Here is a 72,089-nt window from a genome sequence, read left to right as displayed (position 1 = left end):
CTTTTCCACCACTGTGACAAATCCTTGCCTAATTTTGTGTAAGAGCTGCTGGTTATTCATTTCAGCAGTGGATGGGCCACCCGTCACCTGGTCAGCCCCCTGTGACTGCGCAGTGTCCTCACTGGATGTTGTGCGTTTTTTCGCATTGTCAAATGTAATTTTCGGTTGGCGAGAATCCGGGCGTCCCATAATTGCGCTTCCACGGGCGCCCCGCAAGCTGTTTCACTCCTGTGCAGACACCCATATCCGCCTTCCCCCTGTCACTACAGTACTGCTGATGGCGTAAGGGTACCGAGTCGTAGCACACTGCTTGCGTCTTCTCCGTGCCAGGGCCAAAGTCGTTTGTAGCTCCAAATTACAAGAAAAACCCAATTGGTGCTCCGAGGTAGGCACTCCCTCTTGCAGCGCTATGCCATCGCTTTCGTCACAACCATGCAGTGTGGAGATCCTCCAGGGCAACCTCCGCTGCAGTAGTTAGGAGCGTAGTAGTGGACCCAGGGTGCAACTCAGTTCAGGATCTATGGCTGGGTATGAAGAACACATCCACCAGCTAGGCCACAATGCCCATCTATACACACTCCTCTGGTAGCCACTTCAATGCAGTCAGCCCAATGTTCCTGCTTCTGTGTTGCCCAGGCGCAGTACAACCAACCCAGTGTGTCACTCCGGATACAAACAATACGTGGAGGCGATGCCAATCTTCCACAGGTGCAAATACTGTCCAAAAACACCTCTCTGGCCGTCGCACCACACCCTCTATGTGCCGGCTCCTACTTTAGCCTCCCCGCCTGCACCAACAGCCAGACAGCTCACTCCGCGGCCCCACCGTCACCTCTTAAGTGTCCCGAGTCGAAGCGCTACACCTCAGGACCACAGGCAGCGCTGCTCCGTTATGGACGGCAGTCCGCCCTTGAAGCCGGTAATAATAGCTCCTTCATGCGGGTCACGGCGCGCTGGGCTCCACACTCCAACTTCAGCTGATGTATCCGCCGCCGAGCGCCCACTATGTTAAAGCGCGAGGCAGGTAATTCTTCCGCACCATTTACCCACGTGCGCTTCCCGGTGTCAGTGCTCCTCTCCTCCTCGACTGCAGGGCAGTGCGGCCTGCACTACACGTGTGCAGCCGCGGCCTTTCCTGGTCACAGCACCCCGCGACGTCCACACTTGGCCACCAAGCTCCAGTCACGGTGATTTTCAACGGCTCCGAAGAGGGAGCTCCTGCAGACCGATTCTCTCAGAATTTGCACCGAGGGTAGAATATGTCATAAATCAATCGTACTCGTAATCTCAGCCAGATCCGTTGCCAGTTTAGAAGGATAAACGCCGGATTAGTTACCAGGCTACAGGAGCCTCACCCTTAAGCGGCCATTCTGTAGTGCGCCCTCTAGCGCCCCCTCAAAACAAAGAAACCTTTATGAAGGAAAAATGTAAGGATGTATTTTCTGACAAATTAGGTAAACTAAAAGATTATTCACACAAAATTAAACTTAAGAATGGCTTCATACCCGTCAAACAAAAACTGAGGGTTGTACCGATAAATGTTAGAGGATAATTGAAAACATGCTTGATGAATTGGTCAATGAAGGCATCATCAAACCAATTGATTCAGCTGAATGGGTTTTTCCCATCGTTCTAGTTCGAAAACCTGACAAAAAATTGATAGTCTCTGTGGATCTTAGAGCGTTGAACGCTGGGATGTAGTGGATTGTCACCCTCTCCCAAACTTTAATGAAGTGGTATCAATGCTAGAAGGTGCAAAAGTGTTTTCAACCTTAGATTTGAGATCAGCATATCTCCAAATCACCTTGACTGAGGAATCCAAGATGTTAACCGCATTTATCACCCCGCAGGGGTTATATCAATATACAAGGATGCTGTAATGTCGTAGTATCTGCAGCCTCAGTCTTCCAAAGAGTCATGTTCAACATGTTTAGGGATGCAGACAGGTTCATGAGATGCTTTAAAGATGACATTTTATTTTTTCCACAAATGAGTAGGAACACTTGACGCATTTAGTGGAGGTATGTGAAAGATTAAGGAAAAGTGGGTTGACCCTTAAAGCCGGTAAAAGTAAAATGTTCAAAAGCACTGTGGAATACTTGGGACACACGTTGACTGGTAATGGTGTAGTTCCTCAAAAATCCAATGTAGGTGGAATTGTCAATGCACCTGCCCCCACCAAGGACCAACTGTTGTCTTTCGCAGGTATGTGCGAATACTAAAGTAAGTTTGTTAGCAATTTCGCTTAAAAAAATTGAGCCTTTGAGGAAATTATTGAAACAAAAAACTGCTTTTGATTTGAAAGAAGAACATCATGCTTTTGAATATATCAAAAAAGACATTCTTGAAGCCCCTACTCTTAAACCTTTCTGTATGAAAAAGGAATGTGTCATTACGGTGGATGCAAGTTTGTATGGAATTGGAGGGGTTCTGTCACAAAATTGTGGAAAAGAGGAGTGGAATGTGTGTTTCGCTTCCCACACAGTAAATGAGACAGAACACAGATATGCTGTGATAGAAAAAGAACCGTTAGCCTGTGTCCGGGCGAAAGAACATCATCAAATTATGTTTGGGGAAGTAAATTCATCTTGAGAATGGACCACAAACCCCTTGTAAGCATTTTATCCCCAGGTGCTGGATGGAATTCCACAGCGCGCATAGCAAGACTTACATTCAGACTGCAAGAGTATTGTTTTAAGACAGAGTTTGTGCCTGGAATTTTTTTTCTTATAGCTGATTTCATGTCTCGTCTTCCTTGTCCAGAAAGTGTTTGTGACAATCTTGATGATTCTGAGGTGGTAACCACCATTCAGGATGTTGCTTCTGGTGAGTTCAAGGGCATTTCTGGGGATTTGTGGATACTGAGTGAAAAGGAGGATATCTTATGGCAGACCATTTCAGAGCACATCATTAAGGGTTGGCCTGAAAAAAAAAATGTGTGTGCGGAGGTCATGCCCATGTTTAAGGTTGCTGATGAGCTAGAATTAGAGGGTGAACTTATGTACAAAAGCAGAAAATGTGTGCCTCCTTTTGATGTGCAAAAGGTGATTTTAGAACTGGCACACAAAACTCATCCTGGCATGTCCGCAATGAAATGCCTTGTCAGGAATTATTCTTGGTGGCCAGGTTTGGATCGCATGGTCAGGGAGTGTGTAGTATGCATGTCCAGTGAGAGAATGTTAAAACTAAATGTCCCACCTTCAAAAAATTCTGAGTGGCCCGATGAACCCTAGAAAAAATGGGGTTTTGACATTTCAAACTTTGATGTGTCTACCACAATTCACGTTATACATTGGTACTGGTGGATTACCATTTTAAGTGGCCAGAAGTGAAATTTGTCTCAAATTCTACTACAAACATTGTCATGGAATTTTTTAAGGAAGTTTTCGCCAGAGAAAGTTGCCCTTCAGTCCTTGTTCTGGATAATAGAGTGCAGCTTACCTCTTTAGAAATAGAAAAATTCTTTAAATGCCACAATATTAAACGTTACAACTTCTGTATATGAACCATATGAGAAAGGCTTAGTCGAACGCTTTAACAGAGTGTTAAAGGGTTATGTTGCTGATGTCATCAAGTTGGGTGGAGATTTGAGAAATTCAATTAGAAAAAGATTGTGGTTATATCATATCACGCCCCATACCACCACTGAAGTCAGTCCCTTCTGACTGTTGAAAGGTAGGGATCCCACTTCCAAGATTTTTCCCTGGTGGTTCAAGAAGTGCAAAAATAATGCTTTTTTAAAGAGTTGGTGAAGTGTGTTGCTCAGAAAGTACAAGCCAAGCAGCTTCAAACAGAATTGTGGTACGACTGTAAATGGACAATTAAATCTCATTGTCTTGGAGTTGGTGATTGGGTTAGAATTAGAAAACCTGGTTTCACCAGCAAATGCTCAGATAGATTTAGCACGGCCATGAAGATTGTTAAAGTCTTTGACAACAGTGTCATCACACAAGATGGTAAGTTGTGGAATGCTAAGCGTGTTGCCAAATGTCATGTTGAGTCAAACATTGTTAATATTGAGGGTGACACGTCTGATTGTTCATTGTTCAATATTGGCGAGTCTGGTTTTAGAAGTCTTCAAGAATGCAGGCCAAACTCACGTTCTGTATCTCACGATTGTTCTGAGGACACAGTTGCTTCTAGGGTCAAAGACTCAAATCGTATTAGATATGTACCCAGAAGGCTGTCTGATTTTGTTAGGTGATCCCACCAGCCCTGTACACTTTCTCTTTGTTCGCTGACAAAGGGAGGTGTGTTGTATTTTGTATGTTGCAATAGTATTTTCAATGTTTGCATTTCCCTCTTTCCCCTATCTCCTCACTTCACTGCATTGTGCATTTTATAATATGTGTTCCAATCCGTTGTCAGAGGTAAGTGCGGACAGAGTTGGATATGGATGGGGGTGGTGCTTGAATGGTGAGTGACACTCACACAGCTGGGCCTTCTTTGGGTGAAGTGTGCATGTCGGCTTGGATAGGTTCCTTGCTCTGCCCAGCCCGACATGCGCACTTGAAAATTTGTCGATCTGCAATGATAGGAGCGCAGGGTGGATTACGTCCATAGCTTCAAAGTCTCCAAGGGCCGTTGCAAGTCTCTGACCCAGCCAGTCCTCGTACTGCGCTCATCATGCTGTTTACAGCAAGGTAGCAGTGTGAGGATTGGCTCAGAAGTGGGGAGGGAGAGGTGGGATCGGAGGACCATCCTCAGTTAAAAATGAATCACAGGTGTGTCAAGTGTTTTCAGAGCAGGGTTTCTGTGGGGCATGTTCCGGACTGTACAGGTAATTTGTATTGCTATAAAGTACTGGCCTGTAATGTTGGTTGATCTGTATAGGGGCAATGGTACCTTCATGCCTTTGCCACTGAGACACATAGTGAGGAAACGCCTTCACAGGTTCAACTAAGCAGATCGGCAGTGAGGAGTGTAAATAGGCGCGGAGGAGACCTTGCTGCCCTGGGCAGTGGTTGTCCAGGCCACCCCCTAACATCACTTTAATCCCGCTGACACCACCCCCCCATTACGAGTGACACATGGAGTCTACATTCGGACACCCACTGTGGTTGCACGTGGCCCTACACACCTCAGGTTTGAGCACCTCATGCTCATAGGTTTTTGCAGTCAGCTTACTCAGTGCGGTAAAACAATGGCAAGAGGGGGCATAAAAGGTGCAAAACTTGGATTTGGGTGAAAAACCAACCGACTACCCTGCAGGTCCGTGTGGTCTTCAGTGCCAGCTGCTGTGGGCACTGCCGCTGCCCTCACCCCCGGGACTAGGTTGAGAATATGTGGTTCACTATAAGCACAGACCGGGGGCTTCCATGACCGGACACTGCAGACTCTGCACCAGCCGTGATCCTAGTGGAAGCAGCTCAGGGGTGCACATATCATAGCGCTGCATTCAAGTCTATAAGACTCAAAACGCATTTCCCATCTAACTCACGCCAGATCCAAGAAGGAACCCGGCCCGTTAACATAAAAGCCTGCACTTGTTTCTTTTAACACGAGTAAGTGATACCCGTCTGAAACTGCGTGTAGCTTTCATGCAGTCAAGTTCAAGAATACCCAGATTGTACTTTAAATACAGCTGCGTCACCAGGAAATAGATGCCTCCTCCTTTCCAGGAAAATATCCAATCATGCTGTCCTGCAGGGATAGCATAGCTAAGCGCTGAGCACTGAAAATGTTAACTATTTAAGTCATACTACAAACATCATGTATAATATGATAAACTATTCAAAATCCCAAAAAGTGTATTTATTTACCATGTGGATGTTTTGGCATGAATGTGTCACACTACAGCACTGCAATCAGAGGTACTTTTCAAATTTGAGTTTTTAAACATGCATCAATAGTGAGCTAAGATCTAAGATAAGAAATCCTGTACCTGCCCCAGATTACTATGGATCTGTGTGCTTGCTTGTTTGTGCATATCTCGCGCCGGGACACTCATGAGTAGCCGTTCGCGTAACAAATTCAGAATATGAATGTGAATATACAGAATCAGGACCTAGCTACATCATTATCATTTGAAATCCTTTTTATTGATGTCATGATAACTACACTCTTACGATTGCTTTGGTAACCTTCAAATATTATTAAAAATGCACCATTTGCCCACCCTTTTTTCAAAATTTTCTCGAGGGCGGGAGGGTAAGCCCCCAAATCCCCCTTATGACACTCAAACTTGCTGGCTCACCACTGAGCACTCATAACAAACTTTTACGCCGCACCACTTTCAAATATCAACAGCCACCACTGTTGCTACTGCTTTTGTAGACAACAGCAACACTGGACCATGAACCTGGGTCTGCTGTAGCAAATCGGAATGCAGCCCCTGGTCTGCCTCAAAAGGAATGGGGGAAGGGCGTCAAGAGGGGAGGGACCACAGTGGCCAAGCAATAGTGCAGGCACAGAAAAGCATGCAAGACATGCACAGATGGCACACCCTAGCTCTATTTACAGTCAGCGGGTGGGAGACGGTTCTGGTTAGTGCGGACAGACGATTGCCATGCCCAAAGGCCTTGAGGAAAAGAAAGCAAAAATAAAAGAGTTCCTTGGAGCATGTCGCACTTACAGCAACAGAAAGTGACTTGTGTGGCCTCCAACATTACCAGCAACAATAATAAAAATCTGATAAGGAATGTGGCCCTCGTCATTATCTGCAAGGAGAGCCCAAAATAAGTGCTGGTGGTGCCTTCCCACAAATCAACTCCTGACCCCTCCTTCCCCGCGAGATTATGGGTGGGATATTTAGGCTGGTTCCCAACCTTGTACAACCATAAACTCTCCAAAGCTGCTGTTTTTGCTGCTGAGGGTGGATCTACGGAATGTAAACTGGCCTCTAGCAGAGCCCTGTTTGCTTTTTGTCCTTGATGCTGCCTTATGTCTGCTAAGAAAGGTCACAAGGAAAGTCTCAGGGTCAGCAAAGCGCAGGACGCGATCCCCATTTGACATCCATGCTCCTTGCCCCTCATGGGGGGTAACAGGAATGTCTTGGATCCATCCCCTTTATTAATGAAGCTTGTGACATGTCCAATAACGAAAAGTTAATGTCTAACCCCTCTCCAGCCTTACCTAAGTGGTATGGCCAAATGCCTTGCTTCTTGGTGGGGTCAATTTTAGATACCAGAATTTCCTCCTTCCACTTTGGTTGAAGTGAGAGGCAGGTAGCAATTATATCCCCTCAATTACTGCGTTGCCCAGTTGCAGGGGAGAAGGATTAGGACCACCCCCACCCACATTGTGCACCTGGGTGGAAATGTATTTTTAGCGCTTCCACTCCCTGACTGGCTAGAGTGTGAGGGGATGCTACGAAAACATGTCCACAAGGCAACTAACAGCTGCATCCGTTCCGGTTGTCATTTCCAAAAAGTATAGTGGAAAAGCCTTGAATTTTGATAGCTCACAGATTATTAGTTTCCCTGTTTGTGAGAATAGGGCAACAGGGTAGCAAACTTGCATGGCATCCTTTACTTCTATTTATGCGACTGTGAAGGAGGGCCCCGACAGGATACGAACAGGTTACTTACCTTCAGAGACACCTTATCTGGTAGAGACCATATCTAGCCACAGATTCCTTACCTCAGAATTATCTCCAAGCGTCAGGCTAATCTGGAAATGTTTCTTAGCCGTACTGCTGTGTGCCGGTATGTAGCATCGTTTGGTTCCACGTGGCGTCCTCTGCACCGGAAGATAAGTTTGCAGTGCCTTTATAGGCGCTACCCCACATGCTAACATCAATTACTTTTCCCAACTCCTCACCAGAAAGGCAGAGCCATGAAATACACTGACCACTGGGATGTGGAAAACTAGGGACCTGAAAGGGGAAAGCCCTGTCCCTAGAAATACATTTGCAGAGTGGGGAGGACGAGTGGGTGGGTAAGAATCTACAGCTAGATAGCCTCTACCAGATAAGGCATTACCAAAGTTAAGAAACTTGCTCATCTCACAGTCTACTAGCTTCAGATTCCTTACCTTAGAATAGATACCCAAGCAATTGCTAATCGGAGGTGGGTGTGCTGACAAAATTATACATGAGGTCCTGCAGGACCGGTCGGGCAAAATGCCCATCCCTACGGAGCAGTCTGTCTAGGCAGTAGTGCTAAGTAAACGTGTGCAGGGAAGCCCAAGTTGCCGCCAGGCAGATGACGAGGACACAAACCCTCAGGAGGTTGTAATTACATTTACATATCGCTTACTACTCCTGAAGAGGGCCAAAGCAATGTTCGATGAGTAGAACGCTACTCCGGAACCCAAAAGGATTAGTGGTGGATTAGTATAGGAAAATGAGTTAATTTGAGCGGTGACATGTTAGTCTGTAAGTTGGATTGAATAAGATAATGGAAAGAGGGAAGAGTAAAGAAAGTGCTATTGGGGAGATCATAGTAAGATGAGCTTTCGGATTAGTAAAAAGGAGAGATGGAGGAGTGAAGAATCTCTAGAAAGGGATTGGGACGATCTCAGTAGTAAAATGAGGTTTGGGACGAGTCAGAGTGGAGGTAGAGGATATATTGAGAGAGATATAGGGTGAGTCAGACTAGTGCAGTGGAGACAGCCAACGTGTTTTTTCTTCTTCTACAGTAGGAGTAAAGTAATAAATACATAGATATATGACTACATAGGAAGGGTATATATGCATAAGGAAGTTAATATAATGAGACAATGTTGTAATGTATAAACTCAGATTTTCAAATGCTGCTTCTTAGCCAAATGCGTAGCAGATTTTGACACAAAGCAGGTTACAGTGGGAGATGGCCCTCTTTTATATGGCATGTTGTTTCTTCACTCCAACATACCCCACGTAGAGTTGGTCGTCCACCCAGAACTTGTGTGCAATGAAGGTAGAACAAGAAAGCTCTTTTTGGGTCCAGACGGTGAAGTCACCCCTCTTCCTTGGAGAGAGGAGGCAAGGTGCAAAACGTAGGCAGAGCGATGGACTGGCCTACGTGAAAAGGGGAGACCACTTTTGGGAGAATAAAAGCTCTTATAAGAAGTACCAGTTTGGCTAGGTAGATATTCAGAAAAGGAGGATTGGATGACAAGACCTGAAGCTCACTGACCCTCTAGACAGCGGTTATTGCCACTAGGAAGGCCATCTTGATGGTAAGTAGTCTAAGAGGATAATTGTGCAGGGGTCAAAGGGAGCACACATAAGGAAATTGAGGTCCCTTGGGGCATAATAAATGGGGATGGTGGAAACAGATGTAAACCTTTCAGAAACCTATTAAAGAGGGATGGCTGGCTAGGCAGCCACAGAAAAGCCATAAAGCTGAGAGATAGCCTTTTGGAGTGCCCAGAGTAGGGCATTGCTGGGCAAGGGAAAGGATGAACAGGAGAACCTGAGAAAGGGGGGCAGAAAGGGTATCGATTTGCCTTTCTGTACACCACAAATTTTGCCCAACGGCAAGCGTAAACTGTCTTGGAGGAGGGACACCTGGTTGCAAAGATAAGGTCACAGACTTCGGGAGGAAGGTTGACAGCTGTCAACTGTCACGGCTCAATATCCATGCAAGAAGGCGAAGCATTGACAAGTTTGGGTGTATAACCCTCCCCTGCTGCTGAGACAGAAGATCCTCACAAAAGGGCAGTCTGATCAGAGGACCCATTGCCATGCTCAACTACTCGACATATCCGATTTTTCGTGCCCAGTCAGCAGCCACAAGGATGACTTGGGCCTTGTCGTTCCTGATATTCTGGAGAACTCTGGGCAGGAGTGCTATGTACAGAATGGCGCACAGGAGCTAAGGCGTCCAGGAGCTCCACTCGAGACGAAAGCATCTCTGCAAGCGAGATGCCTTAGAAAGTAGTGCACAGAACTGCTTCCATTGTGCGTTCTCTGCAGAGGGGAACAGATCTAACCAAGGCCCTCCACACTGCTGAAAGAGATCTTGCACCACCTCTGGGTGGAGACACCATTAGTGATCCACAAGCCATCTGTAGCTGGGTTCCTTCGCTCTGGGGTTCATAGAGCCTGCCAGATGTTGAACCACCAGGGATATGCCATGCTGTAACATTCTTGTCCAGACACCACAACCCCACCCCACCCTGCTTGTTGAAGTATCACATGGAGGTAGTGTTGTCCGTGAACACTTGCACTAGCCTTCGCGGGATGGAGGATAGAAAAGTTTTCAATGCTAATCGGATCACTTGAAGCTCCAATAGGTTGATGTGGAATCCGGATTCTGCCGGACACCAGAGTTCTCTGATCTTCACCTTTCCTAGATGGCCGCCCCATCCCAGGGTGACAAATCTGGCACTACAGTCAGATCTGGTTGGGGGAGGGAGAGGTGTCTGCTGCTGACCCAATCTTGGTTCATAAGCTGCCATCACCACAGGTCCTTTGCAGTTCCCTCCGAGATCTGGACCTTGTCCAAGAGATTCCCCTGATGCTGCATCCATGGGAATTTCAGGTCCCACTGCAGAAGCCACATATGCTAACAGGCAAGAGTGGCAAACAGGATACGAGAGACAATTAGGCCAGCAACCTCAGAGTCAGTCTCATCAAAACCCAGGATAGAGACTGAAACATCAGAATCATAGCCTGAATTTCCTGGACTCGCAGTTCGGAAGAATAGGCCCAAAACTGCACCATGTCCAGTACAGCTCAGATTAAAGGGAGTGCTTGAGAGGGATTAAGCAAGTTGGTAACCCAGTGGACAGCCACAGCCAGGACTCGAGATAGGGGAAGACTGGCACCCCTGATCTCTGCAGATGAACTGCAAACACTGCCATCACCTTGGTGAACACCCGGGGGCGCACTGGTGAGGCCAAATAGGGAGCACAGCAAACAGAGTGCTTGTGGCCCACCGTGAACCACTAGTAATGCATGTGAGCAAGCAGGACAAGAATGTGGAAATATGCTTCCTGCAAGTCCAACACTACCATCCAGTCTCCTGGGTCCAGGACAGACGGGACCTGAGCAACAGTGAGCATCTTGAACTTCTCCTTCTGGAGGAAGAAATTGAGAGAGCGCAGGTCAAGGATAGGACGAAGGCCTCCGTCCTTCTTGACCACCACAAAATAGCAGGAATAGCAACCACGACCTACCTCTGGCGTCGGCCCTCTCGCTAAGTCTTCTTGGCGTAAAAAAGCGGTCACCTCTTCGCAGAGAAGGGATAGGTGGTCCTCCGACAGCCTGTCGTAAGTAGGTGGCATGGAGGGAGTAGTAGTCTTAAACGGATGGTTGTAGGCCCTTCGGACAATCTGCAAAAACGTTCCTTATGAGGTTATGGACATGTGGGGCAGGTGATGGCAAATCCTGCTGCCCACTTGCTGTCTATGATGATAAATGGGCAGACTAGGAGTGTTTGGAAACCGCGGCTGCTAAAGAGGGAGGGGGGAGGAAGGGAGATTGGTGAACTGACCCAACCGCTGGATACCCAGGGTCGGTAGGAACAGTGTCCACAGCCACACAGAGGCTGGAAAGCTAGCGCACCGTGATGCCTGGGTGGGCAAGTACGCAACTGTACGTCCCTTCCATGACCACCAAATGAGTGTAAGGATTGAGGGTGACAAGGGGCCATGGAAAGGCCCAAGGACCTAGCTGTAAGCCTGCTGGCCTTAAAGCACTCCAGGGCTGAAACCGCCTGGTCTCCAAAAGAGACGGGAGCCGTCACAGGGCATGTCCATGACTGATCACTGAACATCCCCAGAAAAGTCAGAAGTCCTCAACCAGGTGTGGCTCTGTTTGAGGGCCACTGTCGCCAAAACCGCTCTGCCTGTCGAGTCGGTGGTGTCTAGTTCACATCTAATGGTGAACTTTGCTGCATCCATCCGATCGCAACAGCCTGAGACAGCACGGTCCAGGCCTCCTCCGGACCACAGGCAGCACCTGCACAACTTTATCCCACAGAGCGTGGGAATAGCTGCCCAAAAGCCTTGAGGTGTTCACCAATTGCAATGCCAGGCTGGCGGAAGAAAACATTTTCTTGCCTCAAGTCCAGCCTCATGGATTACCGATCCGGTGAGGCGGTTGGGAATATGCCCGGATTTACGTGCAAAGAGTAGGCTTATACCACCAAGCTCTCCACGGTTGGGTGTTTTGGAACAATTTGGAGTCCCCTGGAACAGGGTGGTGGAGGCAGGCAATTGTCCTGTTAATAGGAGTCCCTGTGGTGGGTTAGGACCAGGTCCCAAGCAGGACATCAGTAAATGATTTGTTGAATGAGATAAGCGGTTTGGAAGGGGACACTCCCAGTTGAAGCACTTCTGCCAAGACATTAGTCTGGACTGCCACTGAGGACAAGCTAAGGTCAAAGACCTTGACCGCCCAACGTACCTCCATTGCGAATGAAGCTCCCTCCTCGGAAGCCACGGTAGGGGTAGGAAACCATGCCAGTATTTGGTGAAGTGTACACTCTGCTGGCTACACCCTGATCCTCACATCAGTCCAAAGTGTCATAAGGATGGTATACGTCAGGGTTCAGCGGCTCCTCCAGTTCTTTCCTAGCCCATAGGACTACGGGTCAGGCTCTGGCCTGGAATGCATTGCTCCAGTCAGGCGACACCCATCCGGCTCCATGTCAGTCGGGATGTAAATGGGAGTGGTGGTGCCCGGAGCATCAGCCTCAGTCAACATAGAGCGACCAGTGCAGATTTGGATCCATCTGTGGATCCCTGGGACATGACTGCTGCTGGAGGCACTGGTGTGTATTCAGTAGGGGCCGCTCCCGAACCTGCAGGGCCCGAAGGCACGCCAGAGGGAATGGGCTACCTAAATATGATAGCCTTATAAAACTCTCTCAACTAAGCGGGTCGCTCTGGCTCCTGGAAACAGGGGGAGGTTTGGAGCCGACTCAGGTGCTGGCTCAAACGTGGAGCCAGGCCTCGAGTGTCGGACGAGGTGAAGTCAAAGCACACTTCGACTTCTTCTTTTGGTGGGACTCACCCCAATGATCTGACGACTTCAAGAGCGACAAGCTTCTCGAACTCCACAACCGCTCCTGGGACCTTCCTCTCGACCTGGATCTCGATCATCGTGGCATCACGTGCCGAGCTGCCAGGAGCTTGAGGGATCGCTCCTTCATGGTCTTCGGGTGCATAGCTTATGCTGAAACCATTATAACTGCCACACCTTGAGGAAAAACCTCAAAACAGTTTGACAAAACATTGAACATGACTAGGGACTAGTCTTCCTGGAATTGCGCTGATTGGCGCCCACAAAAAAGAACTGACGTGAGCACGCTCGGCTGGCACCTATATAGGCCCCACATGTCACTTCCGGCACAGACGCCATTCAGACCCCAATGACACACCTACTGGCACGCAGGGGTACTGCTCAAGAAATATTTCCGGATCAAGTCTGACACCTAGGCGTTAATTCTTAAGTAAGGAATTTGTGGCTAGAAGTTCCTATCAGATAGCAAACTTACTGACACTTGCAAATGAAAACAGAGCTGGGACATACAATATAGATAGGCACTCCAGCGCTCTCCGTTCGGCAATGCCGACAGAGGGGCAAACCTCCTTCCAGCCTCTACCACTGCCAACACAGAGACATTAAATACACCCACCCTGTCACTATGTATGGCAAGAAGCCTGAAAGCCCTATGGGCTCACTCCTCTACTGACAAGGCAGAATGTGACTAGGAAATCCACACCAACCACATATTTTTTCTTTCCCAATGTTTGCAGAGAAAAAAGAAAGGCTTTACCAAAGGCCAACGGATGTAAAATGTAAATGTTTTGTACTCTTCAAACGCAAGGACAACAATAAAAATAGTTGATAGACACTTGGAGAAACGTAAAAAATATCATGAAGCCATTAGGCATCTGAGGAAAGAGGAGAGGAATTTTCTTTAGACGAGCGAGAGCTTTTACTGATACATTGAACTGTAAATGACTCTGACTGTAGCTAATGTTAGGTAGATGTCATAAGGTGTGGAGTGAGGCCTGCAGCATCTGTTGTAAGGGAAAGGAGTCCTGTAAAGGAGCACAGATTGTGGTCGCTCTTCCCGATCTCTGTGAGGAGGGGTAATGGGTAGTTGGGTGCAGCCTGCTCACACATCTTCATACTTGTGTTGGGCATTCTACCTGGAGACTGTCCTGCTGGACAGAGCAGCATTGCCGACAAAGGTCAGGTCTGGAAGTTGGTCTGGCCAAGGCACATGAAAGGGGAACAGACACAAACCGGATATAAGTAAGCAGACCTGGCATACACATCCTTTGTATGCAACATCGATATAAGGACGGAAGCCCAAGACCTATCGTCATTCGTTGTTATGGTCTCTTCTACCAAGCAGGGTGTACTCCACATGTACTCCAGGAATACAACGTAGGCAAGGGTTAGTGTAGCGCTGACAGCTAACTCCCCAAAGAGAAGGGAACATTGAGTCCAATCTGAAGGAGGAATCACTGGACTGTCCTGGGTGTCAAAACATCCTGCCTGTAAGAAAGGAAGCACCAGCATTGCAGGAAGAGAGGCTCATAAAGGGACTGCCGAAATTGACCCTGGTGTAGGGCCCATCCAACAGGCTCAATAAGCAAGGGCACCAAAGGAATCCTGGTACGACCGGCCATGTGACCTTCAGCATTTATTCCCATTGTTGCAACCAAGGCACCTGAAGCTCCCTGCCAAGTAGTAGGCCAGAGTGAAGCTGAGATAAGCGCCTGTTGAAGACCTGTGTGCGCCTTTGTGAAAAATCGAGGAAGTTGCCTCGAATCACTACAAGTCGAAAATGGCATCTGACAACTGCTGCACTGAAGATCCAGCACCCGTGGGTGGATGGCCACTGCGCTGAAGAAGAAGCACCAAGTACTCATTGTAGTGTCGGAGTGAGCCGCACTGTGAGTAAAGTACCCACCCGAGCATCAGAGTGAGCCACAACTCACACAACTGCCCAGAAGAGAGATACCCATAGAAGCCTCTGCTCCTGCTGCGACACTCTGAGTGGCTTGCTACATGGTGGCCTGCCATGCAGCTCTCGAGAAGACTGCCAAGTGCCACCTGGAAGTGCCTAGCAACAGGTGGGATCCAGATGTCACAGGGGGCATGTTATAACTAATTGTCTCTTCCCTACTGCTCTGCCTGCATCCACCAACTGCCACTCCACACATCCCCAGACTGCAAGCCAGAGTGAGTGCCGGTGTACTTGATGATGTTTGGAATGTTGATGTGTGTGATGTCACGGGATGCTTGCAGTCTGGAGATGTGTGGAGTGGCAGTTGATGGATGCAGGCTGAGCAGCAGGGAGGCTGCTCCTTGTGGGGCTTTGTCATCTTTACTTATCAACTTGAAACCTAACTTGGAACTAAGCTTCATTAAATCCAGCGTGTTATATATACCTGGCTCAAGGACTTCTTTAATTATAACAGGGCCGAATGATGCAGCCCGGTGTTACTACACAAACTGTGTGAGAAACTGAGCAAGCCTATGTTAGAGAGACTTAGTGCTAAGACCGAGCGGATGGACCACAAGTTGCACCTACAGACTTTACCTTAAACTCTGAACCTGAGGGGGCATGAGACCCAGCGAAGTGGGGACCAATGAAAGGGCAGGTTAGGGCATAATTAGATTAGATGGCAGGCCCACTTAAAGCACACAGACCCACACTTGTGAATCAGGCATTTGTGCATTATTGAGTGTATAGTGGAATTCTGTGCTTCCTCTGTAATAAAGTACTCGTTGTTTTTACAAAGAGAAGAACTATCTGGGACTCTGACCTTATTGTGCTGCTGGGGGTATGGTATTTAGAAGCCTGTGACTACTCGCTTCACTAGCATTGAGAGTCACATGTGGAAAGGATTGAACTTGGCCTAGTTTGCAAAGTCATAGTAAGACCAGCACTAGACAGCACTGGCAAACGGCCTCAACCCCTGAGGTTTTAGTCCAGTGGCCCTGCCTCTCCCTTGACCTCCGGAACAGGGACTGACTGCACCCTCACACATCACTCACGGACATACAGTCCCTGCACGCACCTAGGTACAACAATCACCCTGCACTCATACAGAAACTCCCCAGTAACAGTGTGATGAGGTCAGCGCCTTCCAAGAGGTGAAGAAATGTGGCCCGGTAGAAGAACCGGAGACAGCAGGACAAGAAGAGGCAACAGAGGCAGCATGATAGGTGCCCATTTCACACTCATAAGCACAGAAAGACAGCCCAGTGAGGAAGTAGGAGGACTGTGGCAAAGAAAACAATAGGGGCAGTAGGATGGAAGCATGCAGGGAATCCGGAGATGAAGAAGGGCAGCCAGGTAGAGAAGCAGGACAGCTGCAGGAGAAGACATGGATAACGGGGAGACCATAAATGAGGCCAATTGTGTTTCCAGAAAGGAAGCATGGCAGCACTGCAGAGGACAAGGAAGATGGAGTTAGAGAAAGGTGATAAAGATAACAGTCTGACAAACGCCTGCAGGACGAGAAGTAGAGAGGGTGCAGCTCAAGGGTGGTCAATAGAGAAGGGAACGAGAGAAGCAACCAGTCGGTTGGCCACAAGTAGAGAAAAAGGCCCAGAGCCGGATCAGGGGGATGGCGAGACATGACTGGGACAATGGGGACTGCATGATGGGGGTCTGGCAGACAAGAAGCTGATTGGCGGGAGAGAAATTGGAAAACAGGGGCAGCCTGGCTGGGGCATGACAGGCTTGCTGAAGTGGAGAAGGGTGGCCTAATGAAATAGCAGAACACTGAAAGAAGACAGGGTACAAAGGCAGGGCGGAGGTCCGAGTGGTGGGAGAAAGGACAGCTAAAGATGCTTGAGACGAGGGACCTGTGCACACGGTTACTGGAACCAAGTTATACCTGGCTGTTGAGCCCTAGCAAGGTCTTACTTACTTACTGGTCTTACGTTGCTACTGTGCTGGTTCAGGGAGGATCTGACTTTGCAGTTTGGGATGGACTGTTCCTATTGAAGACGGATATGCAACAGTCAAGACTGATTTGCATACAGCTGGAACCAAACTAAGGTGGCATGGTGTGCAAAATAACTTTGGATTGGGCCAGAGTAATTAATAGTGGCTGAGATTAATTCAAGCATACAATCCATCACTTTTTTGTATGCTTCAGGTTAAAAAAGGCAATCATTTTTCTTAAGCACAGAACTTCTGGAAAATAAAAGGTTCTACTTGAAGTAATCAACATGGAGGTCGAGGCCAAAACTACTCTCTGAGTGGAGGTCAATAGTATTGTGGCCCATGGAACCAGTAGTAAACAGACTCAATAGTCACAATGGAGACCAAATAAATTCTGCCTGCTTTGGGACCATGAGAAAATGTACTGCACCCCTCTCGACCGACCAGCATTAATCTTGGAATTAAGGAAACAAACTGGATACAGCAATTGTTTGCATAATTTCAAGAAACAGGTTCATCAAACAGGGCTAAAGTTCTCAGGACATAAAAAAATCCCATGTAACTCTCAAATCAATCTTAACTACCGAATCTATATTAAGGAGTCAGTGATAGATACTCTGTAGTTAAGACTTGAATATAAAATGGCAAACATTATTTTAATGAACAAACTTCCCTTTAACCAATTATTTTTTCAAGGGGACATTAATCTATGCAGTATGAGGAGGCTGTGCTTGCAATCTTCACAATTATTAGTACTTGCATCCGATTCAGATAACATTTTCAATATTCTTCTGGGTGCTGAGAAATTCCAAGAATTTCAATCTGAAAGAGGTGAAGACATCAAAGACCAATAGGATAATAGATCATAAATCACATTAATCAAAACTTTCAACTTTTTTCTCTCACCTTTAAAGTATTGTACATTGTTTTTCTTACTGTACAGTTTTGTAACGCAAAACCCAAGTGGAGGAACACCCCAAAAAAACAACAACAAAAAAAACCCAATCTGACATCAGATTTCCAGCCCAGTAAAAGCAACGTTTCATTTTCAACAGACTCACTCAAAAGTGCGTGCCTTGAGATTGGAAGAAGGCTCAAAGTCTTCAGGCTTAACTGTACGTAAACGTTCCTGTCCATCTTTTTATGACTGGGCCAGTTTTGCATCAGATAGGTTTTATAGTAACTGCACAATTAGTTTGTATTTAAAGGATCTACGATATATCATGACCCAAGTTCTGAAAAATTATTTTAGGGTAATGGAATATCATGCAGCCTGAATCTTTTTATTCACACGTGCTCCCAAAGAAAAGTAAACTTTAAAAAAAAAGGTTATTTTATTTGGGTCGTGCTTGAATTCTTTTAAAGCTAGGGCAAAGCATACAAGGTATATCTCATTAGGAAATAAAGCAAAAACACAGAATGTTTCCTCCAATCACTGTTCATTTCTTACTTGCTCAGAAAACTGACATTTCAACAGTTCAGCACAAACCCCAGCTTATTCAGAAACACTCCACATTATAGGAACTCATGCTTCCAGTCCAGCCCTGACCCAACCCTATGCTATCAGCCCAACACAAGTACCATGTCACACAGCTTCGGGTGGGCTCAAACTGTGGATTTATATTAAGTGTGGAGTACTACATTGTAACTCTGGGTAGTTTATTACTTTAGAAATAAAGAGAATTGCGACTTAACATTGCCTTTGGGCATTTAAGAAAACAGAACAGAGGAGTACATAGAGTCCTTTGTTTGTAGCTAACAGTGCACCCTTTGTAAGAGGAGGACTGACCCTCTTCCCTTTTGGTTCAGTGCAAGGGAGGAGCAACACTAGGAAAATCTTCAGATTTAAAAATATCAGAATTTTTTCAGATTAACGTGAGTAAAGTAATTCTTATATTCTAAGGGGAACTTCAAAGCCAGCACTGAAAGAGATTAACAGAAGTACAAGATCATAGGGACCTGGGAATCCACTCAGCTTGATAAAAACAAAAATGCACAATGGAGAGTGGAGAGTGGAATCAATTTTAGTGCAAGCTACAACATTTACACTGCTGGAAAAACTGGCCTGTAGCTTACGTGGGAGCCCCAATAGTGGAGTCTGCAGGGCAGTACATATATCCTCCTTAAAAGAAACTCCGGGAAACTTTAATAGGAAGAGAGAACATGTATATAAGTTGAGGGTTGGGAAGGAGACCCCAAATTTGGAAAGGCCAATGTCTGGGCTTAAGATTTTTCAGGCACTAAACATGAGCTCTGGAAAGATGCAACCCACCCACCCTTCCACCCAGCGACAGAAAACTGGATGTACTATACTGCAAACACTTTTTTATGTGACAAAAGCATTCTGACACATCCCATCTGACACATATATCCAGGCTCACCACTCTCTCTAGCAGCCACTTACAAATTCAAATAAATACAAAGCAAACCAAGAGCTCACAGCAAAACATATCTTCATCACTTGGCACCTTTCTAACAAAATGTCCGTCCGTTCAGATGAACAATCAATCCACACAGAAAAGACAGACTTAGCCACAGAACCACATTTCGGACAAACCCAACTGTTGTGCAGAGACACCAAGAGTCTTGTACACACACATCAATTCTCATGTACGCATATCAATGTAGTCACGGTACCACACTTAAAATGTTGCATGACCAATTTTGAAGCTACAAAATCTCATATAGACTATGTGCTACATACCATTCCAATGCCTCTCTGTCCCGTATGCACAACAATTCTTAGTTATAGTTACATGGATACAATCAATCATACGGTATCTATCTCATCTCTACTCCAACAGCAATCTTACAACCTGTACACAACTTATATACTCTACGTCTTGATGATACAATTTGTCCACAAAAGTCCTACTCATCACCATACATTATGCACCCAAACAAAAAGTTCAGTTCCATAATTATGTACGTCAATCAAGTCACAGACCAATAAACGTATTGGTCAGTTTTCCATATAAATATCAGCCTACAGTCACACTGCCACCCATTTACAACTGTGCCTGACGCACCAACAACTTACATGTGTGCAAAGATGTTTCCCACAACCGCCATTCCTACACAGCCAAATCCTCACCTGCACACTGATCCAAAGGCACATTTAAACATGTTCTGCCTGTATAATAAAGTTTCAATGCATTTAACAGCACAGTTAGACTGACACATTCATCATCTCAAAAGATCAGTCAAACACATACAACTACTCACACTAAAGTCCCATCATGCACATAATCTTATAGTATGACAAGAACCTTTGTTCTCGGCATTCCCTGCCACAAGTGTACACAAATACATTTTTAAATTCCAATACATATACTTTTATCCACAGTCACAGTGCCAATACATATGACTATCCAAAACATTTCCAGCCTCAATTTCCATGCCTGTATACGCTGGGATTTCATTCTTGTGTCTTGAAACTAAGCAACATGTAAGAAAGACATAACTAACACATGAAACAAATAGTATCAGCAGCGAATTGAAACAAAAAAAGCTAGGCAAGTCTAAAAATGTCACCTTGGAGTGTTCTCTACAAAAACACACAATGAAGGTCAGACGTAGGCAGTTGGTGGAAACCATAAGTATCAAGTGGAGGAAAAGAGTGTTAGACAATCGATCCTTAATGACAATGAAAACAGTGCAGAGCGTAATGATTGAGGAGGTATACACCAGTCGTTACCCATTGAATCATCCTCTTTAGGGGACAGGTTGATGATTTAAGTCACACAACATGGAGGATGCATCGGTGAAGTGCAAAATATGCTATGGGAATGGAAGCTTCCTATAGATCGACATCTCTGAGCGGCACAGAGTCAAATAACATAATTGAATCTAGCTCTGAAATGTACAATGTGTGGGCATCTTGTATATAATCTTGGTCTCTCACAGGGAAGCAGTCATCTCTGTGTCAAGACTTTATTTTGGCAGTTCTCTGAGGAACCCCGTGAAAATCGCCTACTACTAAGGGCTCTCATTCATTAATACCCTTACTGTATGTAAATGAAAATAAACTGTAATGATGCGTGTAGCTTGCTTCCAGCGAAGATCTGGTTTTAGAAGCAACAGACATTTAAAGAGGTCATTCTTAATAAACATTACCCTCTTTCCAAACCATCATATAGTCTGTGATTTTCTTAGATGAAACAGTCTATAGGTATGAAATGATACTGCAGAGACCTAAGGGTGGGTTTTAATCAGAAGAGAGTTGTTAGAGTCCAAGGCATCAAGTGTGATAAAAGGACAGGTGAAGAAGCGAGGACTATTTTTTAAGTATCCAGGTCAACACATCCTCTCAGTGACTCATACTGGTCAACAATAACAAAGAGTGTGTTCTAGGTTGAGGTCTGTGCTATAATTTTTGAAAAGTAAAACCACATTACATCAACTGGAACTGACAGTATGGGCATCACACGTGAGTTGACTAACAAAATACTCTAATAGAGTAATGTAGCCTTAACACATACATAGTTTGAAACAGATATTTAGTATAGATTTATATGTATATACACATACACATATAAAAGTTAAATTAATCCAGAGTATATTAAGGTGTTCCTACACAAGTCCTGATATGCTACAATGATTAGACTCTCAAAGAAGTGCATGTGCCTTGCTACTATAGGTTGGTTTAAAAACCATAAAGGGCAAACAATGGGCTTCCAAGCTGCAGAGGGCTTCCGTTTTTCACATATCAACAAGATGTGATCTGATCACACATGACTGTCCAATGTGGGTATCGCCAAATCCTACAAGGACTACTGACTTATGAAGCTTGGGCAAGTAGGCCTTCCAAACTCTCTTCACTACCCATTAGAGACAAGCAAGTGAGCAGAGAGTAACATCAGTAATCTGGCTTCAAAAGCCTACTTATGGTGACTCAATAATGGACTTTGATAACATGAAGAGATAGTTCTCAGGCATCTGCTAGCGATCTGTATTTCTAGGACAGAGGGAAAGCTGATTTCAACTAGCTCTTCCTGGAATGGTCTAGTTCTTATCAGCAATCTTGAAATGATACCCTCCATCCATTGCACAATAACAGTGGTCCCTTCTCACAGTACAAGTAACCTTGCAAAATACTTAATATCCCTCATACACTTCGCAGACTTCTCTCAGAATACAAAGGAAAGTGGTGTTCTGGGACCATTTGATGAACCGAACATCAGCGTGCCATGGTTTGCAAAACCCAGGGACCATGAATGGATACGGTATTGCCCCCAATTCACTAACATGCTCCCCAAAAACGGCAAAAAGTAACTTGGAGTACTCTCTCACAAATGTGGGTAGCTCTCTATTTTCCACAGAGGACCGCTCCATGCTCAATCAAGTGCTAACAATTCTATCACTGTATTTGGAGTGGGGTTTGGCTCCAAGATGGGCCCGGGTGGCCTTTGTTTATCAGCTGCGAGTTGCTGATTTTTGGCGAGTGGGGGTGTTCATGGCAAGCATGCTGCCACCTGGTAGGCGCCCTCTGCAGTGTGCTGCGCACTGTGCTCCTGAAGCAGTGCCAGGTCTAGGAACCGCTCCCCACACCACATACACTTGAACTGCTGCTCCCGGGCATGCACACTATGGTGTTTGTTAAGGTGTTCCCGTTGCTTGAAGGCCTTCTCACACGAGGGGCACTTGTACGGCTTCTCCCCGGTGTGAACTCTCCGGTGCCGCTGCAGATCGGAGGCGTACTTAAAGCGCTTCTCACAGTCTGGGCACTTAAGAGGCTTCTCGCGGGCTGGGTCGCAGCGATGCTGCACAAACTCAGAAGAGGAAAAGAAGCGTCGCTCACACAGAGTACACTTCAGTGGTTTCTCTGCACAATGTGCGGACTGGTGTTTCTGCAAGGCGGAGGAACGTTTGTAGGACTTGTTGCATAGCGTGCACTTGAACGGACGCTCAGCACTCTGGACACACTTGTGCCGCAGCAGCTCAGAGGACTGGTTGAAGCCCTTCTGACACACATTGCACTTAAAGAGGTTCTCAATGCCGTGCACATGCTGATGGTAGATAAGATGAGCAGGCTGAACAAAGCCTTTCTCACACAAGTTGCATTTAAAAGGCTCTTCCACCTTGTGGGTACGGCGGTGACGCATGAGGGCATACTGCTGCTTGAAGCTCATCTGGCAGAGGTCACACTTGAAGGGCCGCTCTTCGCTGTGTGTGCGTTCATGCTGGCGCAGATCAGAAGGTCGTTTGAAGGACTTCTGACACTCTCCGCAGCGGAACGGCCGTTCTCCGACTGGCGTGCATGGGTGGTGTAACAACTCCGACGACTCTTTGAAGTGGAGTTCGCAGATGTTACAGCGGAAGAGGTGCTCACCGGAGTGCGCATACATGTGTCGCACTAGGTGAGAGCGGTGCTTGAAGGACTTCTCACACACTGTGCACTTGTAGGGCCGCTCAGAACTGTGTGTACGCTTATGGTGCACGAGGTGCGAGGACTGACTAAAGCTCTTTTCACACAGCGTACATTTGTAAGGCCTTTCCCCTGTGTGCACACGCTCGTGGCGTGAAAGCTCAGACAGATGCTTGAACGTCTTTTGGCAAATGGTGCAGCTGTAGGGTTTCTCCGAGGCCTCAGGGGGCACCAGTGGAGGTGGCGGTGATTCGTCCTCTGACGTTTTGTAGGTCTTTTCACAAATGGAGCACTTCATAGCAGCCCCATTATGGACATTATGATGCTGGGCGAGAGATGTGAGCAGTGAAAAACCCATCTTGCACACTCCACACACAAAGGGTTTCTGCTCCACTTGCACACACTGGTGCTCCAAAAGGTCTGTGGCCTGGTGGAATATTTTCAGACACTGGGTACATTGAAATGATCGATCATGGCTGGTCAAGCACTGGTGTTCATGTGGGTTTGAAAGATGGGTTAGGTCGTGGCCGCACAAACTGCATTTGTGCACAGGCTCTGCTGCAGTCAGTGGTGGGTGCTGGTGGTGCTGTAAGTTGGGGTCTGGCTGAAGAAGGATGCCATAGACTGCACAGCCCAATGGATTCTCCACAATATTCGGTGGCAGAGAGTGTTCCCCAAGTGCTGCCAACACCCCAACATGATGCTGTTGCTGAGGTGGATGTTGCTGCTGAGTTGGATGCTGTTGCTGCTGTTGGGATGGATGTTGGGGCTGCTGTTGGGATGGGTGTTGTGCTTGCTGTGGAGGGTGCTGTGGCTGCTGCTGGGACGAATGCTGTGGCTGCTGCTGAGCCAGATGCTGTGGCTGCTGCTGAGCCGGATGCTGCGGCTGCTGCTGAGCCGGATGCTGCGGCTGCTGCGGAGGCGGATGCTGCGGCTGCTGCTGAGGCGGATGCTGCGGCTGCTGCTGCGGCGGATGCTGCTGCTGAGGCGGATGCTGCTGCTGAGGCGGATGCTGCGGCTGCTGCTGAGCTGGATGCTGTGGCTGCTGCTGAGGCGGATGCTGCGGCTGCTGTTGAGACGGATGCTGCGGCTGCTGTTGAGGCGGATGCTGCTGCTGTGGCTGCTGTTGGGATGGATGCTGGTGCTGGGATGGAGGCTGCTGCTGTGGCAGCCAACCTTCCGACATGCTTGTGAAAAAGAAACACGTTTTGCTGGATGCTGGTTTCAACCTTGTGCAGGAAGGATAACAAACAGCAAGTAGGGCCTCAGATTTAAAGTGAATGTCATGTGGGATGCCTGCTATGTCAATCTTTCATCTTTTCGAATTCATGAGACTCCGTTTAGGGCACAACTGCATAACTGCTCAACTTCAGTTCCCACTGTAAGTGCCAATTACAGATGACTCCTGGGGAAATCCTGGAATACAGAAAGAAAATACATTTAGCTCTCAGTTATAGATATATATTATAGATCAACTAGCAGCACAAAAGAGTAACACATATTTACATTAGTGACTCAAGTTCAGCAACCAAATCTATATCCTCTGCAAAGCCATACAACACTTTTCCCTCATCCAATGACCTTCCAGTGGTTAGGTAATAGGACGCAGTAAAACAAATGAAGAAAAAAATAATCTGGAAGTTTAAGTGTATGTGTGGCCCTGTCCATGCCAAGGCTTGTCTGAATCCCTTCAAACAATCATAACCATGTTTGGACAGAGTTTCCACAATATGGCCAGTAAAAGACATGCTGCCTTGCCCTGTGTCTTTTTCCACACTGAAAAATCATGTGAGAGTCCACCAGATTTACAGAATAAAGATTCCTTAGCCTAGCTTACAGGTCAAAGGAGGGACACTTAAAATGCAGCCTCTATTTTAAAGAGTGGTTACTGCTCTCTCCACCACGTCTATTGCAGACTGATGGTTTAACACCACAATTAGAAGTTAGGAGTCAATCTTTTACAACCGGTGTCCTTCGGCAGGAGATTCCCACTGTTGTCTTCCATGTAAAAGATATGTTCGATCTTCCTTAACTTGAGTACCAGATCTCCAAAATTTCAGGGACAACAAGAGAAAATTAATGTACACAACTGTGTATGTTTATGGATGAACGCAAGGTCTTTGTGCATGTCTGGCAATGTGCTTGGCGAACTTCAGATGTGTGTGACATTAAAACACTTAACCTAGTAACCCAAGTTTTTCCAAAACCCTTCCTTTCTGCCCCTTAGTGAAGTTGCTCTTGCAGGTGGGAGAGGTTGCCTCTATAGCCGCTGAAGTACCTGTAACGTCCCTGCCTGAGTGTTACCATCCCTGTACCCAACTCTTCCTACAGCGATCTGTTGCTCTGGGCATGGGGTCTGTTTCTTATTTTGCATGTCCATTTGAAGTTGGACTATTACATTGGAAGAGCCTGTCAAGATTCAAAGGTTACCGATGTCCCTATCAGTCAGGAATGACCATAAGTACCGGCCTCCTTCGCCACTTCCTTGATTGATGTTGTTTGATCATCCAAGGAGGAGCAACATACCAGTGTCACTTGTAAGAGCCCGTGATCTTGAGATATCACTCTGCTAACCAATATCTCCCTTGCCAGGGTGTGACAGAGTCTGGATTAGAGACAAAGAGCTGCTGTGATTGTCTACTGTGAGAATAGACCGATACATTTGGAGAAGACCACAGACTGTGCTTTTCAGGAACAGTGTGAACCTGCTTCGAGGTCCAGAACCCATCTAACTAAATAGCTCATGCGAAAGCGTTCATGGCACTGTGCCAGGTCCAAAACTCGAGGTACTCCATCAGCCACCTGCTGGAGGATCCACTTCAAATGGATCACCTAGTGACCAGGGCAAAAGACGTTACCTTCTGCTGCTGTTGTGGATGAGATTCATTTGTCTCTGACAAGGAAGTTATTTAGGGTCGGTTACCCTTTTTCTGGTGGCTACTGTAACCGCAAAGTAATTCCTTTAGAATATCCCTTAGGTGCCAGACTTGATCCAGAGACTTTTTCAGAAATCACCAGTGACGCTGGTAGGTGATGTTTTGTGAGAATGCGTGGACTCCAGACCACAATGGAAGGACAGAACAGAGGCACTAATAAGTAAGCATCACCCCTGTGTGCTGACATCAGTTTCTTGAATTTTCCTTTTGTGTGCCCTCAGACGCAGAGTGCAAAACAAATGTTGGTAACAGTGTGCCGATCTTCAACCTCGGAACCTTCAAAAGGTATTAAATCTACTCCATAGAACAGGAAAGTGGGAGGGCAGTGTGAATTTTGGAGTGAGGTACAGACTTCACCAGAAGGAGCATTAGAGGAGGTATGCAACTTGTTCTTCTAATGGATACTTTTTTTATTACCAAATGTATGAAATCTGGTCTTCTAAAGGGTACTTCCAAATACAGATTCTTCACCTTTAGAAAAGATACTACAGGAGTGCGTCCCAAAAGTAAAGAATCTGAGAAGTGACTCAAATGAAACGTTCTGTATAACCAAGAGGGAGAAGTGCCCTTCAAACCAGACCTGGCTCTCTCTGCAGTAGTGCCTTCTAAACATGTACAGAGACTAGCACATCGCAGTCTGGCAGATATAAAGGACAGGCCCCCTCACTCAAAGGGAGACACACCAGACTTTGCAATGATGGAATGACCCTCAGACCATCAGAAGCCTGTTTTCTTGGACAGTGTGTAGCAGATCTTGATGCTGAGGGCCATCTACCTCAAAAGGGTCCTCTTCTGCAGTCTACCCTTTCTTTCCTTCAGAAAACCCTACAAATTGCTGATCGCCCACTCATTTGACCAAGGTACGATCAATGTAAAAACCAAACCCTTTTATGGAACCACTGATAGAGCGTCTTCTTCTCTTTCAAAAGGGGAGTGTGAGCAAAGAACGACAAAGGGATTGACTACTCAAGGTAGAAGTGTAGGAAGTCGGCTCTGTATATACTATACCAAAAAGAAGTATAGTGTGCACAGAGTCCAGCGAGTCCCCAAAGGTATGGCAGAGGTTAAAGTAGAGAATACCTTACTCTCAATTTAGTGGTAGCTGGGCTGAGCAGTAAGGCTTATCAGAGGGTAGTGTGAATGCATTTGTTGTACACATCCATCCAAGCAACACTCAATGACCAACACCAGACCAATATTTTGTAAAAGTATTACTTTAGTTACTTTTTTTTCAGGAACCAAGTTGAACTCAGTTACAGGCAGGTAATACATTCAAAAAGGCAGTAGGAATACTTTATGGTCTTGGAATGACTCTGTTATAGTCGACTCAAAACAGAACTGGTACAAGAAAGACAGTTGCTGGTAATCTTTAGAATGCAATGCAATCCTAAGGAAGGAAAAGAGTGTTATGCATCAGCAGGTAAGTACACGGCTTACATTATTGCCAGTCTTCAAGGGTTAGTCCTACCCTGGACAAGGGTCAGTTTTAGCTAGGCACTGCACCACCAAAGGCACTAGGACAGCTGCGTGCAAAGTTCAGGGGCAACGCCGCACAGTCCATACCGGCAATGGTGTTCCGCTCTTGGGGTCAGCGGAGAACAATGGAGATAAATGGGACTCGGTAGGCCACCAACAAGTGACCGTCACAGTAGTCATCAGCGAGACACTGTTGATCGAAGGGAGGAACCACCAGTCCAGCAGTTGCTGTTGTGGGGATGGAGATGTGCAGGGGATGGTAGAGTTCCATCGAGGTTGGGCCGTCTCGGAGAGGCTGCGGTCAAGCAGGTGGGCCAGGAGGAGGCAGACAGGGCCACTTGGAGAAGGGTACAGGCTCTCTACAACAGAGCGGTGCTCAGCTTGGGTCAAGAGGGTCCCTCTAGATCGTGGAGGACATACAGCTGTGGGGCTTTCTTCTGACTGGGTAGAGTGACATCGCCACAAGTGTCAGTCCTCTACCGCTACGGTCTTGTGGTTCCTTTTATAGTAATTTGTTGCGTCAACTAAGGGTTGGTCCTCAACTACTGCGGTCTTTGTACTGGCGGATGCCGGGGAGTAGCTTCTCTAGCCCAAAGGGAGGTTCTTGGAGATCGTTTGAAGGTCTCCGGGGTTTATTGGAGGCCTGGCAGGCTTTCTGGAAGAGTCAAAACAATAGGAGGGGTACACCCTAGAGACATTGCGATGTCTGAAGTCAAAGAAGAGGTGCACATAAAAAAGGAAAAATTCTCCTTTTTAAGAAGACCCCTCACTCACCAACCTAGTTGGTGACATGCTTCATCATTGGGGTCCCACCCAAACAGCCGAGTGCCGTTCGGGTGTGCTGCGACACCCGATTACAGTGGAGTGGGTATTTTTTGAGTGAGTGAGAATTAAAAATTGGCCAGATTTAACTCCTTTATGAAAACTTTTTATTCTGGAGCAACTGGACAATATTAAAAGGTTCTTATCAATACTGATATTTTTTTCTCACGATATTAACAAGCAGTACGGCTTCCATTGTGTGAGGACATGCTTGTTCCCCTTGCATCTATGAACCGTCCTGGGCACTAGTCACTGTCAGCTCTATAACCCAGCGATTGGCGCTATCAATACCCTCCTCCAGCCTGCCATTAACAGGCACCTGAAGCACTGTTTTCCATTGCCAGGCACCAAGAACATTGCCTTTACGTTCCCAGGCACTCCTGGTTACGCTGCGCCTGCTTTTTCCTTGATCCGCGTTACGATATAGCTGAGTACTAGGCACTACAAACTCTACAATCCAGTGATTTGGCGATTAGTACCCTCCCCCAGATGCCATTACCAGGCACCGGCAGCACTGTTATTCATTGCCAGGCACCCAGAGTATTGCCCTTTACGTTCCCATGCACTCACTGTTAGGCTGCGCTTGCTTTTCCCTTGAACCGCGCTACAATATAATAGATCAGCATCACTAGCAATTCTACCTACGTTTTCCCGCATGCTATCGCTTGCCTTTGTTAGGTACCGAGCTCAGGCTTTACCCCGCAAAGACCGAATTGCGGCCTCTATGCAGCGTCCTTAGCAACGCGCGAACCCAGCCTCCAACTACCGTCACACGTTACACACCTGTCACGTGACGGCACTGCCACGCCCCCCAACATGTACCTGGAAATTAAGCGCATTTATGCAGCAGGCAGAGGCCCAGTCGGTGTACCTCGGGGCGTGGCTGCAGGACTTAGGGTAGGCGTAACAGCCGGTAATTGGTCTCCACGCAGTGAGTATTCATGCATGATGCGGGTGGGCTCCGCCTTGTCTGTGTCGAAGCCCTGTATTTTTAGGCACTAACCCTGTTCCCTACTTACTCCCAGAAAGTGCATAGCACCAGCACCTCGACCCCGGCTTCCATGAGGCACGCGATTTGGAGTTTTAAGTAAGTCCTGTGTTCTTCTTTTCCCTTTACCAACCGCATTCCTTTAGTTCACGCCATTACCAACATGCATGCTTTTTATTGATCTAACGTGCTCACGGAGTGGTGTGAGAGCGTAGACACCCGCACTTTTGAAATTTAATAAGTGTGGATGATTTAGGTATTCAGAGTTGGAATACCACTTGGGAGTTAATGTACGAGTGATACAACTGTACTCCCCATGAAAGTCATGATTCGGTAAGAGCGCGCAGACACTCACTTTATTACTATGTTCAGTGGGTTGTAATGCATGATCATGGACGGATGTCCTTCTGATTATGCACACCAGTGCCGCAGAGGTTTTTTGACATGGTACAAGTGATTACCATTGGATAGTCATTGGACACTGTGTTCATACCCACTGTGGTAAGCACAAGTTTTGAACAGAGGAGCACTTTCTTCCTTAGACACTCATTATACAATTGATTATGTTGTGTATTTGTTTGTTTGTCTTTTCAGATTTTTCCTCTTTCGACAATTGAGAAAGGGAACACCTAACTGTAAGTACACGGTTGGGCTTCACAGTGACCAAGGGTAGGGTACACCTTAGCGCGTGTAGACCGCCCTGGCCACATCCACTGGTCCTGACGAAAACCTGGGACCTTCCTCCTAGATGTTGAAACATGTAGACCTTTTTAATTTCACTTTTTTCTATATTTAGATACCAAGGGTCAATCAAACCTAACACGGTATCGCTAAGAACCTTTTAATATTGTCTAGTTGCTCCAGAATAAAAAGTTTTCATATAGGAGTTAAATCTGGCCAATTTGTAATTCACTCACTTTTTTTCCACTCACTCAAAAAATATCCGCTCCACTGTAATCAGGTGTGGCAGCACACCCGAACGGCACTCAGCTGTTTGGGTGGGACCCCAATGATGAAGCATGTCACCAACTAGGTTGGTGAGTGAGGGGTCTTCTTAAAAAGGAGAATTTTGTCTTTTTTTCGTCTGCACCGCTTTTTTGACTTCAGAGACATCGCAATGTCTCTAGGATGTACCCCTCCTATAGTTTTGACTATTCCTTTCTAAGGGGACCAGGGGTATTCCCATACAAAATACTCTCTCTCTTTGTTCGTAAACAGGCTTTCTGGAAGGACAACAGGCCCAGTTGTCGAACCGGCTACAGGCGGCTGGGTTCTTCCTGGGTTTTTTCTGCAGCGTTTCACTTTCAGGTCCAGCAGTTGTCTTCCGTCTTCTTCTTTTGGTCCGTCAAATCTGATGAAGAAAGTTCAGGGGAGCCCTAAAATACTAAATTTAAGTTTGTTGCGGAGGTCGGGGCAGTAGCCAATGGCTACTGTCCCCTAGGATGACTACACCCTTTTGGAGAGAAGGGCAAATCCCTGATCCTATTGGGCCCAATTCTCCATTTCAAGAGAAAGAATTTCTAAGAGAGGGGTTTACTTCAGCTCCTGGCGACCCTAGGGGTGTGCCAGGCTAAGGTGGACACTCCTAATCTGCGTACTGATTTTCCCAGCTGTTGTGCCGCCAAAAGTGTGTTCTGGACAGGGGTGTGGGCATCTCCACTAGTTGGAGCTGTCCAAATCAGCACATCACAAGATGAGCGCATTTGAGGCTCCCCGCCAAGTGTTGCTGTTCCTGCCAGGGGGAGGTGTGAAGCACATGCACCTACAGCAGGCTTTGTTTCTGAGATCCGTGAGCACAAAGGCTCTCACCCCATCAGAAACCTCTCTGGTGGAGGATGGCTGGTGGGGAACAGTTAGCCAATACATTATAGGTCGTTTGTTTTTCAGGAGGCACTCTAAGATGCCCTCTGAGTGCATTTTATAATAAATGCAATACTGGCATCAGTGTGGGTTTATTATGCTTAGAAGTTTGAAACCAAACGTCTCAGTCTTCAGTAAAGCCACCATGGATCTGTGGAGTTTGTTGACAAGCTACCAGCCCATGGTACTCAAAATGGATTTACTGCATTTACAATGTCTGTGAATGGCACAGACCCTATATGGGCACATTGTGAATGCAGCTATACCCTCACCTGTAGTATGACGCACCCTGTCTTAGGGCTGTGAGGGCTGTTAGAGGGGTGACTTACCCATTACACTGGCAGTGTTGGTGGGCATGGCACACACAGATGTGTGCCATGTCGACTCTTCACTTTGGTCTGCACCTGAACACGCTGCCTGCAATGGCAGTGTGTGGATATTAAGGTGCGGGGTCTCCAAAGGTGGTATAATCCATGCTGCAGCCCTCAGAGGCCCTATCTGGTCACAAGGCCCTCGGTACCTGGGGTACCTTTTACAAGGGAATTGCATGTGGCATAGAGGTGTGCCAATTGTCGAAACAACTGTACAGTTTTGGGAACGAGCACCGGTGCTGGCACCTGGTTAGCAGGTCCCAGTGCACACTCAGTCAAATTGGCATCAGGTATCTGGCAAAAAGTTACTTTCCTACAAGAAGGGAGTCGCAACATAAAGCAAAATGCCATCCAAGTCCTCAGCAACAATTTGTCTAGGAAGACCCCAGGTGAAACTTATGTAGCTTCTGTACTGCAGCCGCTGCCAGAGGGCCCCGGTCATCGACTGCAACCCGGCCAATGGGTATTGGTGAAGAAATTTGAGCGTGATACCAGTTTGGCTCCAAGGTGGTCCGGGCCACACCAAATACTCTTGGCCACCAGGACGGCGGTTAAAGTAGATGGGAGAAAGCATTGGATACATGTCTCCCATCTAAAGAAACTGCCTCTTCCGCTTCCTTTCGATCAGCAATGCCCAGGGGGAATTCTGACGCAGGAAACAGAGAGAGCCGCTGCACTTGTACCCTTTTCGGACGCCTGCGAGATTGAACCGAGGCTAGGAGAGGAGAAGTCGGGACCAGATGACTTGGTCCCTACTAAGTCTGCAAAAGCTGGCAACACCTTAAATGAAGATCCTGACCTGTGCAGAGCGGTTATACCGCACTGCGCGCTAAAGAGACTCATTGTGCTTGATTTACAAGCGTTTTTAAAAACTCCTCGTTTTTCATTTTATTTAGATTTTAATTTATTATTCCCCTGTTTTTAAGGGCTGCTTCCCCATACTTGCACAATAATCGGTTTGACACCGCGTTTTGCGGGTCCCTGATCCTTTTCTTTCTGCCCCTCGGCAGCTGAATTGTTTGGCGGCCATCTTAGGTGAGGGAAGCACGCCGGTCAGGCAGTGCTCGCTCTAGCGCCCAAGGACGCTCGACCCCCTCATAAAGGAGATCATGCTGACGCACAGCGGTCACGCGCAGCAGGAACGCCGGATCACTGCCGGAGTCACGCCAGAGTCCAGCCCGTCTGCGCCCGTCCGCGCTGAGGACGGGCTGCAGGACGGGCAGTTCATCGACATCTCGCACTCCAGCTCAGGTTGGTTAAATCATGACCATTTTCCCATTCGTCTGACGTACTCTGCACTTACTTTAACATCTTTGCGATCCCGCATACCCGTCTCCTGTACCACCTTGTACTCTGCCTACCCATTACTTTACCTGTGCAGGCTGTGGCTTCTCTACCAGTAAAATGTTGCTTTCTAAGACACAAACTGCCAAGGCACATTACCGGGGCAAAAGGAAGGCTACTAAGAAACTTCAGCCTTCCCCTCCTCTCCAATTTTGGAGTATCAACTGTAGATCGCTCCCTAAAAATAAATTAAATTTGTTTGACTTTATAAATGAAGAGTCGCCAGACGCATTGTTTTTAACTGAGACCTGGCTCCACGAAAGCTCTGGACCTGACATTGCTATAGCCGTTCCTAACAACTACGTGATGGTACGTCAGGACAGGGCTTCCGGGAAGAGTGGGGGGATCGCTATTTTTAAATCCATCTACCAATGCAAGCTGGAGTCGTTTTCCCTTCCTGGATGTGAGGCCGCTCTATTCAAATTAACGATTGGCCCTCAACTAACGCTTTCTGGTCTTCTAATATATCGCCCTCCGGGCAATGCTGGCCCTTGGATATCGTCTTTGGCCGATATCATATCCCCTGTACTACTTAAATCGGCTAATTTCACCATTCTTGGTGACCTCAACATCCATCTTGAGGATGTTGAAGGTACCCTCAGTCAGTCGCTACTGTCAGATCTCGAAGTTTTTAATCTTTTACTTCGAAACTCTGGGGCTACCCATTCAGCAGGTCACCTGTTAGATCCAATCATTTCTAATTTACCTTATGACTGCTCCCAAAGGGCCCGCCCACTAGAATGGACTGACCATTTTGCGGTACATTTCATGTTACCTCTCTCTTTACCTAATGCTAAGCCTTGTGTTGGTAAGAGCAAGCTTTCTTATCGGTGGGACAAGCTTAATATGGTGGCATTTAATCAACATCTCTCTGAATCTATTCCGATTCTGGATCAGAATCTAATGCTGTAGTTTCCCAGTGGTTAAGGGATGCTGTAACTGCATTCCTCCCTCCTATTTCTAATAACCACAGATCCCTTCATCCTCCCGCACCTTGGTTCTCTGAGGAGTTAAAATCACAACGAGCCAAGTGCAAGGCATTAGAAAGAAAATGGAGGCGCTCCTATTCAACCCCCAGTAAGGCAGCTTATAAAGAAGCACTAAAGAGCTACCATGTTTACTGTAAATTGGCCAAGGCTACTTTTACGGCATCCATGATCACCCAGGCTCAGAATTGTCCGCGGACTCTTTTTGCAGTGGTGAAGAAGCTAACAGGAGCAGATACGGTACCTTCTCCTCCGGCTCTGGACAAACCACAGTGTGATGCCATTGCAGATTTCTTTATCTCTAAGGTGGAGCGTATTCATGAATTTTTGTCTACCTCCCCGCCATCTGCTGAGTCCTTACTGGTGGTTACTTCTGGCAGTCTTCCCCTCCCTTCAACGTTCATCAACGACTGGTCTTTGTTTGATGACATTACCTTTTTATCGTGCCTGAACAGTATCAGGTCAGGCTCCCCTCGGGACCCTGTTCCTATGAAAATTCTAAAACTGTTGGACCTCGAGCCACGGAGAGTCCTAATGAGACTTTTGAATACATCTCTTATAGAGTCTACGGTGGCACAGGAGTGGAAGCATGCCATGGTCGTTCCCTTGTTGAAAAAGACCGGCGCGGACATCACGAACTTAGCCAATTTTAGGCCCATATCCCTGCATGTTCTAAAATTTTAGAACGACATGTGAACACCCAGCTTAATTCGTTTGTCGAAAATGTGGGATATCTTCATACGTCCCAATCCGGGTTTCACGCCCATTATTCCACAGAATCCGCACTCCTCGGGGTGACGGAGAGGCTTCAGCACGGTATCGATCGCGGGGAGACCTTTGCACTCATCCTTTTGGATTTGAGTGCAGCGTTCGATTACATGTCTCATTCCATCCTTCTTGACTCTCTCCGCTCCCTTGGTGTTGCTGGATCTGCGCTGGCCTGGATTGCCTCCTTCTTAGGCGGACGCACCTTCCAGGTGTTTTCCACAGAAGCTGAATCTGCTGTCTACTCATCAGCATACGGCGTCCCCCAGGGGTCGATTCTCAGCCCTTTGCTGTTTAATATCTATATCAGACCCCTTGCTACCATCGTGGAGGACGCCGGCTTGACAATCTAGTCGCATGCTGACGACACGCAGATTGTGCTCTCTCTCTCTCTAGCAGTGAGGGCCATGAGGTCTCTGCCTTGAAGTCTGGCCTATCACGCGTTGCTGCTTGGATGCACGACCATCTGCTCAAGCTCAACGGTGATAAGACCGAGGTTGTTATTTTTGACAAGAATAAAGATCTGTGGGGCCCTCGACATTGGCCCTGTGATATGGGTCCTCTATCGAATCCAGCCCCCGTAGCCCGCAACCTCTGTTTCCTCATCGACGATAAGCTCTCTATGAGACAGCAGGTAACAAAGGTCGCTGCAATCTGTTTCTCCACCTTAAGATGGTTGCAGAAGATCTTATGGATGCTACCATGCTCTACTCGGAGAACTGTCGTCCAGGCTCTTGTGATCTCCCGCATCGACTACGGGAATGTGCTTTATCTTGGGGCCGATAAGGACACAATAAACAAGCTTCAGGTGGTGCAAAACTCGTCAGCTCGCTTACTGTGCAATGTACCCCGGAGATCTTCCGCAGCTAAGGGTCTGCGTGACCTTCATTGGCTTAAGGTCCCGAACCGTGTACAATTTAAAACCTTATGCCTTCTTTTTAAAATTCGGCAGGGCTCTGCCCCTAAATACCTGCAGAACCTGGTTCAAGTCTATAAGCCTGGTCGTACTTTAAGATCTTTCACCAGTGGCAATTTCTTGGTCCCCAGAATTAATTTGGCCAAAATGGGCGGCCGCTCGTTTTCCTATCTTGGTCCAAAGATGTGGAATGCTCTTCCGCCGGCTCTGAAAGCCGAGACTGATCTCCTCTTTTTCCGAAAAAAACTGAAGACTCTTTTGTTTAATTGATCCTTCTGCACTGTCTGTTCTGTTTGGGCTTTTGCTTGCTTTCTTTCTCTTGTCTATCCCTGGCGCCGGGAAACCCATTGAGGGTAGCTGCGCGCAATACAAGTTTAGATAAATAAAAAAAATAAAAAAATAGGGAAGCTCCACTGAAAGTGACTGTAGGTCACTCATGTGAGCTAACAATCACAATGAAGAAGCCAGTTTTCGGAGTCAAGAGACAGTGAACAATTATGAATATAGTAAAAGGGTGTAGACACAAAAAATGCCATGATCAGTCCCACAGGGTATCCCATGCGGTTTGGGAGTAAACATTGCAATAAACTGCATCACAACTGGTGATTTAAACAAGGGCAGTTGGTCCGGCAACATACAAGGACCACAGGCCTGACCAAAAACCTGTTACAGTGTTCACTTTAAGGTCTTGAAACAAAACAAACAAAAGGACTTCCTATGGTTTCACTTGTATGGGGTCAGTATCCCAGGCACAGCATCAGATTACAGATTTGAAAAGCAAGGTGTAACACTTTTGGAAGATCAGTAAGACCCAATTCTCAGATGTGGTGGATGGCCAGCTTGGAAGGAAATTACTGAATGATGTCTCCCACCAGTCTGGTGTGAGCCCTGAGATAAACTAAAGTTGTTTGGCAACTGCTGTAGCAGGGTAAAAGGAGTTAGGGCTCTGTGCAAGCTGGCCTGCACGATGTCTGCTTGCACTGCACGATGTCTGCTTGCACTGCATTCAAGGCCCCGAAAGGACTGGTGTGTTTGCTACATAATTGGCTGACAAGATACTCATTGCCTACAGGCTAACCCCTGCATGAAAGCCTTAAACTTGCAGAAGTGATGGGGAAAATGCTTTGCTGGAGCCAATAAATCCAAGGAACGTTTTGTGGCACTACTATTTTTAAACCATTTGAGCTCAGAGTCCACCTTCTCTGAAAATAAATGTTAAAAAATTTAAAAAATAAAAAGGCGTGGCCCTTTAAAGACCATGTCCATCAGTGATACTTGCACACTGCCAGAAAATCCAGTTGACCTCTTCCCAGTGTGTCTGCAGAGCACAACACGTGCCAATTGCTCTGTGTGGCAACATATTTTGTATGCATAAACTGTGTGGGTGACATATTGCGATGCATCCTGCCCTTCATGGACTGTCAGACCTGGAAATACTTAGGGCTTCTCTGGCTCAGCCAGGCAGATCGTGCTGGACATGTCCCAATAAGCATGCATATAGCAGTCCAACCAACAGATTGAGTTTATGGACTGCATTGCCTGGCTAGCAGAAAAAAAACATTTGCTTGTCCAAACCATTCGTCCTTCTCAGGAAGGACTGGTTAGAAATGAACTAAGATTAACCGTAGTGGTTGAAGCTTGCGCAATGAAACTTTTCAGAGTAGGGTGCTCGGAGAGAAAATCTGGATCACCAGGAGCTAGCCTGAGTCCCTAGACCACTTGTCAAGTAATGGGCAGACAAGAACATGATTTCGACCAAGAGAATGGTGTCTCTGCTGATAGTTGCATGGCAGTAGAGGCACAGGGTTAAATTGAAGTTGCATAACAACTGCGTGCCCTTTTGTGATTTTGTCGCACAACATCAGTACATCAGTTGAGTTAGGGTTGATGTCAGTTCAGAGTCCAACATTGGAGTCAGCCTTGGGTCATCAAGCTGCACCAGTGGAGTGGTTATCTGCAACAGGAACCAGTATGGATCTTGGGGCCTAGTATGGAAGTCAGTACTGCAATCAGTAATGACCTATTAATGTGTCCCATGGTTACAGATTGCGTCAAGAGAGGGCCTGCCACTGGTAATCCGATGGAAGGCCCCAGCAGTTCTGTGGGGCCCATTGGTGTATGAGACAGAGCGAGAAGCATACTAAAGATTTCCAGCATGTCCTCCTTAAAATGCTCCATTTGCTAGGGGACCGTCAATGGCCCGGGGAACTCGAAGTATGTAGGTACCAGCTGAGGAATTGGTTCTGTGGCTGGGTACCTGGAGGGTGCGAGACTCAATTCTTGATGCGCTTGCACTTTTTCTTTGAAACCATGGGGCCAAGCCCTGCTTTCCTTTTTTGTGCTTGCGTTTGGACCATGCAAAAGAAACAATTGATGGACAGAATACTGGACAATGCAAACATTCACCCCCCAGTCACAAGGATCTGTGTTAAATCTATCATTCTTTTGCTCAAAACACCACCCCAGTTTGGACCCATCCATATGCAAATCAGTCTTGACCCTGTTCCTTGTGGGAACAGTCCAGCCCGAACTGCCAAGGCAGGTCCTCCCTGGACCGGAAACAAGCATCCTGGGACCGGTTTCAGGGCATCACCCATCATCAGCCAGGCTAGCTTGAATCCAGTGGTGTAGTGAGCACGGGACCCACGTCTGGGTTGATGAGGGCTGAAAGCCCGAAACCGGTCCTAGGATGCTTGTTTCCAGTCCAGAGAGGATCTGGCCTGGCAGTTCGGGCTGGACTGTTGCCATTGGGCATATGGTAAAGACTGATTTACATATGGCTGGGTCAAAACTGGAATGGCATGGGAGCAAAAAAACGATGGCTTTAGGCCCAGATCTCTGTACATTGTTTTGCATTCTGTCCATCAATCGTTCTTTTTGCATTTGTTATTTTTGCGTTTGGACTCATACATCGACTTACCAGAAGATTCTGAGAAGGAAGTGGGCAGTTACAGGAACATGCCTCAGGACCAGTAACAGGTACACAACTTGGAAGGGGAGCAGGGCCTTTGTGAACACTACGACTTGTTATGTTTGGAGATGTACAACTCCCCTACCCCGCCTCAATCACATTTTGGTGCATTAGAGCACATTGGTCACATGACTTAAGAGTTGTGGCCAGAGCCCAGGCACCAAATGCACAAATCGTGCACATCCAAGCACAAGACTGTTTCCTTCAGTCTCAGTACGGCTTATATCCTATACTCTGTTGTTTTTGGTTGGGTTCATTGTTCCCTGGAACACTGAAGATTATTTCTTAATTCGTCGGAAGGCTGACAAAAATGGGAGCAGTGCTTATGATCTGTGATTACAAGTATCCATCTGAAAAAAGAGTAATGATGGATGGGGGGGGGGGTTTGAGCTGAAGGAAAGGTTGTGGTGGTAAAAGAAATCCAAGGTTTCAGCAAAAGATTTCTTGAGTATGGTGTGCCAAACCGGTCTCAGTTCTACATCAAACACACAGTCAGTGCCATTCAGGGGAGAGGAGTTGGCCTCATGGCTAGGGCTGTCGACCTCGAATCTGGGGAACTGGGATCGAGTCTCGGCAATGCCGATGAACATCCTGTGAATCTGGGCAAATCACTTAATCTCCCTGTGTCTAACAAAAATGAATGTGTTCTCATTTAATGCAACTGGTGCTATGTAAAGCGCTTGGATACCCGATTCGGGTCAAGTTTGTACTTTGTAAACATCTGTAAAATAAAATAAAATAAAAAATCATAGCCACTGCACAGAAATGCATACAAACAGCACTTACAGCCCTGGCACTCCCTGGAGGATTTTAAAAGAAGCAATTGTTTGATGCTTCCCTTGGAAAAATCTATCAAAGGTGCCCCTTAATTTCACCTTCTGTTTGCACTAGACGTTAACAATGTGAATGTCAATAACACAGTACTGACAGGATGACTACATAGAACCCCCTGCCAATCCACACATCTGGAGTATAAGCCTTGGATAGTGCATCTAGACTAATATGCCTTAGCCCTAACTGTATAAGGGCAATCTGCAACTTTAGGAAGAGGATCCAAGAAAGGATGTAGTAGATGACCAAACGTGCAGCGGAGGACTATGGCACTTCCATTTCGGATTCTGGAAAACCTTATGCAAGTATTAGCATATTCAAGAAATTAAAAGGAATTGGTCTACAACAAGAGCCCTTTTTCCAGACCATACAAGATTATTTTCGCATCACAAGAATGACTTGGAATACATTGTTAGCAACCGTTTGTCAAAACAAAGAACAAGTAAAAGGAACAGTGTTATCTCAAGAAAACACTATATAGTATAGAATACCACAAAAAAGAGAGATAGACCATGCTCATTTAGGGTGCATAGAACAGCTAAAAGGAAAGCAGTCTACTATGGGGCAGTTAGCCCCAACTTTAAACCATGGCTCAAAAGTCATTGGAGTCTGTAACGGTATCATAATATTTAAATCTCAAGCTAACTGGCGTCTTGCAACAAGAGTGGATGTTGTACAGTTAAAGGAGCCTATTAGTATGACCTAACAACTTGTCGGCAAAACAAATATGCTTTGGCTAAAATTCCACATACTCCATTTGTTAAATAATTCCATTACACTTCCTAGCCATCAGAACTGGTCAGACAACATACATTGAGCAAGTCATGCTCTCAAATAAATTATCTTCAACGAACAGAGAGAAGCCACTTTTTTGTACTATTGCCAAGAGGTGTGCTCCCTGCTTACACAAAAGCTTTACTCTGATGACCACCAGGATATGACCTCAGAAATCAGGCACCCAATTCCATGACTGATGGTGGTACATAGAACAGGGCACCAGTGCCTGAAGGTTACATTAGCTAGAAGCAGAAGCAGGTGAAGGTATTTTGTTAGAAAAACATAAGCTTCTGGGCCTCCTGAGAGGCACTAAAATCATTAATCATTTCAGCCCACAGGCTCTTCCTGCATTTATCAACTTTAGTGAAAAAACATATTAGAACAATTCATTGCAATACCCTGAATGGATGAGCTTTCCCATTTTAAAATAAAAAGATTGTGATAAATAGGTAGAACAGCAGGTTATGAAGAGAATGCTTTATTAGGGCCGCCATGTGATGATCTTGACATGGCAGCAGTTGATATCCTCTGACAACCTGGAATCCCAACACAAGAAAAAACATGGAACACAGAAACTGATTCTCCACGACTGCCCCATCTGAAACTGAAAAGGAGTTTTGCTGCTGCTTTCTTATACAGTAGTGTGATGCACCCGCACCATATCTTACGGCGTCTTCTATATCAATCTTTGACTATACTGCCAGTTCCATAGAACCGTCAATTAATCTTTTGACTCTTTTGACCAGCCCATTACACTAAGGATTATACTAAGTAGTCCAAATAAGTTTCACACCAAATCTCTCCAGAAAACAGGAGCGTTTGACTTGAAGTTAACGGAGTAGCATTGTCAAGCTAGATAAGAGGGAAAGCCTTTCCTGCTGAGGATATTTTTGAACAACCGAATTGTAAATTGAGTAGTAGCAGATCTCAAAGTCACACTTCCTTCCACCTTGAAAGTATGTCCACCACGACTAACGCATATCAAGACAAACTCTCTCCCAAAGTGTGCCTGACTCATCAGTACCCTGGGAACAGCATTGCTTCCTTCCACTACGTTCAGTCATTTTTGTATTCTTTCCATTCCACAAAATCAACCACCCACTCTTTATTTTTTATGTCTTGCAACCTCTTTTTTGTTAACATTCGTCCAAGATGACCCTCATGAGCAAGACCAATTAATTTATTTCGGACCCCTTGGGGTGGGACAAATTTATCACCCCTCATAATTACAAACTCTTCACACATCAACTCATCTATAACATTGAAAAGTGGACTGGGAGCACCAGAAGACAACTCCTAATTAACAAGTCCATCCCCATTATCAGAACTGTCTTTTACCCTTAGCATAGCTCTTTCCCATTCTTCCTTTAACACCACACCATCCAAACCTTCCAGAACATTGCTTTCACTTGCTACTACTTCTTCAGTTTCTATCACATAACTCTTCTCACTGACACCAGGTAACTGGGATAAGCAATGTGCCACTCCTTCTCCAGCCTGCAACATATTCAACAGAATGGGAGAAACTCTGCAGCCTAGCATCCATCCCAGCAAGCTTATCGGAGCCAGTCTGTTTTAAAAAATTTGTGCTCCACTATATACCTTTCAAAGTGAAATATTTTGTCTTAAAAGAAGACAAGCCTCTGCTCCCCAAATAGGTTTGTCATAAGCCTTTGTAACACACTGAACTGGAGGGTGACTTCAGTGGTAAAGAACACAATCTACACTCTAGAATCATTGTGCAATCTTATTTGATTATAAGCACTGCTCAAGTCTAATATTGAAAACAATCAATCTTTTAACAATAACACCATTTAGTCAATGTTGGGCAGAGGAAACATTTTTGGGACATTTTTATTTAAGCCATGTACATCTATGCAAAACCTTAAATTCCCATCAGCTTCTTAGTGACAGCCACTGAGCGGAGCCATTCTGTTGTATCTACAGGCTCAATAAATCAATGTTCTACCATCTGCCTCAATAGCTTTACCTCTTTCCTAAAAAGGATATGTAACCCCGCCTTTAGAACAAAATTATGTATGTAATCCTTTTTTGCGCATTACTCAATAGTTCCTTTATGTTAGTGTTGTCAAAAACCATGACCTAGCCTGATGCCCTTAGATGCAGAATAATATGCAAATCATATTGGTGTAACCATACCAATATCTGTACACTACTCACCAAGTGCACTTCACCTTTAACTTTTCTGTCTCAGAATGTGCTGTCTGTTGATATGTATCCTATGACACACATAAGATAAAAGGTATTCTACACAGTTTCAAGGTTAAAACAAGCACTTGCAATGCAATCGGTCTCACCCTTGGAACCCTTTATGTATTTAGCCGTGCAGATGTTCCTGGGTGCCGCAACATCTACTGTTCTTCGACATGGAAGCATTGATATTAATAGCACTGCTTTGACAAGTACAATTATGGTCATTTGTGTGTACAATGAGAGTGGTTGCTAAATATGTACCAAAGCACCTGAGCTACCACTGATTTTACTTTGAATATTGCAATTCTTCCTTTTCTTGCCGCATGAATTGCTCACCCCTGCCGCATAAAGCGTTGTAAGCAGCCAGTCAAACCAATCCATTCATTACAATTTCACAGAAATAGAAGGGGAAAAGGTTTTTTGATGAGATAAAATTCTCTTGTTATTATTGTTTTAAATATTTCTTAAAGTTATGATTGAGAAGTGCAACCATTTGTTAACACTGCCGCCTTAAAATTGATTTGCCCGAGAACGCTGAAAGATGGCACAACATGTCAGAGGCTCGGAAAGGCTTGCTAAGCTGAGGCAGAGTTAATTTAAGAGGCAAGTTCCACTCACTGAAACGGTCCGGTCTGGGGCTTCACATGAAGCGTGACTTTGGCAGCGTTATCATTAGTCACCGTATTGATACTTAATAATATATATATATATATATATATATATATATATATATATATATATATATATCGTGTTGCATATATATATATATATATATATATATATATATAATATTTAAGCAAAAGAAGATCCAAACCTATTTGGAAACATCTTGGACCAAAAAAAAATATATATATTTTTATGAATGCTAGGTTTGGTATCTTTCCAGGCTCATGTTATTTGGCACCATGGAAAAGACCTGAAGAATTCGGGGCGTGTACGATTTGTAAATCTGGTCAAGAAAACATCATACACCTAATGTGTCTTTGCCCGAACCTGGAAGTCGAAAGAAAAGCGGTACTTAAGAAACTATTTAATGAACGTAGTATAAGGACCTGTAGAAAGGCTCTTATGGCAAGCTTCGATCCCGAAGACCTAACAATTAACTCAGCATTTGTGAAATTTCTTATATTAGCCAAGAAAAAGTTGGACGCTTGTGTTTGATTTTGTGTAACTACTCTCAAGTTGCTTAATGGAATAATTTTATGGGTCAGAGTACTTTTTATTGTTTTATGAGAAGTATTTGTATATAAGCAATACATCAATATTTAAGTAGTGTATACATTTTTTATCCAAATTTTGTAAGATTTTAATTAATCAAACAAATAAATAAACATGAAACATAGTGTTGCATATAGATGCGTTGTGCTGTGATTGACAAGCCACTAAAATGTCACCAGAAGCTCCAGGGTTGTGCTAACACCTTCATAACATTCTTCTTAATCGATACAACAGTAAAAGGACCAATAAAGGTGCTTCTACCTTTCAAGGTATGCCTAGGATTTTTTATCCAAACCCTGTCATCAACATTCCATTTTTTGTTCTTCACACACTTCTTGGTGTCATAGCCCAACTTGTTTTTTCGTTGATACTCTAATATTCTCGAGCATCTAGCTTCTTCAGGTAATCTTGCATCAACACACACAGGATTTAATTTTGATACAGCTTTTCTACCTCTTAAAGCTTCAAAAGGAGAAATCTTTGTGATGGCATTCGGTGTAGTACGGCGCGCCCACCACGTGTCTCTCAACACACAGCTAAAGGAAACTCTACTCTCAAGAGCACGTTGGGCACAATCTTTGACAATTCGATTCATTCTCTCAGTCATACCATTTGCTTGAGGTGCGTATAATGCTGTCTTCTGATGAATAATGTTGTGTTCACTGAGAAATTCACTCATCTCTTGAGATGCAAACTGCACCCCATTATCAGTGATTAAGAATTTAGGTACACCTTCAGAAGCAAACACATCTTTGAGAAAGTCAAAGACAGTCCTCGTGTTTACAGTGGAAACACACTTTGTTACCACCCACTTTGATGTATAGTCAACTAGCAAAATTACAAACCGCTCACAAGAAGGTAATAATTCAAAAGGTCCCATTATGTCCATTCCTAATTTTGTCCATACAAGCTCAGGAACCTCAACAGGAGATAACGGTGCACAACTAACTGCATGTGATTTATCGCTAGACGCACACAACACACATTCCTTTATAGCTTCATCAGGCCGGCACCGTGTTGCAGTGCAGTGCAGTATATCATTGTGAGGCGTGGGCAGGCACTAGGTGATCTTCTCAAAGATTTGCACGTCCTCCCATTCTGTCTCAGCACGTCTCCAACAAGACGACATCAACATGTCAGCAGCTGGACGGGCCAAGCTCCAACACTGGCTTCCACTGGATGGATTTTCCATGGGTGGGCAACAGGCCCCTAGGGCAGTAAGGCCGATCAAGGACCGTAAATGGGACCTGCGGACGTTAGTCTTCCAAAGGAGGAGGTGGTTTCAGTCAGAGTCTGAGCAGGTAAGCTTCAACTCTCCTCTCACTGCTGGATGTCACATTGCTGCCAGGGATGGACAGTTTCTGAGAGTAGGCAATTTGGAGAGGCCAGCGACGGTCAATAGTCCCCAAAAGATTTTGATTCATGTTGCTAGCCAGCAAGGATGATTACAATGATCCCCACACACACACACACACACTAACCACACAAATCATTTTGAGGCAAGCCAATGGCATCAAGCAAGTTTGCCATAAGCGGAGTTTCCATGCGATTGCATGATGGACAGTCCTGGAACACTTGGAGAAGGCAAGGAAGACAAAGATCCTGGAAAAATCAAGAGGCATAACCATGCTATTAAGGTACAGACAGCAATACACCCAAAAATAGCACACACAGCAATTATTAAGCTAACTTGCCTACTTACTCACACGCAAATGGGGGAAATATCAAGTATTCGTGCAAAAAAAAAAAAAAGCCACACCTGGCACCTCTGGGCTAACTTGGTGGCCTTGCAATCACATGTTTTAAAGTTGAAATCCCAGGTGCTGCTGGAAGATTTGGTTCTTTCACTATATGTTTGGTGTGACTACTGTTCACATGCAGTAAAGAAGGTTAATTGTAATCCTTATCTCTGTGTCCCTAATAGTACTGTAACTTGTATTTGGAAACGGTTACATCTTAGTGTCACTATAGTTGGAGCCAGGAATGGGATGCTAGATTCCAGCATGTGCTGGTCATCTCACAAAGCACCAAATACTTCTACTAACAGCGGGTAAACACTACTCAGTGTATTAGCCATGTGGCAGGAAAAGATGTTTCTGTTTGACGGGTGGGTATGCACGCATGAAGGAAGAAATTTCCAGCCCATACAGAATCGGTCGTTGTTGCACAATAGTTTCAGAGCTAAGTTTTAAGAGCATTTAAACATCTACATGTTCATCCTCATCACTAAAGTCATGGGCAGCAACATATTGTTCCAAACATTAGAACAATGTGAGATGTAGGATTTTAATTAAAGCTAACAGGAGATTTCAGACAAAAGCTACTGGTAGACCAAACTCCCAAACTATAGGGCATGTTTGAGATAGCATAAAATATCAAGAAGTCTCAAGGGTGTATCAAGAGATTAGAAGCAGTGAGGAGACCGCGTGATGAAAGCTGACATTGTGTCACAAGGTGAACCATGTGAGTTGGCAGATATGGCCATCCCACTTTCCAAGTGGGAATTCCACCCACCCCCTAATCTTGAAGGTGTACACTGTGAATGCACCAGACCAATTAAGGCATCATTTCTAACAGTATTTATGCTACTTTCAACAATTGAGGAGAACAGGGAACAGAGAACAGAGAATGACAATGGCTATTCTGTTCAAGGAAAGGTCCATGCACAGTGATGAGTAGCCCAGTACTTAATTTGAAAAAAAATTAAGTGCCTGGAGCCTTATTGGAAGGCCACTGCAGTTTGTACCACCCACTGCCCTGTCCAGCGCTGCCAATGACAGTAGTAACATGACACCTAACTATCCCACTCCTACAAGTGCGACAATGCAGACTATTTTAGGCAAGGAAAAGGGAATGATGAATGAGGAGGCAGTGGCCCAGGCTCCCTTGAAGCTATACAACTCACTATAAAGAGAAGGACTAAATAAAGCAAACAAATGAACTCAGATCAAAATCGTAAACTCTATTATTGCTCCCTATTCTCACTATGAGCTATTTATAACTCGTATAACCAGAGGCAGAGCAAAAGGGAAAAGAGTTAATTTTGTTAATACTGCCCTCACACACTTTGCAGTGTCGTGCTTCATCATAGGGCCGCATCTGACATCCAGGTGGAGACCAACACACTGGACGGAGCACAATAAACTTTTTTAAAAATATATAGTGGTGAGGGAAGAAAGTGTATGACAAAAAAAAGAAGAAGAGAAAAGGGAAAATGCTCCCTCAAGAAGGGATTGTAAAGTGCAAGCAAGTGCAAGTAAAACTATCTCAGAGGGTACAAAAAGTTACCTTTATTCTTGGTTCCCCTCGACAGAGTTAAAACATCAAAATTAAGATATACAGGTGAGATCAGTGCCCCCATATCCCAGCTGCAGGAACCAGCATGTTTCGGCCTTTTTAAAAATGCCCGCAAGGGTCACGGCAGCCTTCATCATGGTATAGATCCCTTCAATTAACGTGGTCTTACCCCTCACTGAGGTCCTGCAAAAATGAAAACAGGAAAGTCTCCAGTTTGCCTTTTAAGCATTACATAGAGGACACAATTTACTGTAAAGAGAAACAGAAAAGGAAATGTTGTACTCATATGCCTCACTTTTCCTTCTCCCTCAAGATTAGCACCTTTCATCAACTTCCTTGCATTATATCAAATGATATAAAAAGTGTTTATCAGTGATATATATTAAAAGGTGGACATCACCACCAAACTAGTCTTCATACGGCACTTACACACCCGTGGGGTTAAAAGACAAGACAACACGTAGCCCAAAGGGTACTAATAGCACCAATCTTTATAATTTGATGTCAGCCAATTTTAATCTTGAAACTATGCCTGATGTCAAGGATCACCATAAGCGTATGCTACCCCCTTTCATAAGGGGTTCATCTCTGGCACAGTTGTGCCTATTCATAGATAATATTCTGTCAGTTGGGGCCATCTTTTTCTATTTGTGGTATACAAACAGCCATGGTTGACATACTAAGATCATGACTGCCCTTCGTTAAGTGATCCCTGGGCATCTTGGCCATAATGTTGTCCAGCCTTGGGACAATGATGGCTCTGGTCTAATGGTGGCCATTATTGGCATATAACAGGCACCCATGGTGTTACGGTCGGCATCCACAGCCTACAATTGAAATACCTGTACATTTTACGCAGAATCTATCCATATGAAGTATTTGTACATGATGAAAATGATAGATTATTCTGGAGGACTGTGTATTTCCTAAATATGAAAACTGATATTTTGAAGGCAAAAATTACATTTTTACAGTAAAGAGTTTTCTTCTGAACACTTGAATTTGTTTTTCCACAATGGAAGGTGGTATTTACTAGAAAAGAATATATAATTTCAGAAATTGATATGCTGATGAAGACAAAAGGTTGCAATTCTAAAACACATTTAAAGTTGATACTTCAACCATATTTAGAGCTCCCGTTTTTTAGGTATTTATAGTTTTGTCATTTCCGTCTGCATTTATCCATATTTAATTTTAGGTATTGTGAAAAAATGAAGCTGAAATGTGTATATTTCTGCATTTATTTAACCAGTTAATGTACACTTGTGCCTGAATGCCTGACAGGTTTCAATGATATATATGCACACTCAGATGATAACATATGCACTTATAAGAAAACATGCACATTTTAGTATCATGGTTGTGCAAATCTACTGCTGTTTAAGGCTCTTTACTTAAATTCCTTTATTATTGTAATCCCCTTACCTCTCAATCTGCACAGCTTTTGACCTTGTAGTCATGACTGATCACATTCAGTTCATTTAAAAACAACCCAATTTCAATTTTTATCCACATTTAAAAGTAAATACAGACAGGAAAATAAATGGTTTTCGGTCTGTATTCATCTGTAAAAAAATCAGTAAAAAGGGAAAACAGGGAGCCTTAACCATAATCCAAGCTAAGCCGAGAAGACTTACTGTAATGGGTTATGTCCTTTGTGCCAGAGGGCATGTGATGCTTTGGCTGGTATTTGATTAGTCAGGTTGAGGCATTGATCAGTGTGTTCCTGACATTTCTGCTGTTATTGTAGCCTGAAATGGGAGGGTGTTGACTATTGATAATTCTGCTTAGGATGTGCATGGAGTAGTTAACATATCTGGTCACTATTTTGCAGTGATAAAGTTTGATAGGAGCTCTGGGGACTTTCCTTGACCAGAAGTAGCTCTCACTACCGAAAAGATTTGAGAACCCTGGACTAGATTGTGCCACTTTGCCATATGATGTGGCAAACTGAATTGTGTAGCAAAGGAGTATAACTTACAAGTACAGGGCAAAATCCTATTGCAGAGGGCTACGCAACAGGGATGCCCACTGCCCCTCCCTGCTCTTTGAACTGCCCCCCCTGCTGTTTGACCTGGTGATGGAACCTGTGGCCTGTAGACTGAGCCAGGTGTTGAAAGGTTGGGGAATGCAGGTGGAAGAAATGGTTCATGCTGTGTCATTATATGCGTATGACGCAATGATATATTTGAGCCAGCTGGTCACTTCATGCCAGATCCTCCTGAACGTCACAAGTGAGTTGGGGGAACTGATGAAACCGTGTAAATCAGTCGAAATCTGCTTGTTCCAAGACAGCTGAAAAGAGTGGAGATGTACTCCCGGAGGTGGGATTGCCTTGGAAGACAGACAGTGTACGATAGCTTAGCTGCATATCACGCATGGGGTGCAGAAACATCATGTGCTTAACCTGGAATGGGTCATTAGCAACAGCCGCCCCTCTACTAAATTCTGGAAGAACTTGAAGCACTCCCTGGTGGGAAAAAAAGCACTGATCAAAATGGTAGTGTTACCCCGCCACCTCTATTTGCTGCAGAGCACAATGTACGAGATTCCCAGTGGAGCATTCAGTGACTAAGATCAACTTATGGTAGAACTACTATGGCTTGGAAAAGTTGCAGAGTCGGACTCTCAATGCTAAAATTCGAATGGGACAATGGAGTAGATGGAGGTTTCGGACCGCAAACTGTGTTATTGAATAAGCCCAACGGCAGCATGCAGTTCATTGGTTCGATGAGGGGATAATTCGCAGGTTGGGTTCCTCCTGTTGGGAGGCAAAAGAGTGCTTGGCAGTTTAGTGATGGCCCTATTACGACGAGGGAGTGGGCCGGAGTACACGGGCGGGGGGGGGCACAGGAGTGTGTGAGATATCAATCAATACTCTATTTAAGCTTATTCAATTTAATATAATCCATATCGGATACCTCTCCCCCAGGCAGTTACATACTAAACATCCAGCTAGAGACCCAGGATGCGTGTGCTGCAGATGAATATTGGAGGATATTTTCCATGTGCTGTGGAGCTGCCCCCTTGGTACACAATTTTGGGAGGCGGTGTTGGAACAGCCCCATAGGGCCATGGGCTGGGCAATCCCTCTTTGGGGGGTTAAGAAATGCCTCTTGGGTCTACTACCAGGAACGAAAAATAAAAAACTCAGTAGGAAATTGGCGCTGCCTGGTTTGACTTTGGCTAACGGGAGCATTCCTATTTGACAGTTGAACCTGAAATAACACCCCCATCCCCACACCCACCCCCACCGGTGGGCTGGCAGCGTGACTTGATCGAATCGGCAGGGCTGGAAGAGGTCCTTATGAGAAAAGTGCGGCGGGATGAGAAACTGGCTGATGACCCGAACTTGAGGGGTGCTCTGATTCATGACCTGACTGGGCCCCTGCTGATGGTTTCTGCTGTGGCGATGCTATTGGAGACTGTTGGAGATGGCCCTTTTTGCAAGGTAATCCTAAAACTTTTTGCTTCTTCCTCCTTTGTTTTTCCTGACCTGTGGTTGTTGGCTATAGGACTCTGGGCACCTGACCACTGCTCATCAGTGCTAAAGTGCATATGCTCTCTGTGTAAATTGTAATTGTGATTGGTTATCCATGATTGGCATATTTGTTTTACCAGTAGGACCCTAGTAAAGTGCACTGAGTGTGCCAGGGCTGGTGATTCAAATGCTACTAGTGGGCCTGCAGCACTGATTGTGCCACCCACAGGAGTAGCCCTAAAATGGTGTCTCAGGCCTGCCACCTCAGTGCCTGTGGGCAGTTGTTAACTGCCATGTTGTCCTGGCCAGTGACCGTTCCCTTTTCTTACACATTAGACACCCCTATGGTGGGCCCAAGGTACCCCCCTGGGCAGGGTGCAGTTTAGGGTGAATGTTAGGACATATACTAGTGTGGGTAACATGTCCTGATAGTTAAATACAGACATTTTCGTTTTTCACTATTGAACCACTTAAACCTCCTGAGGCGGAAGCCGGGAGCAGGAACAGCTTATTTTAACATTTGAGTGTCACTTTAGCTCTGTAAATTGTATTTTAAACTGTACCTGTGCTCTGTTGGGCACCGGTCACGCTCCTAATACACCCGGGCAGCGGATTTTAGCGCTGCCACGGGAGAAAGCTGAAATCTCCACTGCCGCCATCTCGCCAGTAAACTGGCCACGCCCCTTCTTCGAAACGACACGCCCCCCACCGTCAGTTTAAAAGGACGCTGACTGCAAGCGTCACCCTACTGTACTTAAACCTCCTGAGGTGGAAGCCGGGAGCACGAACAGCTTATTTTAACATTTGAGTGTCACTTTAGCTTTGTAAATTGTATTTTAAACTGTACCTGCGCTCTGTTGGGCACCGGTCACGCTCCTAATACACCCGGGCAGCGGATTTTAGCGCTGCCACGGGAGAAAGCTGAAATCTCCATTGCCGCCATCTCGCCAGTAACTGGCCACGCCCCTTTTTCGAAACGACACGCCCCCCACCGTCTTCACTTCTGCATAAATTATGTGTATATTCCGGAAGCGCTGCGGACGAGCGCAGCGGGCGCGCCGTATGCGCGCTGAAGGCGCGCCAAAGGTAAGCCCATCTGCGCCCGTCTGCGCCCGGTCGGGCCTAGGGGCTCTCCACTATGCCCAGACTGTACAATACTCCTCTGCGCAACTCCGCAGCCTCCAAGGCCCACGGCCGTTAGATGGCCCTGTGATTTCACTCATCAGTAGACTGGGATTGACAGCTCCACGCCCCCTCCCTTCTCTCCCTCCCTCACCTTCCCTTCCCCCTCCCCCCCTGACCCATCTCCTGACCTCCCTGCTCCTTCTGTGCCCACTACCCTATCCGTTTATCTTCTCAACACCAGGTCAGCAGTCAAGCACTGTCTTGAACTTTTCATCTTACTTGACTCGCACAAACCGGATCTCTTATTTATTACAGAGACCTGGTTTTGTGACAACTCCCTTCCTTCCTTGTTAGCTGCCCTTCCTGCCTCATACTACGCTCTGCGCTATGACCGACCCTCCGGCAGATCGGGCGGCGGTGTCGCTCTGATCGCCCGCAGAGAAATTTCCTTTCAGTCTCTAACCTTTTCGCCCATTGGTTCATCAGATTTTTTAGTTGTCCGCTCACCGTCTTTCCGAGTCCCGCTCACCTGTTTGCTCATGTATCGTCCCCCCCAACCCTCTCAACATTTTCTCTCCGGCTTCCAAGATCTAATAGCCACTTTAGCGGTCAACAACTCCTCCATCTTGGTATTAGGAGATTTTAACTTTTGGCCCTCAGACCCCGCTGAATGCTCGACCTCCAAAGAATTCTCGGATACCCTTCGCTCCCTCAACTTCAACTCTCATGTCCACTCCCCCACCCACATTCAGGGCCACACCCTCGATCAGATTTGGTCCCTCAACTGTCCTATAGCCTCTCTGTCCATCTCCTCCTGCACCAGGTCCGATCACTCCTTGATATCCTTCTCCCTACACCTTAGCCAAGACACCAAGCCCCCTCTTCCTAAAAACATCTGGGCGCGCTCTTGGAGCCAGGTGGATGTGGCCTCTCTGTCCGCGCCACACTCTGCATCCAGTCCGGACCTCGATGGACTGTCATCTTTCGCACAAGCCGACTCTATTAACTCCTGGCTCCTGTCAGGTTGCGACTCCGCCGCCCCCCTCAGGCGGGTGACCTCCAGACGCGCGAACGACGCGAACCGCTGGTTCAACGAGGAACTTAAGACCTTAAAACTAACTGTGCGCCAGGCAGATCGAGCCTGGAGGCGAGAGTACTGCCCCAGCCTCAAAACCCAGTATACCATTCTCTTGTCTCAATATAAAAAAAATCTATCTTGGCCACAAAGACGGCTTATTTCTCTACAAAAATCTTGGCTGCTGAAAATCAGCCTAGAGAAATCTTCTCCATTGTTCATGACCTTGCCTACTCTGACAGAGCTACCCTCAAACCCTACCCTTCACAGAACTTGTGCGACTCCCTCAACACTTATTTTCTAGACAAAATCTCACACATCAAATCAAACATCCCTCCCCCCTCCCCTTCCTTCGTCGACCCTCAATGTCCGCCAGTTGGAGCACGCCTTGTCTCCTTCCCCCTTCTGACAGAAGAGGCTTTCCTCTCCCTCCTCCCTTTGGTCAAGTCAGGCTCCCCTCTTGACCCCTGTCCTGCCCACATCCTCAGGCACATCTATTCGGTTTGTGTGCAGCCCCCTCTTAAATTTCTCAACAGTTCTCTATCCCAGGGCATTGTTATTCAACCTCTCAAATCGGCCATCATTGTCCCCATCCTCAAAAAACCGGGCGCTGACCCATCCGCTTTTGTCAACTACCGCCCCATCTCATTATTGCCCTTTCTGGGGAAGGTACTGGAGCGCCATGTGACCAGAACACTCAGTACCTACGTGGAGGAGAACGGGGTGTTAGCCCCCTATCAGGCTGGTTTCCGGCCCGCACACTCCACGGAGTCCGTGGTGCTTTCGGTCCTTGACAACCTCAGAGAGGGCATGGACACCAACCACCCCCAGGCCTTGGTCCTCCTCGACCTCTCCGCCGCCTTTGACACGGTTGACTATTCCATCTTACTCTCTCGTGTCAGGGCGGTGGGGGTTGGAAGCTCGGCCTTGGTCTGGCTGTCCTCCATCCTGAGGGACCGCACCCAGGCAGTGCGACTGGGCGACTTCTCGGCAGACCTCCGGAAAGTACAATGCGGGGTCCCCCAAGGCTCCTCCCTTTCCCCTCTTTTATTTAACTTGTATATTGCCCCTCTCATTTTTGCCCTTCAGCAAATGGAGGTCTTTGTTTACAACTATGCGGATGACCTTCAGCTTATTTTTACCTTGTCCCCATCCCCTGAGTCCATGGTAAAATTCCAGTCTGTTATGATCTTCATCCGGGACTGGATGAACTACAACCACCTGAAGCTAAACCCAGACAAAACAGAGCTGGTTTTGACAGGTGGTTGCTCCAGTCCCTGGACCTCTCTCTTCTGGCCCCCCTCCCTAGGCCCCCCCCTTCTCCATCTTCCTCTGTGAAAACACTTGGGATCAAGCTGAACGACCAACTCACTCTGCACTCCCAGGTTAGCCTAGTGGTGTCCTCTTCTTTTCTTTCACTCCGCACCATCCGCAAAGTTTCCTGTTTCTTTTCCTTCTCAGCTTTAAAACTTATAGTCCTGGCGATGGTAATCTCTCGCCTAGATTATGGTAACGCCTTATACTGTGGCATGCCGGCCTACAGCTTGCGTCGACTACAGCTGGTCCAAAATCAGGCTGCCCGCCTGGTTTACAACCTGGCCAAATTTCACCACATCACTCCGCTTCTCAAGTCCTTGCACTGGCTTCCCATCCGAGAGCGAGCTCAGTTCAAGATGGGATGCATCACTTTTCAGGCCCGGTTCGGCGCAGCCCCTGCATTCATCTCCTCGGAAATCAATGCCTACGCCCCCATCAGGGAACTGCGCTCATCTTCCCAACAATTGTTGACAGTTCCCCGCTTTAGGCGTAAAAAGTGGGGGGGCACGAAATTTTTCACACTCGCCCCCGTCTTTTGGAACTCTCTCCCCGCCTGCCTTAGATCTTCCACTCAATATGCATACTTCCGAAAGGAGCTAAAAACGTTCCTTTTCTCACAAGCCTTTCCTTCATAATCTCCCTTCCCTCGCTTCCCTCCTGATCTTCCTGTCCCTCTAGGTCAAGTACACTACAGCGCCATGAAACCGCCAGGTAAATGTGCGCTTTACAAATGCTTTAAACTCAACTCAAACTCAAAGGCTATCTTGCCCATAGGTTAGAATGGGGAATGCTGTGTATCATATTTACCTGCATATCTTCCCATAGGAACAAGATTGAAAATTGGAGTCTGGTATCCCCGAACTCAGAATTTAATAACACATCTTTTAAGGAGGATGGTTTTTAAATTCGTTTTTGGAAAATAGCACTTTTAGAAAGTGGCTATTTTGTTGTTCAACCTTTTTGTGTGCCTCTGCCTGTTTGTGAATTGACTGTCTGGTTTGTGAGTGACAGGGGCTGGGGGTGGCTGCAGGAGGCTGGGTGAGTCAGCACTAGGCTAAATAGACCTATCTGCATTTGGAGTGGTGGGAGGAGTGGCACCTGGGTCTGAATAGGGATGTGCCTGCCTTCCACAATGCAGGCTCCTGCTCTTGCGGTGTGTCTGATGGCCCTGGCCCACACTCACAAAGGAAGAAGAGGTGCACTGGCAGAAGGCACCATGAACTGGTTTGGACTGGGTCAGGACCCCTCACACATGGAGAACAAAGACTTTTGTGGTATAAATATCAGAGTTGAAACCTCAGAACTTTAGACTACTACTTCCTGATCAAGAGGAATCCCTGCCAACGAAGATCAACTGAAGAGACTGAGGAGAAGTACTACCCAAGTGTGTCTGGGCTGGCCTGCAGTTTGCTGTTTCTACTGAGGAGAGATCTAAAGGACTCTGCTGTGTGCTGTGTCCCCTGCTTGAAGAAGGACTTTGCTGAGTGCTGTGTCCATCTGAAGAAAAGTCTCCAAGGGCCTGATAAGAGCTGGCCTCCTGTTTCTGAAGTCACAGGCATTAAAGGACTTCCTTCACCCCCAGCTTCCCTGAACTTCCTTGCTGGGAGTTCCAGTCTACCAGGAGGGCCTGTAACTGTGTGTGAGGCCTTTTTGCTGAAGGGAGCTGGTAGCGCGAAGCAACAAAAGAAGCGTGACGCCGCCGCAGCAGCCGCTGTCGCATCATCGAGGAAGCATGGCACCGCTTCTCGCCGTCGCATCACCGGAGAAGCGTGCCACCGCCACAGAGGGTGCCGTCGCATCACCGGAGAAGCGAGTCGCCATCACCGAGGGTGTCGTCGCATCACTGAAGAAGCGTGTCGCAGGGCCTGTCGCGCCTCCAAAGTTTACAGAGTTCCCCGCACGGCCGTCCGGCGTGCACGCACCACATCTACGTTGTCACATCGCAACAAGAGCGCCATTTTGTCTCATCGTACCGGACCGTCGCCGCGCTTCGAGGTGCCATCTTAACGCATCGGAACCGGAGCGCAGGAAGAACCAACGCATCGCCTTCTCTGCAACCCTTTTGTGTGTTTTGCGTTACGCATCCCAGGTACATTGAGACTAAAGTGTCGCATTTGTGATCTACAAGTTTATTTTTGCAACAACCCTTTTTATTATTAAAGACATTTACTGAGTTCTGTATGTTGAATTTTTGTCGTTTTGGTCTTGTTAAGTCTAGATAAAGATATTTTACCTTTCTAAACTGGTGTGGGGTCCATTTGTGGTGTTTTCACTGTGTTACCGTGAGTGTTTGTACAAATACTTTACACATTGCCTTTGAAATAAGCCTGTCTGCTCGTGCCAAGCTACCAAGGGGGTGAGCAGGGGTTATCTAAAGTGTGTATTCCCCTTACCCGGACTAGAAGCAAGGGTCCCTATTTGGACAAAGGGACCTACCTCTGCCAACTAGAGACCCCCAGATCTATTAGAGACCAAGGTGAGATCCTGGACGTAAATGTCCTGAGAGACACACTGGAAGGGAGGGAAATATTGGAGGGGGAGAAGGGCTGCAATATTCATAAATCTATGCATGAAATCTTTGATGAATAAATAAAGGGCACCAACTCTCAAATAAGTCTAGCATTGCCCTAAAAATCAATAAACTACTCAACCTGAGTACAAGGAAATAACATTGTGGACTGCAAGGTTTAGAGTTTGGAACTTTGTGGTCCATTTTGGTTTTTCATTGTACTCTGGGTGAGAAGATAGCTCATTTTTGTGGGTGATGCTGGACTTATTTGAGAGTAGGTGTCTGGTATTTATTAGAGATCTTATATTGACATTTTTATTAGGTATCCATTCCCCACCCCCGCACCCCGAGTAAGAGGATTGTTGTATTTGCTCATGAGGGTGTGTTAGACTAGGCATTCTTTTACACTTCTCTGGAAGAAGGTACTTCTGTAAACCTAACTCTTCTTTTCATTTTTGCTCAGGCTTTATATTAATTACTAATTTGTTTTATTTTTATTTTTATTGTTCATGGTTTCAGATATTGCTCATATCAATGTAGTTCCTGATGAGACTCAGTTATTCCTCCCATACGGTTAAAAGTTGTTTACACAAGTGTAACAAACAAAGAGAGAATTCGTCATCACATTGAGGCTGATAGACTAATTACGTTAATTTTATGTGGATGTTTGTTACTTGTACCACACGTGTAATTTGATGTTATACATCAGGTTATTTATGTTCTTTGTGGTTCTGTTGCACTGGGGGCACTATGCACTTATGTACATGTTTTTTTTTGGTTTTTATGGTTTTCATCTGTAATTGTGTAGAACTTGCATGTTGGTGTATATTACAAATGCATATTATCTTAAAGTACCTTGATGGTTTGGTGAACGAAATTTTCCATGTGAAATGCACGTGGCTGTTTAGACTTTTCAATTATTTATTCCACTAAATTATACCTATGAGTGCAATTTTTTTCTATAATATCATGTACCGGTATGGCGGAATTCAGTCCAGCTTAGAATTCATTTATTGGGGAACCGTTAAAACAATGCAGAAACTAGACTAAGTGCCTCTTGAAGTTGGGAAGGGTTCATTATGTTGTACATTTATGCAAAAACCTCAAAAAACTGTGTCTGTAAAGCGTACACTTTCCTTTTCCAGATGTCTCTCCCACAGGATAACCCACCATCTCTGTAAAGCTTACACTGTCCTTTTCCAGATGTCTCTCCCACAGGATAACCCACCATCTAGTACGCACCAGTAATCAAGATATTGATTCAAACCAATAGTACTCATTAGATTCGACTCATGACACCATTATGAGTACAGCATGGCACAAAGACATGTGGTTGGCTCAACATTTGCCATCTCTACGACACATATAGATAAAACTTTACTTGTACTTCACTCTACAGCAGTACTCACTAAGCAACTCAGGGCACCATGCGGCATACAACACAAATCCAAACCATGTAGTTGCCTGTTGGTTAGCCACAACAACAGCATATGTAGATCAAGCTATCCTCACATTATGCAGACAATTCACATTCTACACAGCGCTGGCACTATCAGGTGAACAACACAGCTGTACGCCCTACAGCTGGTGAAACATTTGCCACCTTAAAGGTACTTCCATTAACTCTACTGACACACCAAAACTCTGCCCAGCAGCATATGTACCAACAACCATGTTGAAATTAACTTAATCATAACATATGTAGGTAAAACGTAACCACTTGAAGATGAGCCATGGTCCATTGTAAAACCCAGAAGATGAGCCAAACGGTCTTTCGACACGCATTCATTTACATATTGCTTCAAACCGCTTCATGACCTATCAAGCTGTTCACTTACAAAATATCACTAACTAATACATTAACCTAGCCCAACCTTGTCATAACTATCTTACAGAACACACTCAAACAAAACCAAAATCATTTTACCACTTTTACTCCAATCAAAGAGACTATGAAAAAGAGCTTTAAGTCTTTGCAAATGTTGGAAATGTTCAATACAAAGGCACTTAACATAAAAACTAAAGCAGAATTTGAATTTCCCAAAGGTTCTCTGTAATTTAAACCACTTAAAATAGCAGGGGGAAAGGGCTGGTATAAGGCCCGTTTGTCACTCACACGTGCAAATGCTGTGAAACCATTTAGCAGTCACATATTATAGAATGGTCAGCATCTGCCGAAATACGGCGATAACCATTTGTAATGCGTAAGCTGTCAAAATGTGACAAATTACACACCACTGGTGCAAATTTCAGACAATAAGAGGTGGATTATGTATTCACAATATGTACTGTTTATGGCATTGTGAACCCGGTTGATTAAACCTTATTGAAAAATTAACAAGCATTTGCAATGCAAGAGGTCTCGTATTTGAGAGTTTCAGTTATTATCATTGTAAATGAAAATGCTGCTTATTTATGTTTTGTTTTTAAAACAGATAAATAAAAGGCATTGTCATTTACAATGCCACTAGCTTAAACTCTCGCAACTGAGAGACCTATTGCATTGCAAATGCTTTTGTGCTATAAAATTATTTTTTTAAACGTTAGGAGAGAGTGTGTCCAGCCTGCTACAGCTACTGTAATGAAAGCCTACAGAGTAACAACGCACATAACAGGGGGTATCGACATGGGAGGTTACAAAATTAGACATGGCGGTACTAAAGATAGACCACTACGCCTATTGACCAATGAACAGCCACAATTTACAGTGGACAATGACACAAGTCAATGAAAAAATATGGGGGGGGGGGGAGAGTGGCCGGAGCTTTAAGTCCCTACCTGAATACAGCATGCCTCGCAGAGCAGCGCATGCGTTGCCCAGGCTAGACCTAAAAATGCATACTTAAAATACTTTAATTCTGGGCAATCAATTATTCAGTAATAAAATTGCAGGCACACTGCTAATGCTGTAAGGGAGGTCTGCTGCCCCATCACGGCATTCATTACTTTTTGCACTGAATCACAATCCTGTTTCTTCATTAATATCCAGAGGCAGACAGATCGCAAGGGTTACATTGCATTTTACTGCAACATTTACACAGCGCTTACTACAGCTATGTGGGGCACAGAAGCGCTTGCTTACATAAGCAATATTCTATTCAGAGGTCGAAGTGGGAGAAATCTGAGGGGCACTACGTGTCTATTCTTTTTCCAATTTGAAAAAAAACAGTTCCTCTACTTTATTTTACAATACCATCTACGGACAGTTAATTACGACATTTGAGACGCCTCAGCTAAAGTAGAGGGACAATAGTCTGCTGTGCTATGAAGCCGAGGGAGGGACGGAGAACTGAAAGACAGGCCCTCTTGCCAGGGTGTCTGAAAGAAATGTACATGTGCGCATTTGGTTAATCTGCAAATGTAAAGGCTGCTTGAGAGTCGTATTGGCTTTAACTGGTAGTGTTACTTGAAGAGTATTCTTTTTGTGAGGCATTGTAAGGTGACCTGATGAGCTGTGTAGTGAATGCTTTTACTGGACAGTTGTAAAACATGTTTGCACTAGGTACAGTCTGCAGATTACTCGGATCTATATTTTGGATGCAAATTTTGTTTTCAAAATCTTAACAAAAATGTTTGTACACTTTGTGGCAGCCTCTCTTTTACTGTGGGTAATGAAAGTTTAAAATAATGAAGTACATATTCAATGTTCTTTCTGTCACAGACTGGGATATTGCAACACTAAAAACATACTCGTCACTATTACCCCACTGCACCATAGAGAAGTCAATTATTTGACTCTCTGGTTACACACACGGATCAGTGATTACATGAACAGAGCTTTCACAACGTATAATAGTGCATCTCTCACTAATTAGTTTAACTTGCAATTATCTTTCATTTAAGGTGTGTTATTTTACATGCAGTTACGCGCAGGTGAAAGAACAAGAAAATAGTTACAGAAGTTTGTTCTTTTTAGCCACGCCATTGATCCTGCTCCTACGCTTGCTGAACCCACAACCAGTAGACTTAGGATCAAAGTTCTCATACTTCCTTTAATGCACTTCTACCACTAGTGTTACACCTGTAGAGTGATTTGTTGAAAGGGTACTGTCTTTGCTTGTGATTAGGGCTCCTGGTTTATAGTTTTTTCTTTCACATTTTGTCAGTATTTATCAATATTAGTTTTTTGCCCTTTTTAACGATATTTATTTTGAGTTTTGGGACCAATGAAGTTTTAACTTGTATATTTCTACATTTGACTGATAGATGTTCACATATCCTTTGATGGGTTTCGGAATTTAGCACATTAGAAAGCAAACTAGAATAAAACAATACACACAAAAGAAAATATTAGCATTATTAAATACAATTTACAGTTATGGAGTTATTTGAGATTTTAGACTCCCTATGCTCTCAATCTAAACCGCTATTGGCATACAATTCATAAGTGATAGCATATGGAGTCACTCAAAAGAAACTCAACTGGCAGTATTTTTTCGCTTTAAAAAATAAAAACAGAAGGGAAACAATATTTTCTGTATGTATTTATCTGTACAAACGTTAACTGGGAGCCTTATGTTTGTTCCTAGATGAGAAGTGTATCCATGTTGTGTATGATGGCCATCAAATTGCAGTTATCATATTGTGGGGTGCAGAGCTTAGTATTTTAGTGGATAAAAACGTGTGAGAGAGAAGAGCGGTTTACGATTTTCAGTAAGCTGGCCACTTCAAACACCTCTTCAGGTCACTTTATTGTATTTAATGTGCTCAGTATCCACTTAAAGGGCTACTGCGCCGGTTTGGAAAACAAGAGTTCGTAGTGTGTGCCTCGCAATTCACAAAGTTAACTGGAAATAGGAAAGCAGTTTTGTGCACTGCAAATTCAGACTCTGCGCTCCTATTGTCAGTTACTCTGGCGTTGGTGAGGATTCAATGTTGTTAGTGCATCAGGTCCTCTTTGCTGTGCAATGAGCATCGCAAAGAGAGAGGTTGGTTGGAACGTAATACAACAAAAAATGGTTTACAACCACCGTCTTTTCTACGCAAGGTTTATCAATGATAAAGGTGGCTTGATACATGTATAAATTCCAATGTGCATCCCCCAATCTCTGAAAAGGGGAAACACGTACCACTGAGAGGTGGTTCACCCTCCTGCCATGTTCTTTACCTGCCAGGCCATCCTTCTTCCTTACCCAAGGCATACAGGCAGGCAGGGCTGGTCTTAGAACTTCTGGGGCCCCGGGAGAAAGGGAAGATGTGAGGCCCCTCCAATTTGAATGTAGCATCCAGTCCGGCCGGCTTGACTCGCGGTTATGTGGTCTCGCAGGGGTTGTTAATTTAAAAATAAAATAAACTTACCTTCCCAGGTCTCGCGTTGTCTCTGCTCCCGACCTGCTCTCCTGCCTCTTGCAGGAACAGGAAGCAAGCAGCCGCCCTCCCCTCCCCTAAGCCAATCCCAACGCTGCAATGGCAGCATTGTGATTGGTCGGGACACCGACCAGTAGGCGCCTATGGGGAGGCCATTTTCTCCATGTAGGCTGCATTGCATCCTACATGGAGAAAGGCCATAGTGTGCATGACTGGTTTGGTCGACCCCGGAGGGCTGACCAAACAGTCAGTGCCCTAAGCAGTGGGCAAGGCACTCCTCCCCTGCCCTAAAGCAGACCCGCCCACTCCCAACCCTTCTACTTTCTCGCAGTGACAGAAGCATAGAATAGTAGTTTTTGCATTTTGTGTTTCTGTTTCTCGCTCTGAGAGAAAGCAGTGGGGCGACGCTCTTCTGCCCTAGTGGAGAAGCCGCCCTTGGTAACATCACATGAAGTGACATCACAGAAAGTGACATCACAGAAAGTGACATCGCAGGACTATTGATCTTATTCAGCATCACTGAAGAGACCTAACATGGATATCAGTAACATGGACAAAAAGATAAATATACAAAATGAAATAAGTCCATATATTTTAAAACTGTATTAAATGGATTAAACTTGTCACACTGAATGAAAAAGCTAGGTATAGGTCTCACAAAGATGTATATTATTTACTCCTCGTTAACTGATTGTTTCCAGATGAGTGCATGATACAATTTCCAGTTCTGCCTCATAAAAGGGGGGGAGATCCTGTTGAGGTAATGAGGGGCGGGATCATTCAAAATATATAATGACACAAAAGAAAACCTCTCACACCATGGATATAATTGCAAATTTCAAAAGGCTCCCTTATCTTTCTGTGCTATTATTATGCTACATTAGGATGACATTAATACTTTGTAATTTGTTTTAACATAAATCCCCTCACCAGTATCCCACACGCACATGCTAAGAGATGTAGGACAATCTTTTTTGTGTGTGGGCTCTTTACTCGCCAGAATTATGTTAAGTGCAAAAACACAACACATATAGTACAAAATTACCAGACACCATTGCAAACAAATAAAGATTGTACATTAATAAAAAAAAAGACTTAAAACAACCGAGACCACTGCTAAATCATACACTGACTTGAAGGTATGCTTCAGATTCAAGGGGTTTTCAAATCAACGCTTTTGATTTGGTGTTAGAACTGTAGGAAGTAGAAGTAGCCGCCTTTAGCGCTGGTGGAGCCCTGTGCGACAATGTTGGTGCCCCTCCCAATGACTCGCTCTGCCACGGACTCCCTCACTACCCCCCTTTAACAGTGCCCCTCAAGTCTCCATAACCACATTCTCGCTCAGAAGCATTTAATTTGATTTACAGTACCACTGATACCAGTGTAGGCTGTCAGAGAATTTTATATCACACATTACAAAGAGACAATCAATCATACATGCATAAATCATAAAGGGTATGGTTACATAAGACAAAGGACTAGGAGGCACATGACAATCATACTAGTAGGCAGTATAGTTTAATAGTGATTGATCTGGAGAAACGCAAACTCTGAATTTAGAATGTAATACAATGGTTGAGGGTTCCCTTTAATAACCAGAACTGATTTCTGTCCAAATGAACCCTTTTTGCAACATTAGGATAATCAAATACTGGGGAAATAACGCTGTAATTTATACCTTGCAGTTTGCATGCAGCTCTTAGATGACAGTTAATAGCTCATTGTTCTATGTTAGGATTTTGACTTATAAACTGCAAGTAACAATAGGAGTAGTAACCCACTGGCCTATTTAGATTATGTGGACTTAGTGATCTGCATGGTACATGTTCTTTGCAGTAGGCACATTAACCCTCTGCGATACCTTTCCACAAGTCAAAACTTCCACTTAACACAACTCTATCTCTCTCTAGGAAGAACATTAATCACCAGAGTTATGACATTTTTATTGTTGCCAAAAATTACTGGAGGCCAGGAAGGAGGCAGCAAGTCATTTTAGGAACATAATATACTCGCAAACATGACGCCCCCACCTGAAGTCAGAACTCCGGCGATCTCGTCGGTCGCACCGCCCTAGAGCCTTCCTGCTCAAGGGTCCTGTGACCTCAATGACAGGGTCACTGTTGATTTAGGGTGTGCTGCTTTTTAAGGCCTGCCCAAAAGACTCGAGGTGAGCTTCAATAGGGGTTGTAGTGGACAGGCCTTCAAGGTTAACCCACACTTGCCACCTCTATGGTCCACCTGCTGGTGCTCCGACACCATTCTTCTAAGGTCTTTCTGGGCCTTCTAAGGTCTAGCATGGAAATGTGCTCTCTCAGGAGAGTGGTCTGGTGGACTTGTCTTGAAGGCTGAACCTGGCTCCCCAGTTCTAAATTCGGCAGCTTGACCATAGTGCCACATCCTCTCCCCCACTGAACACCATACTGCCCCACTGAGAGAAACTCGCACTGCTTTCAACTACAACCCAATTGCGCCCGCTATAAACACCTGGAGGCGACTCCATTCAAATTAGGAACTAGACAAGAGCAATATGCTGCCTAAAACCAAAAAAGTGACAACATCCTGGAAAAAGCAAACACTCATAAGGAATGTAAGATTAAGTAAAAGCATGTGAAATGTAAGCAGGAACAACATGGTTACCTTAACGCTTTCGCACTTATTATTCAGAAATCAAAGAGTGCTTTTGCATGAAAAGTTAAGGCCATGACTACAGGGCCGGAAGGGACCAGTATCAATGTCCATTGCTTATATCCTTACAAAACGTAAGCAATATGGTTTAACCCCTTGCATGCGTCGGACGGCCCCCACCCGTCCGACGTCACGGTGTGTGTGTGAGGAGGACGGCCAGGGGCCGTCCGAACCCCGCCCACTCATTATTTGCCCAGCACCGCAGCAGAATTTGTGCCGCGGTCAAGGGGTTAAAAAGACCACATTTGTGAATACAGAGCCGTTGTATGCATTTTGTTTTCCAATCCGCCCATCAAGCAGGTATTGCAATACATCCAGGAATGGTGCACTTCCCCACCTAGGGAAAACAACGCTGGTCAGAGAAAAACAAGAAAACAAAAGTAGTGCTTCACTGGCAATCTCAGTAAAGTGGCGCTAATGTGTTTTTGGTGTGAATAAAATCCATCTGGCCCCTTTTCGACCCACTCTGTCTTGCTTTAGTTATTTTTTACATTTTGACCCTTTTATTTCTCTCCATCCCAAGACTACTCTTTGGAAGTGAAAAAGGTCAGAAAAAAGATGACCTTTCCAGGAAAAGTGTTTTTATTTTTTGGATTCATTTCACAGGGGAACAATGAAAGGAAAGAGGGGGTACTGGCTACAAGGCCCAGGGAAGGGGCCCGTAACACCTTGACCTTGCAGCTTGCTCTAGTGCTTAAAAACCCAGGGAAAGGGGGCTCCCTCTCCTGGGCCTTCGAAGCAGTAACGAGGCATTTAGTAAAACACTGCCCTAGCACTGGCAGTTCTACATACATTTTAAATGCACATTCCCATAAAAAATAATGGGTGATGCAAAAGTTAACAAAAGCCAGAAAGGGAATTGCCTGTACTTAACATAGGTGCTGCCCCGCCGCCGACACTGTGAGCCAACATAATTGCTGGCCTGGCTCCTGGGCCTTCCCCACTCTGTTTGTCCCTTCCCCCCCAACCCTGCACCCCCAGAAATGCCACCACACCCTGACCAGCAAGGTCGACTTGAGACGTCTCGCATGTGTAGTGTGATTAAATGGGGAGGGGGCCCTTGAGGAGCAGGTGGGCAATCTGTGAAAGTGTGGCATTTCACAGTGAAGCAGGGCCCCCTGCCTTTCAGCTGAGCGCGAGGCCCTGGGAAGCTGCCCACACTGCCCATGCCTAGCGCTGGCCCTGCATACAGGTGCCACTTTTAAAAAGCAGCTTAGAACGCAATTTCACGAAAAAGCTAGGCATTTTGTAAAAGGTTCTAAACAGCAGTGAATTCTCTGAGGAAAGATTCAAGAAAGTTGGACACCGCCAAGCTACCATCATGCCGAAATACCCCCAAACGTTTGGTCATTTCTCCCCACCCCCTTAAGGCTTCCCTCTTTCCTGGTAACTCTACTTGAACCATCTTCACCATTACTCTACAACAGGCTACTCCAACTAGATGCTCGTGAGCTACTGGTAGCACCCAAACTATCTAAGAGTAGCTCTCCTGTGTGCAGCCCATTCTATAAAACGTATTACCACGGAGTGGCATACCACATTGACATTGTATTTTCTATATTAATGCTAGGAAAAGTGAATGATGAAGTGAGGAGATCACCAATGGTAATCCTATATATGGTGGGCACAAATATAATCTTGTCAGTTACGCTCACTATTCCAACATTAATAATAGTAGCTTGTGATGATTTCCATAGAACAAAAGTAGCTCCTATCTCAGAAAAGGTTGGAGAACCCTGCTCTATAAGACCCAACCTGGCATGCCGGTGCATTTACTGCCAGAATCTACCCCATGATACGCACAGTTAAACTGCCTCGACACAACTTCTGATTGCACTCTCACAATCTCCTATTGAAGCCTTCTCCATCCCTGCATACACCAGGCAAGCTGCACTAAATGTCCATTTTGGGTCCTCCGCTTCATTTGTCCACCTGAACCCTCCACCTGTTTTATTCATCTCTATTCTACCTGCACCATGCACCTCCACGCAATCTCTCCAAGAACCCTACACCTTCCTTCTGTGCCTGCAGCTCACCCAGTGCCAACACCTCCAGCTAACCTACCCCCTGCATCATTGTGTTCAATACGATACACACATCGATACATCCAATTCGCTCCTCCTGTTCTCTCCCTGGCCCCACCCACGGCGAAGGTTGAGCTCAAGCCAGGGCCAGCGCCCCCTCTATTCCGCTATTCAACGAGGGAGAATGGGCCGGAGGGGACAGTGCCCAGGGTTGCTCCCTTACCTTGGTTCTTTACCTGAGGCCTTCGGTGCTTCCGGATCCCCGCACTGGAGTTGCGTATTAGACCGGCGGCAGAAAAAGGAGGCCAGGCTCAGTGTCACCAGCCTCTGGAGCAAGTGACAGGGGTGTGGGCGGAGTGCAGTGGGCCGAGCGTCCTCTGCCGGGCACTGCAGGATAGGACAGCTCGAGCAGCCCTCTGCCAAAGAAGCTCATGCAAGAGAAAAATAAGCCGAAACAAACCGAGCCCTCACAACAACGAGGACATTCAACTAAAGTGAAACGGAAACGATGAGTCCGGAGAAGAAAGTGAAACCCGATGTAGCACATCTGATCATATTCCGTGAAAAGATCGTGTTCCCTGATGCTTTCCTTCCGCAGGGAGTTCCAGTCCCATGTTTTCATGCAGAATTATATAATAATGAGCTATTATTGCGAAAGCCTAGTTTTGTAAAATGTGTTTTTGTTGGGTCAGTTATTTTTAGATTTAATCTTCAAAATATTGTAAAGGATTTTTTTTCCTGTTCTGTAAAGTAAAATCCATATACTCTCTAAAGCTTTTCTTAATCTGTTGATTCTCATTTTAGAAACGGGTAAATTGAAAAACAAAGTAAATGAAAACAATTGTGTGAAAAGCAGTCTCTTTTGCAAGGTGTTAATTATGTTGTCTCACTTGATAAAAATATGCCAAGATTCAGGCAAGATAGTAAGAACACAGAAAACGGGCCAGTTAAAGCGTATACTGCTGGAACATTAGGTCACTATCTTCCCTTTTATTGTCATGAGCACTTACTTCTTGGGCTGGGGTCATTTCCAGGTCAAGATGGTAAAGCCTTATTTTATTCTTTTTGTGGCAATATGTTGCGCTGTTGGATCGGGCATGATAACGCAAAACCAAGGACCGCCATATAATGAGAAATTCCACATTTATTAGGACACGTCTGTAGTTAAGTCGACAATCAAATACAATAATGTATACCTAATCATCACTAATATAAAGTGAACAACCTGGGCATTCTCCTCCCTTAAAGCTCCCCCCCATTGAAATGGCAAACCCATGCCCATGAAATCACTCACAAGCCACACATACATTTTCTCTTTTTCCATCTCACAACCATTCTTTCTACAGCCACTTCACCCAAACAAGTCACCAATTGTCCTACAGAGGCAAATTTCCTATGAAATCTCCAACACTTAAGCCTCAAACTGTGCCAAAAACAACAGCCCAAAATACCCCGCCATCTTCACCTCCTCTTTCCTTCCAACGCACTACCCCAAACCATACTGCTGGACCAGGTGGAAGGGGAAAGTAACAGAAAAAACAGCACTGTCTACTACTCTAACAGCCCAATCGGTCAAGGGTCAGCAAAAGAAGCTGCACCCTTAACCAGCACACATATATATACCCCACCCCAAAGCCCACCTCTCTACCTAGCTTTGATCTATCTCTCTCTAGTCTCTCTGACACATTCCACATACCTGAAATAGCCTTGGGTAAGACAGGCCTAAAGTTAAGTCAAATTCAAATACAATAATTTATGACTAAGCCTCACTAATATAAAGTCAACAACTTTGCCATTCCCTGTCCTTCACAACCACTGATCTAGACTGTACACATAACAACAGATTTGTCTACATGCATGGCCTGCTTATGAGCGCTGCCTGTGCTCACAGTGTCACCAGGTTTGAAGTTCAAAGGGAAACGTAGGATAAGTCAAAACAATAAACTCTGCACTAGCATAGCATTCAAGAATTTTTTTTTAGGTATATTCCTAGTTTGTATATTAACAAAATGGTATTCTTGATATTATGTTACAAATTGGTGAGTCTGAAACTGGAGCATTGATTACAGTACCAGGCACTGCCTGAACCATAAGCCTTTATCAGAATATGAACCCCACACAATGAAGGCCTGGTGATATTCCTTTTATTTTCAAATCTTTTTTACTGAATTTAAAAACTGAACAAAGTAGTCAAGAGTATAATAAAAATGATAAACACAATTACAAAGAAATAAAAAGAATACAAAGTAAATAACGTAAATAATAATAAATAACTAAATGAATAGGTCATTTCCTCAAGTGTCCTGCCATGGTGAGTCCATTGATGAGTCGCAGTGATGTGCAAGCGGTTTGCCAAGTGCAGATATCACACAAGTGGTAGTACGAGTAGTTCAGTACACATGTAAGCAAGTATAGGTCGTACAGTTGCCGAAGGGGAGAGTACGATGCAGTTCAAGAGTATCATTATAAAGAACGCAAACATTAAGAGTTGCATAGTATAAGAGAGAGTCTGAACTGTGCATGTATCACATAAAAAGGGACATCAGTGTACTTTAGTGCAACTGTAATAAGCATGTACAGATTACCCAACTATATTAGTAAAAGTACAACCCAGATCCGGAGTATCATCATGAATAAAGACTACGATAAGAGTTACGTTATGTGTGGATAAGTCTACTGTCACGGAGGGTAATATGAAAATGAGAAGGCATCAAGGAACTTCCACATTCTCCTGTGTGGTGTATGCCATGGGGAGGCTTGGAGAGCAACGTTGTCTGCTCCTCTTAGGAAGGATAACCATTCTTGCCACATCTTGAATGAGACTTCTTTGGAGTTCTTCCACTTATTTAAAACAATTTTACACGCTAAAGTAAGCATAAGATCTAGCAAGTAACGGTAATTTACGTCTGTGATCCTAGGATCCAGAGCGCCTAATATGACATAGGAAAATTCCCTGGGGGGAGTTACGTTGAAAATTCTACCTATGCATTCATAAATCGTATCCCAGTATACTTTTAGGGTAGGACAATTGAAGAGCATATGGGCTAGATTACTGACGTGAGAGTTGCAGTTCCAGCAGGTGGGACTCTCACTGAGGTTAAGTTTAAAAATCTTTTTGGGTTTCCAGTATGTTCTATTTATTAACATACTTTTGGTTTGCGACAGTATTGGGAAGATTTTATTCGAGAAGGGGCTGATGAGTATCTTTTCCCAGTCGAATTGGATATTACTAGAATTGTCTTGTGCTTCCCATTTTTCTTCACATTTCCTATGAGATTTACGCGGTTGAGGTGATAGGAGTTTATATATTTTAGAGAGTGTGTGTGTCCTGACTTTAGCATCTGTGATATCCTAGAGAGTAATGACGGGTCGGAGAGTTTGATAGAGCGCGCCGCTAGGAGAGATTTTAGTTTTATACACGTATAAAAGTCTATCAGATGTAGTCCGTGGCGAGACTGGAGTGTGGCTAAAGACTGGGGAAGTGTTCCCTCATAGATCTTTGACTAGATTAATGCCACTTTTTGATGAATGCTACCAATGGAACGTCACTCCTTCGATCTTTAAATTTGGGTTGCGCCAGAGAGAGGACAGGTTTGATTTATTAGTTTTTATTATGGAGAGGTGTTCCAGGCGTAGCACGGCTCTTTTGGTATTGAGGAGAATGTACTTTGAGTGAGGGAGGAAGGATATATCCATGGTGAGGAGAGCAGGCAAGAGCATATCGTTAATGATTGATCTTTCTATGTACTGCCAGACTGGTGTGTAATCAGTCGGTGGAAGCAGCCAGTAAGATCCCTGTTTGCAAAGAAACGCAGTTTGATAGTTCCTGAAGTTCGGAAGGCCCCGACCACCTATGTCTTTAGATAATTGTAGTTTTTTCATTGAAATTCCGGGTCTTTTACCTTGCCACAGGAATGTTTTGAAAAGCTTATAGATTTTACAAGGGAAATCGTTTGAAAACATCATGGGTAACATGCTGGCTGGTAGTTGACAAGAGGGGCAATCATCATTTTTAATGTCTCCGCTCTTCCCCACCATGTGAAAAATTTAGGAAACCAGCCATCTAACAGTGAAGAGATTTTTTTGAAGGTGGCATTCTCGTTGGTCTGAAAGGTGGTAATCTGGTCTTTCGTGAAATCCAAGCCAAGGTATTTAAAACACTTAGACTGCCATAAAAGACCAGAGTTACCCATAATTTCTTTTCCTCCAAGGTTATTCAGGAGTTTCACCTCCGTCTTATCTTTATTCAACCTGTACCCAGACACTCTAGCAGTCATTGATTGAAGACATAAGTGCGAGGATGGCAGCTTTGGCATTTTCAGAGACAACCAACACGTCGTCGGGATAAGCAGTAATTTTAACTGTACATTAGTTGAAGTGAATTCCTGTGATTTGTTGATTGCTCCTTAGATGGAAAAGAAAGGGTTCGATTGCAAGGAGGAATAGAGAAGGAGAGAGAGGGCAGCCTTGCCTTGTGCCCTGATGCAGTTTGAAGGAGGATGAGAGGCAACCACCCACTCGTACCCTGGCTGAGGGGTTAAAATATAGTGCCATTACCATGCGTTTAACATTTTCACCCAAATTAAATGTGTCTAGTGTTGCTTCCAAGTAGGCCCAGTCAACTTTGTCGAAAGCCTTCTCTGCGTCCAGAGGGATCGCGACGGTTGGTGAATCAGTGAGTTTGGCTTTCTCTAGGACATGAGCGAGGATGCGAGTATTGTCACTAGATAGTCTGTTTTTTTAAAACCCAACTTGTGACGGGTGAATGAGTTTGGATAAGAAATTTTGAAGACATTTAGCGAGTATCGTAGCATACATTTTACAATCTAGGGTGGTTAGTGAAATCTGTCTGTAGTTTTTAGGTAACGTGGAGTCCTTCCCCTCTTTGGGAATTACGGCTATAATGGCCCTTGCTGGTGTCCCATTAATCTGTCCCGTCACTAAATTCATTGAACATATTTAATAGTGGAGGGGTTAGTATAGAGAAGAAGCACTGGAGAATTTGGCACCAAACCCATCGGGTACCGGAGCTTTCCCTACTTCTAGGGCTTTTATTGTGCTTTCAATTTCTGAAGTAGTAATGGGACTGTTTATTTCAGTTTTTTCTTCTTCAGAGAGGGCTGGTAATGTGCATTTTTCTAAGTATTCCTGTGTTTTTGTATTGTCTAAATCTTGGTTCTTACTATACAGGTCTTCATAGAAATCTTTAAAGGTTTCCGCAATTTTGTCAGGGTCAGAGTGCGCCATACCATTTTTGTCTATAGGCTTTTAATCGTGTACCTATGCATTTTAAACTTTAAGTATGAGGCTAAGCTCTTATCTGCTTTGTTGGATTCACATAAACTGATGCTCTTTTGTTTAGTGAACCAAACTCCCGCTCTCTATCACTGATTATTTTATTATACTCATATTTCTCCCTCATTATTTCGTTCAGGACTAGTGAGTCTCTGGATATTACGTGTTTTTCCTCTAACATAGCAATCTCTTTTTCCAATCGCTCAAGATTGCTGTTGGTGTCCCTATTCATGGCAGATCTAATTTTAATGATCTCACCTCTGACGTCGCTCTTCAATGCCCCCACCTTGTTAAATCCGATGTATCACCTATTTTATTAAATTTAAGAAAGTTTTGTATCGC

The 72,089-nt window shown here is 45.2% G+C and overlaps 1 protein-coding gene across 3 annotated transcripts; it reads right to left on the bottom strand.

Annotated features, from left to right (window-relative positions):
• Window positions 1–17,435: 17,435 nt before the first annotated feature.
• Window positions 17,436–66,855, bottom strand: ZNF319 (zinc finger protein 319). Of its 3 annotated transcripts, none has more exons than XR_013603887.1 (3): window positions 66,676–66,855; window positions 22,083–24,573; window positions 17,436–17,612 (listed from the first exon to the last, which is right to left on the bottom strand). XR_013603887.1 is itself a non-coding variant. In XM_078671418.1 (3 exons), the coding sequence occupies exon 3, from the start codon at window positions 24,341–24,343 to the stop codon at window positions 22,244–22,246; it is 2,100 nt and encodes a 699-aa protein (XP_078527544.1). In that variant the 5' UTR covers window positions 24,344–24,573; window positions 46,921–47,112; window positions 66,676–66,855; the 3' UTR covers window positions 18,106–22,243. The 3 variants fall into 3 exon arrangements, 2 of the variants coding, with proteins under 2 accessions (XP_078527544.1, XP_078527545.1); XM_078671418.1 differs by lacking the exon at window positions 17,436–17,612 and adding an exon at window positions 46,921–47,112 and having other exon boundaries at window positions 18,106–24,573; XM_078671419.1 differs by lacking the exon at window positions 17,436–17,612 and having other exon boundaries at window positions 18,106–24,573; window positions 66,689–66,855.
• Window positions 66,856–72,089: the final 5,234 nt, after the last annotated feature.

The sequence above is a fragment of the Lissotriton helveticus genome, chromosome 12 (assembly GCF_964261635.1).
Source record: "Lissotriton helveticus chromosome 12, aLisHel1.1, whole genome shotgun sequence".
In the NCBI taxonomy this organism is placed as follows: domain Eukaryota; kingdom Metazoa; phylum Chordata; class Amphibia; order Caudata; family Salamandridae; genus Lissotriton; species Lissotriton helveticus.
This window is presented reverse-complemented; position numbering and strand designations above follow the sequence as displayed.

Bases quoted from the DNA above. Each gene is read 5' to 3' on its own strand.
- ZNF319 (XM_078671418.1), bottom strand. From the start codon at position 24,343: ATGTCGGAAGGTTGGCTGCCACAGCAGCAGCCTCCATCCCAGCACCAG.